Genomic DNA, 71,513 nt, shown 5'->3' with positions numbered 1-71,513 from the left:
GGAACTGCTTTGAGGAAACAGAAAAGCAGAATAAGAGGGCTTTTTTCAAGAGTGCTTCACCCCTTGGGGCTATGAGCCCGCAGTAACTGGTTGGAACTACTTTGAGGAAACAGAAAAGCAAAATAGAGGGCTTTTTTCAAGAGTGCTTCACCCCTTGGGGCAATGAGCCCACAGTAACTGCATGAAACTACTTTGAGGTAACAGAAAAGCAAAATGGAGGGTCTTTTTTTCAGAGGAGCAAGACCCATGGGTCAATGACCCCGCAGTAACTGGTTGAAAGTACTTTGAGGTAACAGAAAAGTAAAATGGAGGATTTTTTTTTCAAAAGAGCTTGACCCAATTGGGCCAATGAGCCTGCAGTAACTGGTTAGAACTTCTTTGAGGAAACAGAATAGCAAAATAAGAGGGCTTTTTTTTAAGAGCGCTTCATCCCTTGGGGCAATGAGCCCACAGTAACTGGTTGGAACTGCTTTGAGGAAACAGAAAAGCAGAAGAAGAGGGCTTTTTCCAAGAGTCTTTCACTCCTTGGGGCATTGAGCCCTCAGTAATTGGTTGGAACTACTTTGAGGAAACAGAAAAGTAAGATAAGAGGGCTTTTTTGAAGAGCGCTTCACCCCTTGGGACAATGAGCCTACAGAAACTGGTTCGAACTACTTTGAAGTAACAGAAAAGCAAAATAAAAGGGCTATTTTCAAGAGCGCTTCACCCCTTGGGGCAATGAGCCCGCAGTAACTGGTTGGAACTGCTTTGAGGTAACAGAAAAGCAAAATAAAAGGGCTTTTTTCAAGAGCACTTCGCCCCTTGGGGCAGTAACTTCACCCCTTGGGGCAATGAGCTTCACCCCTTGGGGCAGTAACTGATTAGAACTACTTTGAGGTAACAGAAATGCACTTCACCCTTTGGGGCAGTAACTGGTTGGAACTACTTTGAGGTAACAGAAAAGCAAATAAAAGGGCTTTGTTCAAGAGCGCTTCACCCCTTGGGGCAATGAGCCCGCAGTAACTGTTTAGAACTACTTTGAGGAAACAGAAAAGCAAAATGGAGGGGTTTTTTTCAGAGGAGTAAGACCCCTTGGGCCAATGAGCCCGCAGTAACTTTTTGGAACTTTTTTGAGGAAACAGAAAAGCAAAATAAGCGGGCCTTTTAAAAGAGCACTTCACTCCTTGGGGCAATGAGCCCGCAGTAACTGTTTGGAACTACTTTGAGGTAACAGAAAAGCAAAATAAGAGGGCTTTTTTCTAGAGCACTTTACCCCTTGGGGCTATGAGCCCGCAGTAAAAGGTTGGAACTACTTTGAGGAAACAGAAAAGCAAAATAAGAGGGCTTTTTTCAAGAGCGCTTGACCCCTTGGGGCAATGAGCCCGCAGTAACTGGTTGAAACTACTTTGAGGTAACAGAAAACCAAAGTAAGAGGGCTTTTTTCAAGAGAGCTTCACCCCTTGGGGCAATGAGCCACAGTAACTGGTTGGAACTACTTTGAGGTAACAGAAAAGAAAAATAAGAAGGATTTTTTCAAGAGCACTTCACCCCTTGGAACTATGAGCCCGCAGTAAAAGGTTGGAACTACTTTGAGGAAACAGAAAAGCAAAGTGGAGGGTTTGTTTTCAGAGGAGTAAGACCCCTTGGGCCAATGAGCCCACAGTAACTGGTTGGAACTGCTTTGAGGAAACAGAAAAGCAGAATAAGAGGGCTTTTTTCAAGAGTGCTTCACCCCTTGGGGCTATGAGCCCGCAGTAACTGGTTGGAACTACTTTGAGGTAACAGAAAAGCAAAATAAGAGGGCTTTTTTCAAGATCGCTTCACCCCTTGGGGCTATGAGCCCGCAGTAACTGGTTGGAACTTCTTTGAGGAAACAGATAAGCAAAATAGAGGGCTTTTTCCAAGAGCGCTTCACCCCTTGGGGCTATGAGCCCGCAGTAAAAGTTTCGAACTACTTTGAAGAAACAGAAAAGCAAAGTGGAGGGTTTGTTTTCAGAGGAGTAAGACCCCTTGGGCCAATGAGCCCGCAGTAACTGGTTGGAACTGCTTTGAGGAAACAGAAAAGCAGAATAAGAGGGCTTTTTTCAAGAGTGCTTCACCCCTTGGGGCTATGAGCCCGCAGTAACTGGTTGGAACTACTTTGAGGAAACAGAAAAGCAAAATAGAGGGCTTTTTTCAAGAGTGCTTCACCCCTTGGGGCAATGAGCCCACAGTAACTGCATGAAACTACTTTGAGGTAACAGAAAAGCAAAATGGAGGGTCTTTTTTTCAGAGGAGCAAGACCCATGGGTCAATGACCCCGCAGTAACTGGTTGAAAGTACTTTAGGTAACAGAAAAGTAAAATGGAGGATTTTTTTTTCAAAAGAGCTTGACCCAATTGGGCCAATGAGCCTGCAGTAACTGGTTAGAACTTCTTTGAGGAAACAGAAAAGCAAAATAAGAGGGCTTTTTTTTAAGAGCGCTTCATCCCTTGGGGCAATGAGCCCACAGTAACTGGTTGGAACTGCTTTGAGGAAACAGAAAAGCAGAAGAAGAGGGCTTTTTCCAAGAGTCTTTCACTCCTTGGGGCATTGAGCCCTCAGTAATTGGTTGGAACTACTTTGAGGAAACAGAAAAGTAAGATAAGAGGGCTTTTTTGAAGAGCGCTTCACCCCTTGGGACAATGAGCCTACAGAAACTGGTTCGAACTACTTTGAAGTAACAGAAAAGCAAAATAAAAGGGCTATTTTCAAGAGCGCTTCACCCCTTGGGGCAATGAGCCCGCAGTAACTGGTTGGAACTGCTTTGAGGTAACAGAAAAGCAAAATAAAAGGGCTTTTTTCAAGAGCACTTCGCCCCTTGGGGCAGTAACTTCACCCCTTGGGGTAATGAGCTTCACCCCTTGGGGCAGTAACTGATTAGAACTACTTTGAGGTAACAGAAATGCACTTCACCCTTTGGGGCAGTAACTGGTTGGAACTACTTTGAGGTAACAGAAAAGCAAATAAGAGGGCTTTGTTCAAGAGCGCTTCACCCCTTGGGGCAATGAGCCCGCAGTAACTGTTTGGAACTACTTTGAGGAAACAGAAAAGCAAAATGGAGGGGTTTATTTCAGAGGAGTAAGACCCCTTGGGCCAATGAGCCCGCAGTAACTTTTTGGAACTTTTTTGAGGAAACAGAAAAGCAAAATAAGCGGGCCTTTTAAAAGAGCACTTCACTCCTTGGGGCAATGAGCCCGCAGTAACTGTTTGGAACTACTTTGAGGTAACAGAAAAGCAAAATAAGAGGGCTTTTTTCTAGAGCACTTCACCCCTTGGGGCTATGAGCCTGCAGTAACTGGTTGTAACTACTTTCAGGAAACAGAAAAGTAAAATAAGAGGTCTTTTTCCAAGAGCGCTACACCCCTTGGGGCTATGAGCCCGCAGTAAAAGGTTGGAACTACTTTGAGGAAACAGAAAAGCAAAATAGAGGGGTTTTTTCAAGAGTGCTTCACCCCTTGGGGCAATGAGCCCGCAGTAACTGGTTGAAACTACTTTGAGGAAATAGAAAAGCCAAATACGTAGAGGCTTTTTTCAAGTGCTTCACTCCTTGGGACAATGAGCCCGCAGTAACTGGTAAAAACTACTTTGTGGTAACAGAAAAGCAAAGTGGAGGGTTTGTTTTCAGAGGAGTAAGACCCCTTGGGCCAATGAGCCCGTAGTAACTGGTTGGAACTACTTTGAGGAAACAGAAAAGCAAAATAAGAGGGCTTTTTTCAAGAGCGCTTCATCCCTTGGGGCAATGAGCCCGCAGTAACTGGTTGGACCTGCTTTGAGGAACAGAAAAGCAGAAGAAGAGGGCTTTTTTCAAGAGTGCTTCATTCCTTGGGGCAATCAGCCCACAGTAACTGGTTGGGACTACTTTGAGGAAACAGAAAAGCAAAATAGAGGGCTTTTTTCAAGAGTGCTTAACCCCTTGGGGCAATGTGCCCACAGTAACTAGTTGAAACTACTTTGAGGTAACAGAAAAGCAAAATGGAGGGTTTTTTTTCAGAGGAGCAAGACCCATGGGCCAATGACCCCCCGGGAACAGGTTGAAAATACTTTGAGGTAACAGAAAAGCAAAATGGAGGGGTTTTTTTCCAAAAGAGCTTGATCCAATTGGGCCAATGAGCCCACAGTAAGTGGTTGAAAGTACTTTTTGAAAGTACTTTGAGGAAATAGAAAAAAAGGGGTTTTTTTCAGAGGAGCAAGACCCCTTGTGTCAATGACCCCGCAGTAACTGGTTGAAAGTACTTTGAGGAAAAAGAAAAGCAAAATACTTAGAGGGTTTTTCTCAAGTGCTTCACTCGTTGGGGCAATGAGCCCGCAGTAACTGGTTGTAATTACTTTGCTAAACAGAAAAGCAAAATAGAGGGCTTTGTTCAAGAGTGCTTGACCCCTTGGGGCAATGAGCCCGCAGTAACTGGTTGGAACTACTTTGAGGAAACAGAAAAGCAAAATGGAGGGTTTGTTTTCAGAGGAGTAGGACCCATGGGCCAATGACCCCGCAGTAACTGGTTAAAAGTACTTTGAGGTAACAGAAAAGCAAAATGGGTTTTTTTTCCAAAAGAGCTTGACCCAATTGGGCCAATGAGCCCGCAGTAACTGTTTGGAACTACTTTGAGGTAACAGAAAACCAAAGTAAGAGGGCTTTTTTCAAGAGCGCTTCACCCCTTGGGGTAATGAGCCCACAGTAACTGGTTGGAACTACTTTGAAGTACCAGAAAAGCAAAATAAGAGCCTTCTTTCAAGAGCGATTCACCCCTTGGGGCAACGAGCCCGCAGTAACTGGTTGGAACTGCTTTGAGGAAACAGAAAAGCAAAATAAGAGGGCTTTTTTCAAGAGAGCTTCACCCCTTGGGGCAATGAGCCCACAGTAACTGGTTGGAACTAATTTGAGGAAACAGAAAAGCAAAATAAGAGGGCTTTTTTCAACAGCGCTTCACCCCTTGGGGCAATGAACCCACAGTAACTGGTTGGAACTACTTTGAAGTAACAGAAAAGCAAAAGAAGAGGGCTTTTTTCAAGAGCGCTTCACCACTTGGGGTAATGAACCCGCAGTAACTGGTTGGAACTACTTTGAGGTAACAGAAAAGCAAAATAAGAGGGCTTTTTTTTTTAAGAGCGCTTCACCCCTTGGGGCAATGAGCCCGCAGTAACTGGTTGGAACTACTTTGAGGAAACAGAAAAGCAAAATAGAGGGCTTTTTTCAAGAGTGCTTCACACCTTGGTGTAATGAGCCCGCAGTAACTGGTTCGAACTACTTTGTGGTAACAGAAAAGAAAAATGGAGGGTTTGTTTTCAGAGGAGTAAGACCCCTTGGTCCAATGAGCCCGCAGTAACTGGTTGGAACTTCTTTGAGGAAACAGAAAAGCAAAATAAGAGGGCTTTTTTCAAAAGCGCTTTACCCCTTGGGGCTATGAGCCCGCAGTAAAAGGTTGGAACTACTTTGAGGAAACAGAAAAGCAAAATAAGAGGGCTTTTTTCAAGAGTGCTTGACCCCTTGGGGCAATGAGCCCGCAGTAACTGGTTGAAACTACTTTGAGGTAACAGAAAACCAAAGTAAGAGGGCTTTTTTCAAGAGAGCTTCACCCCTTGGGGCAATGAGCCACAGTAACTGGTTGGAACTACTTTGAGGTAACAGAAAAGAAAAATAAGAAGGATTTTTTCAAGAGCACTTCACCCCTTGGAACTATGAGCCCGCAGTAAAAGGTTGGAACTACTTTGAGGAAACAGAAAAGCAAAGTGGAGGGTTTGTTTTCAGAGGAGTAAGACCCCTTGGGCCAATGAGCCCACAGTAACTGGTTGGAACTGCTTTGAGGAAACAGAAAAGCAGAATAAGAGGGCTTTTTTCAAGAGTGCTTCACCCCTTGGGGCTATGAGCCCGCAGTAACTGGTTGGAACTACTTTGAGGTAACAGAAAAGCAAAATAAGAGGGCCCTTTTCAAGATCGCTTCACCCCTTGGGGCTATGAGCCCGCAGTAACTGGTTGGAACTTCTTTGAGGAAACAGATAAGCAAAATAGAGGGCTTTTTCCAAGAGCGCTTCACCCCTTGGGGCTATGAGCCCGCAGTAAAAGTTTCGAACTACTTTGAGGAAACAGAAAAGCAAAGTGGAGGGTTTGTTTTCAGAGGAGTAAGACCCCTTGGGCCAATGAGCCCGCAGTAACTGGTTGGAACTGCTTTGAGGAAACAGAAAAGCAGAATAAGAGGGCTTTTTTCAAGAGTGCTTCACCCCTTGGGGCTATGAGCCCGCAGTAACTGGTTGGAACTACTTTGAGGAAACAGAAAAGCAAAATAGAGGGCTTTTTTCAAGAGTGCTTCACCCCTTGGGGCAATGAGCCCACAGTAACTGCATGAAACTACTTTGAGGTAACAGAAAAGCAAAATGGAGGGTCTTTTTTTCAGAGGAGCAAGACCCATGGGTCAATGACCCCGCAGTAACTGGTTGAAAGTACTTTGAGGTAACAGAAAAGTAAAATGGAGGATTTTTTTTTCAAAAGAGCTTGACCCAATTGGGCCAATGAGCCTGCAGTAACTGGTTAGAACTTCTTTGAGGAAACAGAAAAGCAAAATAAGAGGGCTTTTTTTTAAGAGCGCTTCATCCCTTGGGGCAATGAGCCCACAGTAACTGGTTGGAACTGCTTTGAGGAAACAGAAAAGCAGAAGAAGAGGGCTTTTTCCAAGAGTCTTTCACTCCTTGGGGCATTGAGCCCTCAGTAATTGGTTGGAACTACTTTGAGGAAACAGAAAAGTAAGATAAGAGGGCTTTTTTGAAGAGCGCTTCACCCCTTGGGACAATGAGCCTACAGAAACTGGTTCGAACTACTTTGAAGTAACAGAAAAGCAAAATAAAAGGGCTATTTTCAAGAGCGCTTCACCCCTTGGGGCAATGAGCCCGCAGTAACTGGTTGGAACTGCTTTGAGGTAACAGAAAAGCAAAATAAAAGGGCTTTTTTCAAGAGCACTTCGCCCCTTGGGGCAGTAACTTCACCCCTTGGGGCAATGAGCTTCACCCCTTGGGGCAGTAACTGATTAGAACTACTTTGAGGTAACAGAAATGCACTTCACCCTTTGGGGCAGTAACTGGTTGGAACTACTTTGAGGTAACAGAAAAGCAAATAAAAGGGCTTTGTTCAAGAGCGCTTCACCCCTTGGGGCAATGAGCCCGCAGTAACTGTTTAGAACTACTTTGAGGAAACAGAAAAGCAAAATGGAGGGGTTTTTTTCAGAGGAGTAAGACCCCTTGGGCCAATGAGCCCGCAGTAACTTTTTGGAACTTTTTTGAGGAAACAGAAAAGCAAAATAAGCGGGCCTTTTAAAAGAGCACTTCACTCCTTGGGGCAATGAGCCCGCAGTAACTGTTTGGAACTACTTTGAGGTAACAGAAAAGCAAAATAAGAGGGCTTTTTTCTAGAGCACTTTACCCCTTGGGGCTATGAGCCCGCAGTAAAAGGTTGGAACTACTTTGAGGAAACAGAAAAGCAAAATAAGAGGGCTTTTTTCAAGAGTGCTTGACCCCTTGGGGCAATGAGCCCGCAGTAACTGGTTGAAACTACTTTGAGGTAACAGAAAACCAAAGTAAGAGGGCTTTTTTCAAGAGAGCTTCACCCCTTGGGGCAATGAGCCACAGTAACTGGTTGGAACTACTTTGAGGTAACAGAAAAGAAAAATAAGAAGGATTTTTTCAAGAGCACTTCACCCCTTGGAACTATGAGCCCGCAGTAAAAGGTTGGAACTACTTTGAGGAAACAGAAAAGCAAAGTGGAGGGTTTGTTTTCAGAGGAGTAAGACCCCTTGGGCCAATGAGCCCACAGTAACTGGTTGGAACTGCTTTGAGGAAACAGAAAAGCAGAATAAGAGGGCTTTTTTCAAGAGTGCTTCACCCCTTGGGGCTATGAGCCCGCGGTAACTGGTTGGAACTACTTTGAGGTAACAGAAAAGCAAAATAAGAGGGCCCTTTTCAAGATCGCTTCACCCCTTGGGGCTATGAGCCCGCAGTAACTGGTTGGAACTTCTTTGAGGAAACAGATAAGCAAAATAGAGGGCTTTTTCCAAGAGCGCTTCACCCCTTGGGGCTATGAGCCCGCAGTAAAAGGTTCGAACTACTTTGAAGAAACAGAAAAGCAAAGTGGAGGGTTTGTTTTCAGAGGAGTAAGACCCCTTGGGCCAATGAGCCCGCAGTAACTGGTTGGAACTGCTTTGAGGAAACAGAAAAGCAGAATAAGAGGGCTTTTTTCAAGAGTGCTTCACCCCTTGGGGCTATGAGCCCGCAGTAACTGGTTGGAACTACTTTGAGGAAACAGAAAAGCAAAATAGAGGGCTTTTTTCAAGAGTGCTTCACCCCTTGGGGCAATGAGCCCACAGTAACTGCATGAAACTACTTTGAGGTAACAGAAAAGCAAAATGGAGGGTCTTTTTTTCAGAGGAGCAAGACCCATGGGTCAATGACCCCGCAGTAACTGGTTGAAAGTACTTTAGGTAACAGAAAAGTAAAATGGAGGATTTTTTTTTCAAAAGAGCTTGACCCAATTGGGCCAATGAGCCTGCAGTAACTGGTTAGAACTTCTTTGAGGAAACAGAAAAGCAAAATAAGAGGGCTTTTTTTTAAGAGCGCTTCATCCCTTGGGGCAATGAGCCCACAGTAACTGGTTGGAACTGCTTTGAGGAAACAGAAAAGCAGAAGAAGAGGGCTTTTTCCAAGAGTCTTTCACTCCTTGGGGCATTGAGCCCTCAGTAATTGGTTGGAACTACTTTGAGGAAACAGAAAAGTAAGATAAGAGGGCTTTTTTGAAGAGCGCTTCACCCCTTGGGACAATGAGCCTACAGAAACTGGTTCGAACTACTTTGAAGTAACAGAAAAGCAAAATAAAAGGGCTATTTTCAAGAGCGCTTCACCCCTTGGGGCAATGAGCCCGCAGTAACTGGTTGGAACTGCTTTGAGGTAACAGAAAAGCAAAATAAAAGGGCTTTTTTCAAGAGCACTTCGCCCCTTGGGGCAGTAACTTCACCCCTTGGGGTAATGAGCTTCACCCCTTGGGGCAGTAACTGATTAGAACTACTTTGAGGTAACAGAAATGCACTTCACCCTTTGGGGCAGTAACTGGTTGGAACTACTTTGAGGTAACAGAAAAGCAAATAAGAGGGCTTTGTTCAAGAGCGCTTCACCCCTTGGGGCAATGAGCCCGCAGTAACTGTTTGGAACTACTTTGAGGAAACAGAAAAGCAAAATGGAGGGGTTTATTTCAGAGGAGTAAGACCCCTTGGGCCAATGAGACCGCAGTAACTTTTTGGAACTTTTTTGAGGAAACAGAAAAGCAAAATAAGCGGGCCTTTTAAAAGAGCACTTCACTCCTTGGGGCAATGAGCCCGCAGTAACTGTTTGGAACTACTTTGAGGTAACAGAAAAGCAAAATAAGAGGGCTTTTTTCTAGAGCACTTCACCCCTTGGGGCTATGAGCCTGCAGTAACTGGTTGTAACTACTTTCAGGAAACAGAAAAGTAAAATAAGAGGTCTTTTTCCAAGAGCGCTACACCCCTTGGGGCTATGAGCCCGCAGTAAAAGGTTGGAACTACTTTGAGGAAACAGAAAAGCAAAATAGAGGGGTTTTTTCAAGAGTGCTTCACCCCTTGGGGCAATGAGCCCGCAGTAACTGGTTGAAACTACTTTGAGGAAATAGAAAAGCCAAATACGTAGAGGCTTTTTTCAAGTGCTTCACTCCTTGGGACAATGAGCCCGCAGTAACTGGTAAAAACTACTTTGTGGTAACAGAAAAGCAAAGTGGAGGGTTTGTTTTCAGAGGAGTAAGACCCCTTGGGCCAATGAGCCCGTAGTAACTGGTTGGAACTACTTTGAGGAAACAGAAAAGCAAAATAAGAGGGCTTTTTTCAAGAGCGCTTCATCCCTTGGGGCAATGAGCCCGCAGTAACTGGTTGGACCTGCTTTGAGGAACAGAAAAGCAGAAGAAGAGGGCTTTTTTCAAGAGTGCTTCATTCCTTGGGGCAATCAGCCCACAGTAACTGGTTGGGACTACTTTGAGGAAACAGAAAAGCAAAATAGAGGGCTTTTTTCAAGAGTGCTTAACCCCTTGGGGCAATGTGCCCACAGTAACTAGTTGAAACTACTTTGAGGTAACAGAAAAGCAAAATGGAGGGTTTTTTTTCAGAGGAGCAAGACCCATGGGCCAATGACCCCCCGGGAACAGGTTGAAAATACTTTGAGGTAACAGAAAAGCAAAATGGAGGGGTTTTTTTCCAAAAGAGCTTGATCCAATTGGGCCAATGAGCCCACAGTAAGTGGTTGAAAGTACTTTTTGAAAGTACTTTGAGGAAATAGAAAAAAAGGGGTTTTTTTCAGAGGAGCAAGACCCCTTGTGTCAATGACCCCGCAGTAACTGGTTGAAAGTACTTTGAGGAAAAAGAAAAGCAAAATACTTAGAGGGTTTTTCTCAAGTGCTTCACTCGTTGGGGCAATGAGCCCGCAGTAACTGGTTGTAATTACTTTGCTAAACAGAAAAGCAAAATAGAGGGCTTTGTTCAAGAGTGCTTGACCCCTTGGGGCAATGAGCCCGCAGTAACTGGTTGGAACTACTTTGAGGAAACAGAAAAGCAAAATGGAGGGTTTGTTTTCAGAGGAGTAGGACCCATGGGCCAATGACCCCGCAGTAACTGGTTAAAAGTACTTTGAGGTAACAGAAAAGCAAAATGGGTTTTTTTTCCAAAAGAGCTTGACCCAATTGGGCCAATGAGCCCGCAGTAACTGTTTGGAACTACTTTGAGGTAACAGAAAACCAAAGTAAGAGGGCTTTTTTCAAGAGCGCTTCACCCCTTGGGGTAATGAGCCCACAGTAACTGGTTGGAACTACTTTGAAGTACCAGAAAAGCAAAATAAGAGCCTTCTTTCAAGAGCGATTCACCCCTTGGGGCAACGAGCCCGCAGTAACTGGTTGGAACTGCTTTGAGGAAACAGAAAAGCAAAATAAGAGGGCTTTTTTCAAGAGAGCTTCACCCCTTGGGGCAATGAGCCCGCAGTAACTGGTTGGACCTGCTTTGAGGAACAGAAAAGCAGAAGAAGAGGGCTTTTTTCAAGAGTGCTTCATTCCTTGGGGCAATCAGCCCACAGTAACTGGTTGGGACTACTTTGAGGAAACAGAAAAGCAAAATAGAGGGCTTTTTTCAAGAGTGCTTAACCCCTTGGGGCAATGTGCCCACAGTAACTAGTTGAAACTACTTTGAGGTAACAGAAAAGCAAAATGGAGGGTTTTTTTTCAGAGGAGCAAGACCCATGGGCCAATGACCCCCCGGGAACAGGTTGAAAATACTTTGAGGTAACAGAAAAGCAAAATGGAGGGGTTTTTTTCCAAAAGAGCTTGATCCAATTGGGCCAATGAGCCCACAGTAAGTGGTTGAAAGTACTTTTTGAAAGTACTTTGAGGAAATAGAAAAAAAGGGGTTTTTTTCAGAGGAGCAAGACCCCTTGTGTCAATGACCCCGCAGTAACTGGTTGAAAGTACTTTGAGGAAAAAGAAAAGCAAAATACTTAGAGGGTTTTTCTCAAGTGCTTCACTCGTTGGGGCAATGAGCCCGCAGTAACTGGTTGTAATTACTTTGCTAAACAGAAAAGCAAAATAGAGGGCTTTGTTCAAGAGTGCTTGACCCCTTGGGGCAATGAGCCCGCAGTAACTGGTTGGAACTACTTTGAGGAAACAGAAAAGCAAAATGGAGGGTTTGTTTTCAGAGGAGTAGGACCCATGGGCCAATGACCCCGCAGTAACTGGTTAAAAGTACTTTGAGGTAACAGAAAAGCAAAATGGGTTTTTTTTCCGAAAGAGCTTGACCCAATTGGGCCAATGAGCCCGCAGTAACTGTTTGGAACTACTTTGAGGTAACAGAAAACCAAAGTAAGAGGGCTTTTTTCAAGAGCGCTTCACCCCTTGGGGTAATGAGCCCACAGTAACTGGTTGGAACTACTTTGAAGTACCAGAAAAGCAAAATAAGAGCCTTCTTTCAAGAGCGATTCACCCCTTGGGGCAACGAGCCCGCAGTAACTGGTTGGAACTGCTTTGAGGAAACAGAAAAGCAAAATAAGAGGGCTTTTTTCAAGAGAGCTTCACCCCTTGGGGCAATGAGCCCACAGTAACTGGTTGGAACTAATTTGAGGAAACAGAAAAGCAAAATAAGAGGGCTTTTTTCAACAGCGCTTCACCCCTTGGGGCAATGAACCCACAGTAACTGGTTGGAACTAGTTTGAAGTAACAGAAAAGCAAAAGAAGAGGGCTTTTTTCAAGAGCGCTTCACCACTTGGGGTAATGAACCCGCAGTAACTGGTTGGAACTACTTTGAGGTAACAGAAAAGCAAAATAAGAGGGCTTTTTTTTTTAAGAGCGCTTCACCCCTTGGGGCAATGAGCCCGCAGTAACTGGTTGGAACTACTTTGAGGTAACAGAAAAGCAAAATAAGAGGGCTTTGTTCAAGAGCGCTTCACCCCTCGGGGCAATGAGCCCGCACTAACTGTTTGGACCTACTTTGAGGAAACAGAAAAGCAAAATGGAGGGGTTTTTTTTCAGAGGAGTTAGACCCCTTGGGGCTATGAGCCCGCAGTAACTGGTTGGAACTTTTTTGAGGAAACAGAAAAGCAAAATAAGAGGGCTTTTTTTAAAGAGCGCTTCACTCCTTGGGGCAAAGAGCCCGCTGTAACTGGTTGGAACTACTTTTAGGTAACAGAAAAGCAAAATGGAGGGTTTTTTTTTCAGAGGGGTTAGACCCCTTGGGCCAATGAGCCCGCAGTAACTGGTTGGAACTTTTTTGAGGAAACAGAAAAGCAAAATAAGAGGGCTTTTTTAAAGAGCGCTTCACTCCTTGGGGCAATGAGCCCGCAGTAACTGTTTGGAACTACTTTGAGGTAACAGAAAAGCAAAATAAGAGGGCTTTTTCCAAGAGCACTACACCCCTTGGGGCTATGAGCCTGCAGTAACTGTTTGGAACTACTTTGAGGAAACAGAAAAACAAAATAGAGGGCTTTTTTCAAGTGCTTCACCTCTTGGGGCAATGAGCCCACCATAACTGGTTGAAACAGAAAAGCAAAATGGAGGGTTTGTTTTCAGAGGAGCAAGACCCAGGGGCCAATGACCCCGCTGTAAGTGGTTGAAAGTACTTTGAGGTAACAGAAAAGCAAAATGGAAGGTTTTTTCTTCAAAAGAGCTTGACCCAATTGGGCCAATGAGCCCACAGTAAGTGGTTGAAAGTACTTTGAGGAAATAGAAAAGCAAACTGGAGGGGGTTTTCTTTCAGAGGAGCCAGACCCCTTGGGCCAATGACCCTGCAGTAACTGGTTGAAACTACTTTGAGGAAACAGAAAAGCCAAATACTTAAGAGGTGCTTCACTCGTTGGGGCAATGAGCCCACAGTAACTGGTTGTAATTACTTTGAGGAAACAGAAAAGCAATATAGAGGGCTTTGTTCAAAAGTGTTTGACCCCTTGGGGCAATGAGCCCACAGTAACTGGTTGTAACTACTTTGAGGACACAGGAAAGCAAAATACTTAGAGGGTTTTTCTCAAGAGTGCTTCACCCCTTGGGGCAATGAGCCCGCAATAACTGGTTAAAACTACTTTGAGGTAACAGAAAAGCAAAATGGAGGGTTTGTTTTCAGAGGAGTAAGACCCCTTGGGGCAATGAGCCCGCAGTAACTGGTTGTAACTACTTTGAGGAAACAAAAAAGCCAAATACTTAGAGGGCTTTTTCAAGAGTGCTTCACCCCTTGGGGCAATGAGCCCGCAGTAACTGGTTGGAACTACTTTGAGGTAACAGAAAAAGCATAATGGAGGGGTTTCTTTAGAGGAGCAAGACCCCATGGGCCAATGACCCCACAGTAACTGGTTCGAACTACTTTGAGGAAACAGAAAAGCAAAGTGAGAGGGCTTTTTTCAAGAGTGCTTAACCCCTTGGGGCAATGAGCCCGCAGTAACTGGTTGTAACTACCTTGAAATAACAGAAAAGCAAAATAAGAGGGCTTTTTTCAGGAGCGCTTCACCCCTTGGGGCAATGAGCCCGCAGTAACTGGTTGGAACTGCTTTGAGGTCACAGAAAAGCAAAATAAGAGGGCATTTTTCAAGAGCGCTTCACCCCTTGGGGCAATGAGCCCGCAGTAACTGTTTGCAACTACTTTGAGGAAACAGAAAAGCAAAATAAGAGGGCTTTTTTCAAGAGCGCTTCACGCCTTGGGGCAATGAGCCCGCAGTAACTGGTTGGAACTACTTTGAGGTAACAGAAAAGCAAAATAAGACGACTTTGTTCAAGAGCGCTTAACCCCTTGGGGCAATGAGCCCGCAGTAACTGTTTGGAACTACTTTGAGCAAACAGAAAAGCAAAATGGAGGGGGGTTTTTTCAGAGGAGTAAGACCCCTTGGGACAATGAGCCCGCATTAACTGGTTGGAACTTTTTTGAGGACACAGAAAAGCAAAATAGAGGGCTTTTTTCAAGAGCGCTTCACCCCTTGGGGCAATGAGCCCGCATTAACTGTTTGGAACTACTTTGAGGTAACAGAAAAGCAAAATAAGAGGGCTTTTTCCAAGAGCACTACACCCCTTGGGGCTATGAGCCTGCAGTAACTGTTTGGAACTACTTTGAGGAAACAGAAAAGCAAAATAGAGGGCTTTTTTCCAGAGCGCTTCACCGCTTGGGGCAATGAGCCCGCAGTAACTGGTTGAAACTTCTTTGAGGAAACAGAAAAGCAGAATAAGAGGGCTTTTTTCAAGAGTGCTTCATCCCTTGCGGCAATGAGCCCGCAGTAACTCGTTGGAAATACTTTGAGGAAACAGAAAAACAAAATAGAGGGCTTTTTTCAAAAGTGCTTCACCCGTTGGGGCATTGAGTCCACCGTATCTGGTTGAAACTACTTTGAGGTAACAGAAAAGCAAAATGGATGGGGTTTTTTTTCAGAGGAGCAAGACCCAGGGGCCAATGACCCCGTAGTAAGTGCGTGAAAGTACTTTGAGGTAACAGAAAAGCAAAATGGAAGTTTTTTTTTCAAAAGAGCTTGACCCAATTGGGCCAATGAGCCCACAGTAAGTGGTTGAAAGTACTTTGAGGAACTAGAAAAGCAAAATGGAGGGGGTTTTTTTCAGAGGAGCAAGACCCCTTGGGCCAATGACCCCGCAGTAACTGGTTGAAACTACTTTTAGGAAACAGAAAAGCAAAATACTTAGAGGGTTTTTCTCAAGAGTGCTTCACCCCTTAGGGCAATGAGCCTGCAGTAACTGGTTAAAACTACTTTGAGGTAACAGAAATGCAAAATGGAGGGTTTGTTTTCAGAGGAGTAAGACCCTTTGGGGCAATGAGCCCGCAGTAACTGGTTGGAACTACTTTGAGGAAACAGAAAAGCAAAATAGTGGGCTTTTTTCAAGAGTACCTCACCCACTTGAGGTAATGGGCCCGCAGGAACTGGTTGGAACTGCTTTGAGGAAACAGAAAAGCAAAATAAGAGGGCTTTTTTCAAGAGCGCTACACCCCTTGGGGCAATGAGCGCGCAGTAACTGGTTGGAACTACTTTGAGGAAACAGAAAAGCAAAATAAGAGTGCTTTTTCCAAGAGCGCTTCACCCCTTGGGGCAATGAGCCCGCAGTAACTGGTTGGAACTACTTTGAAGTAACAAATAAGCAAATTAAGAGGGCTTTGTTCAAGAGCGCTTCACCCCTTGGGGCAATGAGCCCGTAGTAACTGTTTGGAACTACTTTGAGGAAACAAAAGCAAAATGGAGTGTTTTTTTTTCAGAGGTGTAAGACCCCTTGGGCCAATGAGCCCGCAGTAACTGGATGGAACTTTTTTGAGGACAGAGAAAAGCAAGATAAGAGGGCTTTTTCCAAGAGCACTACACCCCTTGGGGCTATGAGCCTGCAGTAACTGTTTGGAACTACTTTGAGGAAAACCGAAAAGCAAAATAGAGGGCTTTTTCAAGAGTGCTTCACCCCTTGGGGCAATGAGCCCGCAGTAACTGGTTGAAATTACTTTGAAGAAACAGAAAAGCAGAATAAGAGGGCTTTTTTCAAGAGTGCTTCACCCCTTGGGGCAATGAGCCCGCAGTAACTCGTTGGAACTACTTTGAGGAAACAGAAAAACAAAATAGAGGGCTTTTTTCAAAAGTGCTTCATCCCTTGGGGCAATGAGCCCACTGTAAATGGTTGAAACTACTTTGAGGTAACAGAAAAGCAAAATGGATGGGTTTTTTTTTCCAGAGGAGCAAGACCCAGGGGCCAATGACCACGCAGTAAGTCGTTGAAAGTACTTTGAGGTAACAGAAAAGCAAAATGGAAGTTTTTTTTCCAAAAGAGCTTGACCCAATGGGGCCAATGAGCCCACAGTAACTACTTTGAGGAAACAGAAAAGCAAAATAGTTAGAGGGTTTTTCTCAAGTGCTTCACTCATTGGGGCAATGAGCCCACAGTAACTGGTTGCAATTACTTTGAGGAAACAGAAAAGCAAAATAGAGGGCTTTTTTCAAGAGTGCTTCTCCCCTTGGGGCAATGAGCCCACAGTAACTGGTTGGAACTACTTTGAGGAAACAGAAAAGCAAAATAGTGGGCTTTTTTCAAGAGTACCTCACCTACTTGGGGCAATGAGCCCATAGGAACTGTTTGGAACTTTGAGGAAACAGAAAAGCAGAATAGAGGGTTTTTTTTTCAAAAGTTTGACCCCCAAAGCAAAGTGCACCGAATAATAATAGCAATAATAATTAAAAGGAAAATAATTCTTAAAAAATAATGAATTTTAATAATATAATAAAATATTAATTCATTAAATAAAAATAAATAAAAATTCTTCCCCTCCCCACCCCACACACAGGCAGGTCTGGCACAAGACACAGCCAGCCACAGCCTCAGCCAGAGCCTCAGCCAGCCCATTGTATGCTAATCAAGGTGGTCAGTTGAAATATTCACACCTAGCCCAACTTACAAAAGCCCTTTGTCTCACCCTGGTCATTCCACAGATATATAAACCCCCTTTTTCCCAGCTCCAGTAGACCTCACCTCTGAGGATGATTGCCATAGATGCTGGTGAAATGTCAGGAGAAATGCCTCTAGAACATGGCCATATAGCCCGAAAAAACCCACAAGAACTGAGTGATTCCAGCCATGAAAGCCTTCGACAATACATAGTTTCTTATCTCTTCTGGCTAACCTCTGGAATTGCACATTTAACTGGGCATATCTCCCCTTATCACTGTTTTCTTTTGCTTTCCTCCTTTCTTGGGCTACTTCCAGTGTCTCATCAGACAACCATTTTGCCTTCTTGGTTTTCTTTTTTTTTTTGGGACATACTTTGTTGCCGCCTCCTGAACAATGTCACGGACTTCTGTCCAAAGTTCTTCTGGGACTCTGTTTACTAAATCTAGTCCTTCAAATCTGTTCTTCACTTCCACTGTGTATTCGCTAGGAATGTTAGTGAGATCATATCTAACTGGTCTGTGTATTTTCCCTGATCTCTTTAGTTTTATTCTGAATTGAGCAATAAGAAGTTTGTGATCTGATCTACAGTCAGCCCCAGGTCTTGTTTTCACCGACTGGATGGATGTCCGCCCGCCACCTTTGGCTGCAAATGATGTAGTCAATCTGATTTCGGTGTTGACCATCTGGTGAGGTCCATGTATAAAGCCATCTTTTAGGTTGTTGGAAGAGAGTATTCATTATACACAGCGAGTTTTCTTGGCAAAATTTTATCAGCCTGCGTCCCGCTTCATTTTGTTCTCCAAGACCATGCTTGCCTGTGATCCCAGTTGTCATTTGACTTCCCACCTTGGCATTCCAGATTCTATCTATACACATAATAAAAGTGAAAATATGTATGTGTGTATTATGTGTATAGATATATATGTGTGTATGTTTATGTCAATATGAAAGTCCTAGGACATAGACAGTGCACATATGTATATGGATCTCTGCTACTATTCGCTTTCTTGTTTGCATGCTGCAAGTCGTCTCTGGTTGCTTCTGGATCGAGAGAATCGGCCATCTACGAAGACGTTGCCCAGGGGACGCCCGGATGTCTTGCAATCCTGCGAGGAGGCTTCTCTCATGTCATCGCCATCTTGAAGCCAGGCAAAGACCGTAATGACCCAAAAAGCTACAGACCAATCTCCCTGTTGTGCCACCTTTACAAAGTTCTGGAGAGACTTATTTTGCATAGGATTATGGAAAATATAGACCCCTGTCTGATCCCACAGCAAGCTGGCTTCAGAAAAGGCAAAAGCTGCACATCGCAAGTGCTGAACCTGACTCAGCACATAGAAGGCTTTGAAAGGCAGCAGATCACAGGAGCTGTCTTCATAGACTTGTCAGCAGCTTATGATACTGTGAACCACCGCCTCCTCCTGGGAAAAATGTATAATATCACAAAGGATGACCACCTCACCCGCCTCATAGGAAACCTGCTACAAAACAGGAGCTTCTTTGTTGAGTTCCAGGGCCAGAGAAGCAGATGGCGGAAACAGAAGAACGGCCTGCCTCAGGGGAGCGTGCTTGCTCCATCCATGTTCAACATCTACACAAATGACCAGCCACTGCCAGAAGGGACAGAGAGTTTCATCTATGCTGATGATCGTGCCATTACTACTCAAGCAGGGAGCTTTGAGATGGTTGAACAGAAGCTCTCCGAAGCTCTAGGTGCTCTTACTGCCTATTACAGGGAAAACCAACTGATCCCTAATCCATCTAAAACACAGACATGCGCCTTTCACCTTAAGAATGGACAAGCATCCCGAGCTCTGAGGATTACCTGGGAAGGGATCCCACTGGAGCATTGCAACACACCCAAATACCTGGGAGTCACTTTGGACCGTGCTCTGACCTACAAGAAGCACTGCCTGAACATCAAGCAAAAAGTGGGTGCTAGAAACAACATCATATGAAAGCTGACTGGCACAACCTGGGGATCACAACCAGACACAGTGAAGACATCTGCCCTTGCGCTATGCTACTCTGTTGCTGAGTATGCATGCCCAGTGTGGAACACATCTCACCACACTAAAACAGTAGATGTGGCTCTTAATGAGACATGCCGCATTATCACAGGGTGTCTGCGCCCCACACCACTGGAGAAATTACACTGCTTAGCCGGTATTGCACCACCTGACATCCGCAGGGAAGTAGCAACCAACAGTGAAAGAACCAAGGCAGAGACATCTCCAGCTCATCCCCTGTTTGGGTATCAGCCAGCACGTCAACGACTTAAATTAAGACATAGTTTTCTTAGATCTACAGAGACACTCGCTGGAACACCTCAGCAAGCGAGAGTCCAAAAGTGGCAGGCCCAAACCCAGAACCTCAATTCATGGGTGATACCAGATGAGAGACTCCCCCCTGGGCACACAGAAGACTGGGCGACTTGGAAGGCGCTGAACAGACTGCGCTCTGGCACCACGAGATGCAGAGCCAATCTTAAGAAATGGGGCTACAGGGTGGAATCCTCGGCATGCGAGTGCGGAGAAGAACAAACCACAGACCACCTGCTGCAATGCAACCTGAGCCCTGTCACATGCACAATGGAGGACCTTCTTGCGGCAACACCAGAGGCACTCCAAGTGGCCAAATACTGGTCAAAGGATGAGCCCGAGCGCGGCGGGGAGCCCCGCCTTCACGTTGGTGTGAGCTGCAGCGGAGCGTTCCGCAGTTCCTGGGTCAAGTTTGGGGACCAACAGATGAAATGTGCCCCAGCAGCCAGCTCAAAACCAGGAATGCCTGCAACTTTCTTTTTGCTTTCCCCTCTCCTTACTTTGTAACATTCCCCTAATAAAGGTACTTGAAACTTGCAACATTTAATCTCTCCGCTTGATACTTTTGTATCTTTCCTTGACTCAGACCATAAGCAACACAAAATAAACCTTTTTCCAGGCTCCGGAGAGCCGTGAGCCTGTGGGAGGCGCCTTCGGGGGCCCCCCGGACCCCGAATCTGCGTCCACCCAAACCGCGGATATGGAAACCGCCATTTCGGACCCCCTTATCCGCAAAAACTCATAAAATGGCAGATTGCCGCCGTTCCAATTTTATATTTTTCTGCTACTAATCCGAAGACTAACTGCTATCTCCCTTTTCTCATTTTGGACTCCTACACCCGGGAATAAATTGATTTTGTTTCGAGTATTTTATTTGACAGAAATCAGCTGTTTGTCAATTTGGATGGGTTCTTCCAAGACAGCCGGTTTCTCCTCAGCACTGCTCGCTCCTGCCTGGATCCAGCAACCGGGGACCCACTGTGGTCACCCATAGGAGACCCCGGGAAGGCAGCCAGGCATGGGTCCCGGTTTCTGGCGAGAGAGAGACATAGTTCCCAAAGGATGGACAATGGACACTGTCACCATTTCAACCCGGAAATCATCCTTGGACTTTTGCCTTCTCCTATTGACTTTCTGCCTCACACTTCGGACTGTTCATTGCCACATATTTGGACACTGACTTCCCGGCAAGGCTTGCCTTGAAGTGCTCCGTTTCCGTGCACCTTCATTGAGGGACCATGAAATCTTAATAAAGTTCAAATATTTTAATAAACTTTACTTGGGGTGGGGATGGGATTGCCTTATGAAATGTATGTCATGAAATATCATATAGAGTGTACTGTGTTCCCCCTTCCCGCCTTTCCCGCTGACCCTTGCCCCATAAAGAGGTGATATGAGGATTACTGTCTTGGGGAGAAACTCCTTTGTTCTCCCGAAACCCTTCCTGATTGCTACACTTGCATGGACAATACTGTTGTTTCCCCAACCCTGGCCCTCGGAGCAGACCAGCGAGGGGAGGGGGTCAACAGAAACTCGGAAAGAAAAGACTGATTAAATCACCCAGGTATCGTTGATCCCCCCTGAGGTCCGATATCGAAAAAGCCTTTTCATATTTCCTCCAAATCCCATCACAGACCAGGAAACGCATTGTTCCCTTATCTTTCACCCCGCCAGTGAGGACAAAAGCCTCACATTCCAGCTGGCGGATGCCCCTAAGCTCATCATTTCCTCAGCCATTGTCAAGCTTCGTGCAGCCTCCTAGCTGCCGATTGGTCCATCTTCAAAAGCGCTAGGAAGGCGCTGATTGGCCTCCCTGAGGCGGCGGAGCCTGCTGATTGGTCCAGAGGCGAGGCGTGCAGCCTCCTCCCTGCTGTTCCGCGGCCAGCCAATCAGCACGAAGACGGCCGGCAGAGGGCAGGCGGGAATTTTGAAACTGTTTTCCTTTGTCTGCACACTATAAAAATGTTTGGAAATTCTGTAAAATTATGCTTGTATGTGAATGATCACTACAATCGCATCCTTTTCAGCTGAATCGCAAAATAAACGCCTCGGTCACTGAACTTCTTCCACCTCTGGTGAGATTAATTATAAATATTTTTATATTCTCTGGATTGGCTTCCGCTGGCCTCACCGAGGTTCGAGGACCCTTTTGAGCGGTCCTAAGGGATCTCTCCCGCTGGGAGACCCCCCAAAAGAGCTCGATATCAAGGACATTTAACCAACTACCAAGTTTGCAAAATCTGTGTTTTTTTTCCTTTTTGTTTTTAATCTGTGTGTTTGTTTTGTTCTGTTAGAATTGTAACACAATGGTATGGTTGCTGATGACACGATAAATAAATATGCTACTATTTTTCACTTCTGGGTCACAGCTTTTTGAGCCCTCTGAGGCCCCGTAGCCCTTCCCGAGCTATAACGCGAAGGATACAGTTCACGACCGGCTTCTTCGCCGGAGCTTTTCCCCCTCACACTGTACTTTAAAGGGAGTGGAGCCAACGGGAACGAGGCTTCTTTTGATGGTGGCTCTTGGGCTGCCACCGCCCCTCCGAAAGGCCGCCCCTCCGAAAGGAGAAACGGGGAAGGCCTTTGCCAGGAGTGAAGATGGCGCCCGTGGCCCAGAAGAGGCAGGGTCTTGCCCTGATCCAAGATGGCGCGCCTCCTGGGCATAGGCGGAGCGGGAAAACACCCGCCCTTTGCCAGAAGACAAGATGGCGCCCGTTGTTCAGCAGTAGCCGGGCGCCACCCTGACCCAAGATGGCGCGGACGGGTTCCCGGGCTCCTCCCTGGCTCCTCCTCCTCCTCTTCCAGGGCCGCCGCCGCCGCCGCTGCCGCTTCAGCCGGAGCAGCCTCAGCGGTGGCGGCGGCTCTTCGGTCTAACGATGACCGGAGGAGAGCCAGGCTTGCGGCCGGACTAGGCCTCACGATGCGGCTGAGGCGCCGGGTGGTGGTAACTCTACTCGAGGCCTGTTCTGGCTCTGCGAGTAGGCCTCAAGTCCAAGATGTCGGGGCGGCTGAGCGGAGCCATGGCGCCGGCGGCGCCTTCGAAGGAGAAGCGCTCCTTCAGGAAAAGGTTGCTGTTCCGAGGCCGGGCGGGCTCTGGAAGCGGCCCTTCCTCCTCCGTTCCGTCTCCTCCGGCGGGGCCTCGTTCCTTAGGCGGCTTCATGAGCCGCGTCCTCAAGACCCTCTCGACGCTCTCGCACCTCGGGCCTAGCGCGGGTGGAGCAAGCAGCGGCCTTGCCTCGTCGCAGCACGGCTTGGGGCGCTGCTTCCATCCCAGCCCGGAGCCTGAGCCAACGCCTCCCCCGCCGCCGCCGCCTCCTTCTCCGCCTCCCGAGGCCCCCCTACCGCCGCCCCCTCCTCCTGCTCCTCCCCCGCCATCGGCGTCGTCCTCCTCGGCGTCGGCTTCTACGGCAGTCCCCGGCGTCTCGGGCCTCCGCAACCACGGCAACACTTGCTTCATGAACGCCGTCCTGCAGTGCCTCAGCAACACGGAGCTCTTCGCCGAGTACTTGGCCCTCGAGCACTACAGGGCCACGCAGGGAGGAGGGACGGGAACGGGAACAGGAGGCTCCGAAGCAGAGGAAGCGCCTCTCCCCGAGGAAGAGCGAGCCCCCAGCAGCGGGGGCGAGGTCACGGAGCAGCTGGCCCACCTGGTCCGGGCCCTCTGGACCCTGGAGTACACCCCGCAGCACAGCCGAGAGTTCAAGGTGAGCTTTGGCCTCGGAAAGAATCATCATCTCTATAAGTAACAATGTAATGGTCGCTTGCGGGATTAACATAACTCAAAAAACACTGGGCGAATTGACACCAAATTTGGCCACAAGACACCTACTAACCCAAGAAGTGACCATCACTAAAAAAAATGATTTTGTCATTTGGGAGTTGTAGTTGCTGGGATTTATAGTTAACCTGCAATCAAAGAGCATTCTTAACTCACCAATGATGGAATTGAACCAAAAATAGCACACAGGACTCCCATGACCAATAGAAAATAGTAGAACGGTTTGGGGGCATTGACCTGGAGTTTGGGAGTTGTAGTTCACCTACATCCAGAGAGCACTGTGGCCTCAAACAATGATGGATCAGGACCAAACTTGGCACAAATATTCCACATGCCCAAATATGAACACAGAGGGAGTTTGGGGGAAATAGACTGAAAATTGGGAGTAGCAGTTACTGGGATTTATAGTTCACCTACAATCAAAGAGCATTCTGAATCCCACCAATTACAGCATTGGGGGAAACTTCCCCCATGATTCACAGAAAATACTTAAGGCCATCCAGTCCAACTCCCTTCACCAGGGCAATAAAACGTAATCAAAGTCCTCCTGACAAAGAGCCATCCAGCTGTTGAGATTCACACACACACACACAGATATAATATCATAGATTTGAAAGGGACCCCCTAAAAAGGACAGTTATATGTTGCATGTTCCATAATAGGCAAACCAGACAATCTCTACATCAACACTGACAAACAGCAAAAAAAATACTGCTTACCCACAAGCATAAAAATTACATAAATTAGAAACCATCACTTTCTCATTACTTTATTTTCCAGATTACCAGACTGGGCCACAGCAACACGTGGCAGGAGACAGCTAGCAGTAATAGTAGTAGTAGTAGTAGTAGTAGTAATACAACAACCTCGGAGCGGCTAACATGAGGCCAAGCCCAACAATTACAACAAATCAAAATCAAGTACAAACAGCAGATAATAACATCAAATAAAAATAAACAACAATCTAATACAAAGTCAACACAGGAAATGAAAATAAAATAGTTAAATGAGCATAGCAGGCTGGGCCAGTTACAAGGAATAAAATTATAAAATATAAAAACCCTGGGGGAGATGGGTGAGTAGGGTAGCGTGCCTGGTGGGAGAGTTCAGATGGGGTGAGTTTTACTAAAGCAGTGGTTCTCAACCTGTGGATCCCCAGATGTTTTGGCCTTCAACTCTCCAAAATCCTGACAGCTGGTAAACTGGCTGGAATTTCTGGGAGTTGTAGGACAAAACACCTGGGGACCCACAGGTTGAGAACTACTGCACTAAATGATGAGATAAAGTGCACCGAAGGGCATATTATACTGAGCGGGTTGTGTTATGGGGATTTGCATTCATTCCTCAAAAGCACACTGGAACAGCCAGGTTTTTTGGTTTTTTCTGAAAGCTGCCAGGGTGGGTGCTTACCTAATCTCACCAGGTAATGAGTTCCAATGCAGAGGGGCCACCACAGAGAAGTCCCTCTCCCTGGTCCCCACAACTTACACTTGCGGTGGAGGAGGAAGCAAGAGGAGGGTCTCCCCAGAAGATCAAAGGGGTTGTGTGGGTACATAGAAGGAGATACAGCAGGTCCCAAACAGTTCAGGACTTTGTAGGTAATAACCTGCACCTTGAATTGGGCCCAGGAAATGAACAGCAGCGAGTGGAGCTCTTTAAACAAGGGAGTAGACCGCGGATTGAAGGGACTCCCAACATCCAGAAGCCGTTGCTGGCTTCTTCAATGGGCAGGGATGCTGGGAGTTGGAGGCCTCACAGCACTTGGAATAACAACAACTCTGGCACAAGCTAGTAAAGGTGGTCCCAGTGATAATTAGCATATTGGGTGCAGTGCCTAAATACATTGGCCTGCACTTAAAAACAATCTGCGCTGACAAAATTACCATCTGTCAGCTGCAAAAGGCCACCCTACTCGGATCTGCACTCATTATTCGCTGATACATCACATGGTCCTATACGCTTGGGAAGTGTTAAGCATGTGACCAAATACAAAAGCCGGCATGGTGATCTTGTTTGCTGTGTCCAAATCTTGTAATGTTTCTAATAATCTAGGAGCCCCTAGCAGTGCAGTGGGTTAAGCCCTTGTGCCGGCAGGACTGAAGACTGACAGGTTGTAGGTTTGAATCTAGGGAGAATGTGGATAAGCTCCCTCTGTCAGCTTCAGCTCCCCAAGCGGGGACATGAGAGAAGCCTCCCACAAGGATGGTAAAACATCAAGACATCTAGGTGTTCCCTGGGCAACGTCCTTGCAGACGGCAAATTCTCTTACATCAGAAGCAAGTTGCAGTTTCTCAGGTTGCTGCTGACACGAAAAAAATCAAATAATAATAATAATCAACATCATTATGGCATCCTTCTTTGGCCCTCTCTGGGATGGGATTGGGAGGCACTGTTTTACAGTGGCTCCCGTCCTTCCTGGAGGGGTGGACCCAGATGGTAGAGTTGGGGGACTCCTGTTCGACTTTCTGGCTGGTTGCTTGTGGGATTCCTTGGGTTTTCATCCTGTCCCCCATGCTGTTTAATATTTACACAAAACTGCTGGGAGAGATCATCCAGAGTTTTGGAGTTCGGTGTCAAATTTATGCCGATGACACCCAACTCTATTACTCCTTTCCACCAAAAGACAAGGATGCCATCCTGCCCCTAAACATGTGCTTGTCATCAGTGATAGACTGGATGTGGGCTCATAAATTGAAAGTTAATCCAGACAAGACAAGGTACTCTTGGTCATTCGAAAGTGGATCAGGATATGGGATTACAGCCTGTGTTGGATGGGGTCACACTCCCCCTGAAGACACAGGTCCACTCTCTGGGGGTGATACTGGACTCATTGCAGACCTGGAACTTCAGGTGTTGGCAGTGGCCAGGACTGCCTTTGTACAGTTAAAACTTGTGTGCCAGCTGCGCCATACCTTGAGATGCCAGATTTGGCCACATCTTAGTCACATTCCGTTTGGACTACTGCAACACTCTCTATGCAGGGCTGCCATTGAAGATAGTTTGGAAGCTTCAACTGGTACAGAGATCAGCAGCCAGGTTACTAACAAGAGCCGTACAGGGAGTGGACAACTCCCATGTTACGGCAGCTCCACTGGCTACTAGTCTGCTTCGGGGCTAAATACAAAGTGCTGGTTATTGCCTATAAAGCCCTGAGCGGTTCAGGTCCATCCTTGCAAACGCGGCTGGTGGAGACGAGAGACAGGGCTTTCTCAGTGGTGGCCCCTCGCCTTTGGAACTCTCTAGCCAGTGACATTAGATTGGCTCCTCCCTCTTATCCTTTAGATGAAACTCAAAACCTGACTATGAGACCAAGCATTCAAACAGTAGAGGCAACACTCAGTTCTTGTGGGTTTTTTCAGGCTATATGGCCATGTTCTAGAGGAAAAGAAAGTCAGGGAGCACAGTAGATGTGCTTTCCTGGTCCTTAGTTTCTCCAATTTCCGTGTGTCTTGGAACAGTTTCTCCCCGTAGAGATGTTCAATGTATTGTCGAAGGCTTTCATGGCCGGAATCACTCAGTTCTTGTGGGTTTTTTCGGGCTATATGGCCATGTTCTAGAGTCTGGGTCTCTAGAACATGGCCATATAGCCCGAAAAAACCCACAAGAACTGAGTGATTCCGGCCATGAAAGCCTTCGACAATACAGTAGAGGCAACAATTTAGAATGAGACCCAATTTGTGTGATGATAATGGACTGACCTGGGTATGATTTCAAACCTGCATGATTTAAGCAATGTTTTAGTAATAGTACAGTTTTAACAAATTGTTTTAATTGCTTTTTATCATTTAATACTGTTTTTGGCATTGAATGAATGCCTGTTGTGTAGCCACCCTGAGTCCATCTCCGAAGGTGAGAAGGACAGGATACAAATTTACAGAATAAATAAATAAATAAATATTTTACTAGCCTCATCTCCCTCACTAAAGAAGTAAAAATGTCCCCCTTTCTCCTCTCTTTCAAAAAACTCTTAAAAACCCATCTTTGCACTTTAGTATATAGAGAGGAGGAGGAGCAGAACATTTCAAAATGTAAATGTGTTGGACACTGGAAATTAACTTTGGTGCTGTTGACTGTGGTATGTCATATTTAACATCTTCATCATTTTACACTTTTAAAGCATTTTAATTTATTGAGATTTTATGATGTAACTGTGGCTGACGAGGCCTACCCATTTGTTTTTAAGTATTTATTTGTTTGGTTAGTTATTATAAGTTCACACTGATGTTTATTTTATGTATTATTTGAATATATATTAGAATTATTTATTATTATTATGCTCTAGTGTGGAAGACTCCTCTCTTTAGTGCAGGTCTGGGCCAACTTCGACCTTCCCTTCAGGTGTTTTGGACTTCAACTCCCACAATTTGTAGCAGCCGGCTGTTAGGAATGATGGGAGTTGGAATCCAAAACACCTGTAGGGAAGACCAAAGTTGACCCAGACCTACTCTAGTATCATACAACTAGATGTCAAAGGGAGCCCCATCCTCCCTTTAAAAGCTCTCCAGTCCAAACCTTCTTCTGCCAGAATAATAAACTTTATTTGTATCCCACCCCATCTCCCTGAGGGGACTTGGAAAGGCTCACAACAATATAATTATACAAATCATCTTGACAACAACATGCATAAATATATCCAATTTAAATTAAATCAACAGCTAATAACGAGACAAAACAATATAAAATAAAACATTTTAAAATTACATAAAACGCAATTCATTAAAAATCTCAGCCATTGTTCAAGTAAAAAGAAACAGTGATCCAATTTTAGATTTATTTAATTTCTCTGACCGTTCGATGACATTAAGTTTACCCATTTTCAGACGCCTATTTGAATAACCAGGTTTTCAGTTCCTTCTGGAAAATGGATAGTGTGGAGGCCTGTCTAATCTCCCTAGGCAGGGCGTTCCAGTGCTGGGGGGGGGGGGGGGGGACTACTGAACAGGCCCTGTCCCTCGTCCCCACCATATAAATAATATCTATTTATACCCCGCTTTATCTCCCACGAAGGGGACTCTAAGTGGCTTAATGCAAAAGCCTCAGCATAATTATTTGAAACATACAAATATGTGAACATTAAAACAGGATCACATTTATTTACTTGTTTATTTATTTTGGGTATTTCTATCTCCGCTTTCTCCCAATGGACCCAAGGCAGCTCACAGCAACATTGAACCTACACTATAACATAAACCCATTGATTAAAGCAGCCCAAAAGAGTTCCATAGACAATTAAAATTAAACTAAATAAAGACTGAATTAATAGTAAGTCTAAAATTCCTATCCAGCTCAACTCCCTTCTGCTGACAAATGGCCATCCAGCCATAGTTATGATAGATATAATTGAGATAAATAGACATGATAGGAATGTATACATATTATAGGTATGTAATAAAACCATATAGCTAGAAGAGAACACAAGGGCCTTCCAGTCCAGCTCTCTTCTCCCGGACACTATCAAAACCCTCCTGACAAATGGCTATTCAGCTATAGATATGATAGATAGGTTTGAGATAGTTGGAATGATGCAATTGAAATAGATGGGTAGGTAGATACATATATGAATGCTATGTATATCATAGCATCCTGGAGTTGGAAAGACCTCAAATGCCATCTAGTCCACTCCTCTTCTGCCAGGTAGGAAGTCACCATAAATGGACCGCTGATGTATGGCCATCCAGCCTGTGCTTAACCGCCTCCAGAGAAGGAAGCTCTGTGCTGTCAAGTGGCTCTGGCTATCAGGAGGTTCTTCCACATGTTTGGATGGAATCTCTTTTCCTGCCATTTGAATCCATAGCTCCATTGTGTCCTAGTTTTGTGTCCCTCTAGATGCCACAGCACAGTCTTGAGTTCAAGATGAGCCCAGGAAGACTTATTTGGACTCTATGGCGGAGCAGAGTGCAGTGAAGCCAGTGCTATATATGACCTTATGGAAACAGGAAGGAACATATGTAGGATGATGCTTTGGTACCCAATAGATAAAGTTATCTGACTTTGATAGAAGAGTCCTTAATGCTAACTCTCATGTCTGTGTATGTAAGTAAGGCCTCTTCAGGCAGAGAGGGGCCTGGTGATGCTCCCTTGTCAAACAAACAGAGGGGTAATAAAGGTACACTGAGAACTTCTGGGAAGAAGAAGGGGAAAGTGATCCCTCCATGCAGGCAGGAAGCAAAGACGCCTTGGGCTACATAGATCTAGGAAACAGAGATGAAAGGATACTAATAAAAATGATGATGATGATGCAAGAGAGGAGGCCTGCAGCACAGGGTTCCCTCTATCCCTGTTTGCTCTGTTTACACAAGGACTGATACTTCTTCACTTTAGACAGAGGGGCTTTTGTCTCTTCACATTTCTAGAGGGAAAGTGCGCATTCAGCATTTCCAGTGCCCATTCAGCATTTCCACCCCCCAGGGGTGAGAAAAACAGTATATAACTGCAAATAAATAAATAAATAAATAAACAAACAAACAAACTGGGAATGTCCTCCATAACTCTAGGAAGGATCCTGCCTGGAGACCAGGAAGAGAGCCAGGTATGCTGGGTGGCAATCTAGCCTTTTTACTCCTGGGAAAGTCCTCATCCAGTCCTCATCGAGGCATGAAAAATCACCACTGTTTCCCGGGAGAGCATCTTTCCTCGAACCCAGGAAGAGAACTAGGACTGCCAGCCCTTTCCCCAAATATGTGCATACAGTTGCATACGGTTCTCTGCTCAGAAGGATGTCCCTTTGGGCTGAAGGATCCTGGTGTATGGTGTCAAAGCTTGGAATAGAAGGATACCTGGGCTGCTTGGGATTGGGATCAAGGGGACATTGTCTTCTGCTCAGGAGAACGAGGACACTTTCCCCAGGATTGTCCCTTTGCTTAGCCCCATGCTCTTAGAATGCGGTTGGGGAGGGAAGTGTCAGTCAGATAATTCCAAGAAGTCACCCGTTGTTTACAAGCGCTGGCCCTTGTTTGTATGCTTAGGCCTGTTCCTGGCAAGCAGCAGCCTCAGCAACAACAGTCCCTTAGCATCCTCAAAACCAGCTTTATTTCCAGCAATTCCAGTGCAGCAAGCCTTGCTCATGTTGCAAGTGAGGCTGCAACCTTTATGAACACAAGCTAGCAGTTTCAGTAAATATTTGTCCTCATTCCTTCCCACAGTGTATTGATGCAAATTGGCAACTGTTGTCACTAATAGTAAATAACTATTTTTAAAAAATGATTGTATCTAAGCTGCTCTTCAGACTTTTTGTCTGAGGAGCCGCGGAACTTATAAACAAATAAAGAGCAGCAAATAGCGGCCTTTGATGATTTTGGTCTGGGACAGCTCCCCTATGAAGAAGGGAGAAAGTGACTTTTTAGAAAAACAGTGACTGAATGGGACATTTTGGAAGTCTGCACAATTATGCTTCTGATTTCTGAGTTCATTCCCCATTCAGAAGGGATTTAATGAACATTTTTGGTCTAATAGGTTTCTCAGGTTTATGAAGATACTGAATGTAGTTTGTCAGCTCAGGCAGGTTTGAGGTGGGGACAGTTAAGCCAATGAACAGAGGAGCCAGAAGGAGGAACAGGCTTGTAGATGACGGGCTACAACACTCTTTGTCTATGTGTCCTGCAGTGGATTAACATGGCTTCTGCTGTGGAGGTGGCTGTGAAGGGCCTGGGAGTCTTTCCCCTGCCCAGAAGCTGGCTTAAGAGCCCACCTGCTGTAGATGGGAGGCACTGTCACTTGGAAACAGGGATAAGTGGCACCTTCTAGTGTAAACATAGGGGATGAATGGATGGAGACTACAGAGAGAAAGAGAGAAAACTGATCTTTTCAGAATAACAACTATTAGTGACATGTGTTCAGGTACTGGAGTCAAGGAGGGATTAAAAATCACCTCTTCTCTGGCTTGTTTTTGTCTGTATTTGTGTTATTGTGACCCGGACGACTAATGCGCTTAAGAGCTGGCCTTCAAGTGCATTAACAGCATCTCCCGGAGAATCCCCGAAGGAGGAGTTTTGCACAACTCCATTATCTCCAAGGCCATTATGGGCCTTGGGGAATGTTGGCTGCCTTTTATACATTTCTTGAAGGGGGGGGGGGGGGGTGTCAGTTATCCAGTCAGTAGGCTTATAGTAAATTCTCTCGGTTTATGACTCTAGTCCAGAGGTGATTTCATGGCAAGATTCCTGTCTACGTTGGAACAATGTAGAGTTGGGGGATTCTAATGCTCAGCTTTCCCCTGCTGATCCTCTGAGTAGGCTCTGTATGTGTTTGCATTTGAAGATATGTGTGAGAGTTAGATTTATCTCTGTCTTCTTCTTAACCCTGATGGAAATGCTCACTCACTGGGGGCAGAGGGACTCCTATAAAGCTTAGGAAATTAATTGCTTGTCAAGGGGAGACCTTGCTGGGGAAAGTGCATTCTGCATGGTCTTTGGGATGGTCCATATCTCTATCAGCAGATGTGCACGCCCCCCCCCCCTTTTTTTGTGGGCAGTTGTGCCTACATTTTCCACAAGTCACAAATGCATGTTTACTATTCAACTTCTTCCTGTGCCATTTTTTTTAAAAAAAATCTTAAATCAGTTTTTATTTTCAAATTAGAGCTATATATATTTTCTCCAAATAAATAAATAAATAGTGATTGGGAATGAATTTTGAACCCAACACACCCACAAATTCAGAAAACTGAATGTAGCTTTCTTATGATGTGCTACTTATCTTGGTAAGAAGAAATGACTGTGGAAAAAATCCTTGTGGTCATCATACATTATAGAACTTGGAATGGCAGAAGCAGAGGAGGATCTCCCAACATTTTCAGAAACACTCTTACCTGTTTTTTTTCTTTTATCCAGAAACTGTTTTCGTCTCCAGTTCTGATTCCCCATCCTTGCCTCTGGTGTTTCTATAGTCAAATGTGTGTTTCTATCTTTTCTATAGCCAGGCGAGTGTCAAATGCTTTTATTTGCCGCTCTGTTGAATGAAGGAGCCCTCTATCCCTGATTTATACCCCATGTCAGAATGCATTCTTTACACACTGGTTGATTGAAAAGATCCTGTGCTGCTTTTTTGCAAGACAAGATGGCTTTCACCTTCCTGTGTCAGCGCTTTTAAGCCCGCCAGATTATGCCTTGCTCAACACTTTCCTGGTTTTTTCAGTTGGATGCAGAGGAGGCCTTAGTGCCTGCCCTGTATTTGTACTTTTGCTCTTTTGTCTACTGGAGAAGAGGAGAAGCCTGCTTTGGAAACAATTGTATGGATGGGATGAGCTTGACATCTTGGTGCAAAATCCACTATCCTTTCTCCCATTGCTCCTTCTTGGGTCTGGAGACTTTTACAGGCATCTTGTACTCCATCTCTTTTGTAATGTGCTTTCCTTTTGATCCTTGTCAACAACAGTATGTGGCTCCTCTTGATCCTTGGGAATAGCCATCCTTGGTTCATTTTCTGTAGATAAGGAAGGATCCAAATACCCAGAGGGCACCAGATCCATCTGATCTTGGAAGCTAAGCAATGTCAGTACATGGATGAGAGTCCCTCAATGAATACCAGGTGATGTAGACTTTATTTCAGGGGAAGGGGCTGGTGAAATCACCTCTGAATATTCATTGTCTAAGAAAACCCCATGGAATCCACATAAGTCAACAGGCGACACACAAAGACCACGCACTCTCTGTGCCGTCCAAAAATGGCACTTAGGCTGTGGATGTAAACTTTTTGGAAATTTAAAAATCATGGGGAAACAATGGAAGCAACGTATAGTAAAATTCTGATTGTAGCAATCCTGGCTTCGTGCCACCGATATTTCAGCATTCATTTCAGGAACCTTGATGACAAAAAATACTTTTCCCTTGTGGAGAGGAAATAACTGTGTTCCAATGTCCAGCCCCTCATTGAGTGACTGGAATTTGCAGAATGAATGTCTTTGGCCATTCCCCTTGGCTCAACACTGATACGAACAAAGAGAAGCAATTGGCAGCCCCTCTTGCTTGTTGGGACAGAGGTAGCCTTCCTGCAGGAAGATTTAGGCCAAGCCCTTATTATGGGCGGATCCCCCCTCGCTTTCACTTTGTGCCTCCTCATTGTGCTCACAGCTGGCTGCTTCTGGCTTCTCAGCATTTTTCTGCCTGAAAGGGATCTATCTGGGTTGTCTAGTGGCTTGGAAAATCCCTCTGCCACCTATCTAAATCTCTACTGCTGACCTACATCGGGGCTTGTTGGCTTGTTGTTCTACCTGCTGGAGCACCCATTTAGCCAGGCTACTCCCGTTGATTTTCAGTTGGAAAAAGCCACCTGTCCTTTGGATGGGATGCCCGGGGAGGGGGGGGGGTACGGATTCCTTTTCAGCAGGGCTGTTTTCACCAAATGATGGTGCTTTGTTTTCTTCCAGCATTCACAGCCCCCCCCCTCCCCAAATGGCCTGGTCTTTGCAGGAGTCCTGCTTCAAGCCTCATGGGATGTTGAGCCAGAGACAGATCCAGAGGTTTCTCTGCTTCTCTTCTACTTTCTTCTTCATCTTCCTCTTCCTCCTCCTCTTCGTCTTCTTCATCCTCCTCACTCTTGCCTCTGATTGCCTGGCTGTGAAGGAGTTTGAGCTGTGTCTCTTTACTGAATCAGGCAAACACTGTTGTCCTGGCCTAGCATTAGGTCGGTTGGGCATATTGAGTTAGGCAAGGCAGCTTTTCCTGCAGAAGCTCAGCATGGAGATAATTGTGCTGGCTTAAGAGGCAGCCCAAACCTGAGGTGAGAGGTAGCATTGCCCTGTTGCGCTCCAGAAGCAAATGGAAGGAGGCCAGGAAGGCCAGTGAGCACCAACCAAAGCAAAGTCTTCCCGGCCAGTGATTTCAGCTGGACTGAATGGCCTGAGGGTTCTTTGCTAATGAGTTGCATGGTCCCAGAGGGGATCTGGGCAGCAGCTGATAAACCGGCAGCCTTTGCTCTTCTTGCCACACACCATGCATCCCTGGCTCAAATCAGGGGACTAGTTCATAATGCGAAACAAGGAAACATACATTTCCTGTCGTAGTCACTGCGAATCGTACATTTGTTATCTCTGCGCCTGCGTCGCAGCATTCAGAACCCTTTAAAAGCAAAAAAGTGACAGTCCTTGGCCACGCCCCCTCTCCCCCAGTATAAATAGCCCGTGGGCGGGGCCAGCTGGCAATTCTCTTCATCCGTGCTGACAAGCAGCTGGAGAACCCTCTATCTCTTGCGAGCTAATAGTGTGGAGAACAAAACCTCTCTTTTTGACTGCCTCTTGCCTGCCAAGATGGCAACTAACTCTTTTAAGAAATGCATAAAGTGCACTAATATTTTACCCGACAGTGATGGCAGCATTTGATTTGGTCTCAGTGAGGCAACAACCAAGGTCTAAACTCACCATTTAAACCTTTGCCTTTTGTTTTTTATACCCATCAAGGAAACCTTTTCACTTGGGCAGCGAGTTTAAGCGAGTGATTCTAAGGCTTTGTCTCGAGGATAGCAGTAGGGAATTCAGTCTCATCATGGAAGGTGATTGAACAAAGAGTCATTCAAGGAGAAATTATAGAAGCTCAACTTCTGAGGAAATGTGCACCTGTCTTTCTGTCTGGGGAGGCAATTTGGGGACCTGGTATATTTGGGATCAATGGTACCAGCCCCTTAGAAACTGGCAGGGAGCATCTGCTGAGGACTAGGGGAAACGTCTTCAAAGGAGATAAGAGATTAAGGTGTGATAATAAGGATAAACCTCACACAGGGCACTGGTAACTTACAGAAAGAGCTGCCGGCCTGATACAGCGATAGACACCAGCTTTATAAAGAGAGGGGGAGGCAGGGTTGTGGGTGGTTGATAGCCGTGATGGCTGTTTTGCCCCTTGCATAGAGAGAGAGCCATGAGTAAAGTGTTGAGAGTGAGCATTATGAATTCATGGTGTTTTTTTTATATCTTTGTTGCTGTTGATGTTTATCTCCTGGGCTTTACAACTCTTTCTGCTGCAAGTGAGCAGCCATTTAATTCAATCAACACAGACAAACAGGTCCCAGCAGTAAGCCATGGGAAGAAGGAAAGTGTTTCAAAGCCACTGGATTTGCAGGATGGCAAAATGATGTGAAAACAGGTTTGCTGCCAGGAGAGCAATAGGTCATTGCTGGGTATTTCTCTCCTATAAAAATAGCAGGCACTTTTTCTGGTCAGCAGCTACAGACAGAATTACTGCACTTCATTCTAGCTTCATTCTATCCATTCTTTGCCCTCAGATTCCAGGGACTTGTTATTGCCTGATTTTAGTGACTTCCTGAGTTTATTTGTATGGTTTTGACCTCAGTTCTCCTTAGGGCAAACAAAGAGAACAACATATGTGGGAAAATTTACAGAGATGCTACCCACTGGTGTTTCTGCCTACAGGGAAGTGTTTTGATATGAGGAAGTCTTTCCCCCAAATCTGAGTCATTGATGGACAGGTCTTGTGGCCTACAGAACAGGAGGAACCTGCTCAGTAGGGGCCCAATAAAGATGGGAGAGAGATCAGGTTATTGATAAACATGCCTCAAAAAGTGAACAATGTCTGTCCCCTCCCCAGAAAGAGGACAAGGATTAAGATCTAGTAAACAATAGGGAAAATCACCCGAGTTGTTTTTGAACCCATGCTCATGCCAGCAGTGCCTCCTAGGGACCAGGGCCATTTCTCCGCATGTCATGGTGGATGTTGACATCCACCATGAGGTATGGAGGTCATGATCCACTCTGTGATTTTCTTTCTCTTTCAGCTCTATTTTTCTGTATCACTGCTAGGACTTGGGACCCTTCCCTTCCTTTCCCTCATAGCCTCTCTTGCAGTTCACTACCCTTCCTGTACAGACCCTTGGCAGTAAACTGGGAGCTCTTTGCTTCTGGTGTGAAGGTGAAGGAAGATAACTTGGGCTCCAATGGAAGCCTCTCACATATGTTGCACATGGTTGACCAAAGGGTTTGCGATGGCTGGAACTTTGAATGGGGAGAAGGCCAGTGTGCCACTCTCTGTAAATGAACTTGTGAGCATTTGTCAGTTATTGCTCTCCAAAGACACTGGTTAGCTGGATGTGATATGTGTAATACCAGCTGGTCCTAGTTTGCTTAGAGCCAGCCCGGGTTGGAGTGAGCTTCCGGCCATTAGTCTAACTTGCTGTCAACCTATGCATCCTGAAAGACAGTTGCATCTGTCAGGTAGGAAATTTGGGTACTGCTTTATGCGGGAAAGCGAATTTAACTCATGTCCTTCCGAAAAAGCCTCAAGACATGGCTGTTCGAGAAGGCATTTAATTAAGTGCTATAACAATGTGGTAAAGATGACTGGAATGGAACAAGGAATATGAGATTGGTTATGATTCCACTATGAGACGAAGCGGATTTTTAGTGTAGTTTTGTAATTGTTATGTAGTTTATATGTTGTTGTAATTGCCTCTTTGTAAATTGTCTTTTATATGTGTGTACACCGCCATGAGTCGCCCTAAAGGGCTGAGAATGGTGGTTAATAAATGCATCAAATAAATAAATAAATAAAATAAATTAACTAATTTATGATGCCATAAAACCTTCCAGAAGAATGAGGAAATACTCCATCAAGGACTTGATGTCACAATGGATGGTGAAGTGGCAACTCCCCCTGTGGCCGGAATCAAGCCAGAATCAAGCATACCCCCATGAAGCCAGAAAAGCTTGGGCACAGGTGGAATGTTAAATTGCCTCTGTGTCTGTCTATATATGTTGTATGTCTAACTGGCATTGAATTTTTGCCATGTATATGTGCATTGTAATCTGGCCTGAGTCCCCTGCAGGGCGGGAAGGGCAGAATATAAATAATGTAAATAAAGAAATAAAGAAATAATACAGACCCATTGGCTAAACTTTAAGCATATAGCAAGGACCACGCAATGGAGATAAGCCTTGTGCCCAGCTTAAGCATTGTTGAAGTAGAAACAGCAGAAAATCTTGTGGTATCGTCAAGTTGTATCTGGGGCATTAACACCAAATACAACTGGCTTGCCTCAATCTCGAGAGGCAGGAGAGAATGCTTCTGGAACATGGCCATACAGCCCAGAAAACTCACAGCAACCCAGTGATTCCAGCCATGAAAGCCTTCGACAACGCAATCTAGAGAGTGTTTGGAGTGTGGGGGACATATACCTGGGGTCCAGTGCTCCAACTCATCTCCTGTGCTCTCTCTTCCTGCAGAGCATTGTTTCCAAGAATGCCATGCAGTACCGAGGAAGCTCTCAGCACGATGCGCAGGAGTTCCTGCTCTGGCTCCTGGACCGAGTCCATGAAGACCTCAACAATATTGTGAAGAACAATGGCAGGCCTTCTCTCAAGGTAAGGCGCTCTTCTTTCTCATTTTCACTGAAGGAAGGCAAGGCTCAGGAAGCTCTGGTGCTGCGGTGAACAACTGAGGGGACGAGAGTGTTGGGGATCCATCCAGACACTGAGGCATTCTAGGCCCTGAGACAAAGCTGCATTCCCAGGGTGGCATTCAGAACAAGAACTACCCTTAGTGGAGGCACTCTTTCTCTGCATGTGTGTATATACTGGAAGCATGTATGTTTTTTTTGGCTAAGTACATATTAGGTGTAGCCATGAGGCTAGAGGGCTGGTTTCTCCACTAGTCTTCAATGTGCTTAGCTCTGCCCCTTCTGCCACAGGGCACCACAGGTTTGACAATGACCCAGAGTGCACCTGGAGCCCCCCTCTGATAAAATGGCTTTCTATTCCAGCCACCGGTGGAGGAAGACATCTTGATTGAGGGGACGGTGTTTCCCATCAATTGCACTTTTGTCCAGGAACTCTTTCAGGCCCAGTACAGGTATGGCATGTGTCCCTTGGAGGGAAGCAACTGGGATCTGAATCTCACAGACTGTGACCGTTAGGGAATCTCTTGCTGTTAGGATGAAGGCTGTGCTCATTCCCATCACATGGGAAGAGGGCCGCCCTGCTTTGCCTTAAACAAGGGTTTCTGTTTTTTGCCTTTTCTAGGTCATCTCTGACATGCCCCCATTGCCAGAAACAGAGCAACACCTTTGACCCCTTCCTGTGCATCTCCCTGCCGATCCCACTGCCTCACACGCGGTATGTATGTATCTATGGAAATGCATAGGACAGCTGTGGCAGAGGAACAATGGAAAAGGGTGGGAGTCTAGTCCAGACAGATGGCTCTGTGGGCCTTATGAGAGGTGGAAGCGGGAGCTTCCCTTTTTTCCATGTCTCCTTTGGTTTTTTAGAAGGACAAGTCTCCTGTGAGAACAGTGCAGGGTCTCCTGAGCATTGCTCTAGCCTTTCATTGTCCCTTTGCTCCCTTCATGCAGGCCGCTGTATGTGACGGTGGTCTACCGAGGGAAGTGCTCCCACTGCATGCGCATCGGAGTGGCTGTGCCTTTGTCTGGGACGGTGGCAAGGCTGAGGGAAGCTGTGTCCCGAGAAACCAAAATCCCCACCAAACAGGTAATCAGTGGGATCGTGTCAGGACGCAAAAGGGAAGTCTTCATGCCAGAGATTGTTAGAATGCAAATAAAAAGCCAAGTAGACAAGGTCACAATGCTCTTATACATATCTTTGATGGCAACTGTGCAGAGGTTGCCATATCTCAAGGACAGGCATGGTGGGAAAACAGCAACTCTCCTATAAGAAAAAGGGCTTGCTTTGCTTATAAAAAGGACCATGGAATTTGATGGAGCCATTCTGGGGGACCAACTGGGACCTGGCCTAGATCAAGTGCTGGATCTGCCCTAGTGATGCTGCTCTTCCCAAATTCTGGGACAGGCCTCTTGTGTTCCTGGAGACCTGAGAATCATTAGAAGAAAGACCTTGGTTGGATGCCCCACAGGGCATCTGTGTGTGTTGCATCTAATGTCATTAGTGTCTATGTGATATATAGTGTTGTGCTTGGACATCACAGCTATTTGGACGACGCTCATTGGCTCCACTTGTCAGAAACATTCAAAATTAATTAGGTCTTTTTATTAACAAAAATGTGAGTCAAGCACTGAAAGGGTTAAATGGATTCCATGACTTAGCAAAAGTTGCAGTTCAATATAAACAGATATGCCTGTAGCTTAGTTGCCCTTAGTCTGTGAGAGGTCTCTGTGGAGGAAGGGCCTCAGTGTGTTAGTAGGCCTCAGTATGAGCATGCCTCAGTGTTAGTAGGCCTCAGTATGAGGTAAACCTCAGAAGTAATAGGCCTCAGTGTGTAAGAGTCCTGGTGTGAGAAGGCTTTGGTGAGAGAACCCCCAGGTTGAAGGTCTCGGGTATGAAGCTCCTGTGTAAATTTAGTGTGAGAAGAGGCTCTGTGAGAGCAAAGCTTTTTATCTGCATGAGAAAGAAGCCCTGTCTGGAAAAAGGAAGTATAAACAACTTGATTTGTGTTATGGAAAACTTGATCTTATAAATAGTGCAACCATATTATTTTGCTAGAAAGAAATGCCTCCTAAGAAAGTGATAACATTGCTCTGTGTGTTTTTGTTCTTTTTACCACTTTTGGCTACTGGTGCTGGGTCATGCTGCCACTAATAAGTTACTCTGCTATATGTTTATGAGGAGGGTCTTTTGTTAACAAGCCCACTCACCCAACACCCCTGACCTCCTCCCTGGCCTCCCCAGATTGTGCTCACGGAGATGTACTATGATGGCTTCCACCGGTCCTTCTCCGACTTGGATGATCTTGATACGGTGCAAGAAAGTGACTGCATCTTCGCCTTCGAGACCCCCGAGATCTTCCAGCCGGAGGGCATCCTGAGCCAGAGAGGTTGGCACTCTGTGTGTGTGTTAGTGTGTATAGAGGGGAGGGCTTCTGTAGCCATGCCTTCTGCCCCACAAAACCCTGAGATGGTCGCTGTTGGTTGATGCTGACCGCAAAGTGTCTTCACCCTTCTCTAGGAATCCATGTGAACAGTAACCTGAACCACTTGAAATTTGGCCTCGACCCTCAGAGGGCCTCTCTCTATAGCCAGGGAAGCCCAGAGAACTCCAACACAAGGGCAATGGCCACAGCGACAAGCGACAAGCTTGTGGTCTTGGTGTGTAACAGAGCGTGCACCGGACAGCAGGGGAAGAGGTAAGCACTCCCTCCGCAGCACGGCCTTCATCCTATTATCCTTTGGGAAACTTCCAGAAAGGTGGTTTGATTTTATAGAGTCATAGAGATGTGAGGAATCTCATGACTTTCGGCCATGCAGGAATACACAGCTAAAGCCCCCCTAAAAGGTGTCCCTCTGGTCTTTGTTTAAAGGTGGAGAGACCACCTTTGAAATTTGGATTCTTTTCTTCTCTCAGACTGTTCCTACAGGAAAGAAGTCCCTTCTCATGTTTTGTAACATACTGTATGGTAATCTGAATCCATTGGATTGTGTTGTTGCCACTAAACCAGATTATATGAATCTACACTGGCATATCATCCAATTCAAAGCAGATAATCTAGACTTTATATGGCAGCGTAGAAGGAGCCTATGGTCCTTCTGGCTATGTGTCAATGAGATTATCACCTCTTTTGTGCAAAGTATGGATTTTGGTGGTTCAAAATGCTTGCCTTGATGATGAAGATTTCCTGGTTCAAATGTAAATCCAGTACAAAGAAGGCGCTTCCCTCCCTCCTTCTTTTTAATGCTCTTGGTGAGAGAAGTGCTGCCTCCTTCTTCTTTTCCATTAGCGCCCTGGTGCTGGTGCCACTTTGGCCAGGAGCCCAGGGCCCTGGGCCTTGTCTTCTTGCTGGCAATGGAAAGCCAAAGGTGCCTCCTCCCTCCACACCATGTGCCGTAAACACAGCCTCACTTTGTTAGGGAGATGGGGGAAATCAGTCAACTTCCGTGAGAAGGAGCAAAGTTGAGATAGTGGCCACTCAGTGTTAGTCGTCATTTCTAGAAAAGACTTGGGTGAGAAGGCCAGTTCGCAGATGGGATAGAGCTGTTGTCTTGAAAGTCAGAAATCATAATAGAAAGCAGTCTTGGATGCTGAGCTGAAATTAGCAAGCAGAGATCAATGATATTTCCTGCACTTAGATTGAGAATTAAGGATGGGGGATAATGTCAACAACAACAACAAATACATATTAATGGGTCATGCTTCTTAAATAATAATAATAATAATAATAACATGGCATGCTTCTTAAACTGTAATAATAATAATAGTCACATTATTTACATGGCATGTTAAATTGTAATAACAATAATATTCATATTAACATGGCATGCTTCTTAAACTAATATAATAATAATAATAGTAATAATAATAATATAACAACATGGCATGCTTCTTAAATAGTAATAATATTAGTAATATTCATATTATTAATATGGAATGTGTCTTAAACTGTAGTAATAATAACAACAATAACAACAACAACATGGCATGCTTCTTAAATAGTAATAATATTAGTAATATTCATATTATTAACATGGCATACTTCCTAAATTGTAGTAGTAATAATAATAATAATAATAATAATAGGCATATTATTAACATGACATGCTTCTTAAACTATAATAATAATAATAACAAAATGGCATGCTTCTTAAACTATAATAATAATAATAGGCATATTATTAATATGGCATGCTTCTTAAATCTTAATATTCATATTATTAACATGGCATGCTTCTTAAATTGTAATAACCATAATAATCATCATATTATTAGCATGGTATGTTTCTTAAATTGTAATAATAATGATAATAATCATTATATTATTAACATGGTGTGTTTTTAAAATTGTATTGGTATCAACATAAGATGTGGTAATGCTAAAACACAGTGGGATTTACTGCTTAGAAGGCCTGAATTGGCACTACAGATTCAGGATATTGGAAAACTGTCCCAAAAACTCCCCACATTGTTCTCAGTTCAGGCTTTGGTCTTGTTGGGTTACTTAGGAGGGAGGCCCTGTCTCTCCTTGGCTTGGGGTAAAGGTGGGCCGGTGCTTCTTGGTCCTTCAGATCACAGGAGCTGTCTTCATAGACTTGTCAGCAGCCTATGATACTGTGAACCACTGCCTCCTCCTGAGAAAAATGTATAATATCACAAAAGACTACCGCCTCACCCGCCACATAGAAAACCTGCTACAAAACAGGAGCTTTTTTGTTGAGTTCCAGGGCCAGAGAAGCAGATGGCAGAAACAGAAGAATGGTCTGCCTCAGGGGAACGTGCTTGCTCCATCCATGTTCAACATCTATACAAATGACCAGCCACTGCCAGCAGGAACAGAGAGTTTCATCTATGCTGATGATCATGCCATTACCACTCAAGCAGGGAGCTTTGAGATGGTAGAACAGAAGCTCTCCGAAGCTCTAGGTGCTCTTAGTGCCTATTACAGGGAAAACCAACTGATCCCTAATCTATCTAAAACACAGACATGAGCCTTTCACCTTAAGAACGGACAAGCATCCCGAGCTCTGAGGATTACCTGGGAAGGGCTCCCACTGGAGCATTGCAACACACCCAAATACCTGGGAGTCACTTTGGACCGTGCTCTGACCTACAGAAAGCACTGCCTGAACATCAAGCAAAAAGTGGGCACTAGAAACAACATCATACGAAAGCTGACTGGCACAACCTGGGGATCACAACCAGACACAGTGAAGACATCTGCCCTTGTGCTATGCTACTCTGCTGCTGAGTACGCATGTCCAGTGTGGAACACATCTCACCACACTAAAACAGTAGATGTGGCTCTTAATGAGACATGCCGCATTATCACAGGGTGTCTGCGCCCCACACCACTGGAGAAATTACACTGCTTAGCCGGTATTGCACCCCCTGACATTCGCCGGGAAGTAGCAGCCAATAGTGAAAGGACCAAGGCAGAGACATCTCCAGCTCATCCCCTGTTTGGGTATCAGCCAGCATGTCTATGACTTAAATCAAGACATAGTTTTCTTAGATCTACAGAGACACTCGCTGGAACACCTCAGCAAGCGAGAGTCCAAAAGTGGCAGGCCCAAACCCAGCATCTCAATTCATGGGTGATACCAGATGAGAGACTCCCCCCTGGGCACACAGAAGACTGGGCGACTTGGAAGGCGCTGAACAGACTGCGCTCTGGCACCACGAGATGCAGAGCCAATCTTAAGAAATGGGGCTACAGGGTGGAATCCTCGGCATGCGAGTGCGGAGAAGAACAAACCCCTGACCACCTGCTGCAATGCAACCTGAGCCCTGTCACATGCACGATGGAGGACCTTCTTGCGGCAACACCAGAGGCACTCCAAGTGGCCAGATACTGGTCAAAGGACATTTAACCAACGACCAAATTTGCAAAATCTATGTTTCTTTTTCTTTTTCTTTTTAATCTGTGTGTTTGTTTTGCTCTGTTAGAATTGTAATACAATGGTTGCTGATGACACGATAAATATAAGTGGCCTTCTTCTCTGAAGGTTTGGACAGCCCTTTGTGCTGCATGTTGAGAAGACAATCCCGTGGGACCTCCTCCAGAAGGAGATCTTGGAGAAGATGCAGTACTTTCTGCGCCCCTCCGCCTGCCTTCAGGTAAGGAAGAGGCAGTCTAGAAGGGGCTCCTCAACACACCTGTCTTTTGTATGCAGGGAATGTGGGAGTAATGCTTTGCAGATTGCATTCTGTTCATCTTAGTGTGTGAGAGAGCCATACATATCATGTCTTATATTCACCAAAGAACACGTATGAGGCTTAGAGTCCATTGCGTAGACCCTCCAAAGAAGGCTGTATGCCAAGAAGGTTTCTCCATGGGCAGCAACCTGTCTCCTGCTTTCTGTGCCTCCAGGATCCCTTGCTGAGTGTCTCTTCTTCCCATGTATTCCCTGCAGGTGTGTCCCTTCAGTCTGCGGGTGGTCAGTGCGGTGGGCATCACCTACCTACTGCCTCAAGAAGAGTGGCCTCTCTGCCACTTGATGGTGGAACGGTGAGCACAGGTTTCCTTTAGGGCGAGGCCTGGGACTGCCTTCAGAGGGGTAGGAGCTCATCTATCCGTCTCTTCTTTCATGACTCTGCTTCGTGTTCTTTGAAGCTGAGTAAATAAAAGGAGTCTGGCCATTTCTCTTTCAAACTGCCTCTGAAGTCTGACCCTGGCTCCTCTTTATGAAATGCTACCCACAGTGGCCTGAGTTTTTTGTCCCCAGTGGGGTTCCTACCCAAGTGTGTATATTCAGGGGCAACAGTGGCCAATGCAGAAAAATACGACAATATACAAAATCTGTAAAACAGCAGTACATTTATTGGGCTGACTAAAAGGCACAGAATGCATTATGTGAAGCTTCACTGTTTTCTGCATCAGGCAAAATTGTTGAGGCCTACATTTTGCCTCAAGTGTTACTTCTGTTGTCAGTTGAGGTGGTTCAGGGGCATCTCAGTGCAGGCAAAGATTATTTTTCTTTTGTGGGAACAAAGGTCGAAATCGACATAGTATTTGGCCAAGAAGGGGATTGGCGTCTGTCTGCCTTGGGATCCAGTAGAGGTGCTTCTGTTCCGTGAGTGTTGTGTTTGTACAACAGAGAGGCAAGAAGTGGAACAAGAGAGAGAATTGTCAAATGTCCTGTGGTGTCTTTTGGGTACCATTTGGTGACCTGATCGTTTCTCCCCAAAGAGCTCTGAAATCCTGTGGCCAAGGTGGGACCCCTCACGTGAAGCTGGTGGTCGAGTGGGACAAAGAGACAAAAGACTAGTAAGTCCCCTGATTTTCGGAGCATGATGATGGTGGCAGCTGGGGGTGGGGGGCTTCCAGCAAGTTCTAGGGGGCAGCAGCAGGTTTGGGCTCAAAGCCTACTTTGCCAGTTTGCCTTGGCCTTACTTTCTTGAAGGATTGCCAATAGAGTTTGGAGGTGAAGGTTGCTACCTCCCAGCTTTGGAGCTGGATGCCAAACACAAGCCGTTTAGCAGAATCATAACAACTATTACAACAACAACAATAATAATAATAGGATTTCAATCAATCAATTATTTATTACGGTCTTTGACCAGCACAGTATAGAATGGAGCACCGGTGCCCAAGGAAGGGAATAGCAGTTCCCAAGTAGGTCAGGTATAATAATAGGAATTAAAGATCGAACTGCAAAGATTCTGGCACAAGTCAGTAAAGGTGGTCCCAGTGGTGATTGGCACACTGGGTGCAGTGCCTAAAGACCTTGGCCTGCACTTGAAAACAATCGGCGCTGACAAAATTACCACCTGCCATCTGCAAAAGGCCACCCTACTAGGATCTGCACACATTATTTGCCGATGCATCATGCAGTCCTAGACACTTGGGAAGTGTCAGACGTGTGATTGAATACAAAAGCCAGCATAGTTATCTTGTTTGCTGTGTACTCATCTTGTTGTTTATCAAATGATAATAATAGGATTGCTCTCTCAGGGAGGTGCAAAGTCGGGCTTGGCTTGTTTCCAGTTCCCAGTCAATGTATGGTGGCTGCATGGATATCTTGGGTTTTTTTTGGCAATGGACATTTAGTGGTGGGTTGCCTTCCTCTGGGATGCCTTGGGCCTACAATGCCTCCTTTCCTTTCCTTCTTATAGCCTGTTTGTGAGCACGGAGGAGGAGTACATCCCAGATGCAGAGAGTGTGCGCCAGCAGAGGGAGCTCCATCACCAGCCACAGACCTGCACTTTGTCCCAGTGTTTCCAGCTCTACACCAAAGAGGAACAGGTGAGAAATGCCAGGCCTATTGACTCTCCCCTCTGCATCTTCTGTAGTGTTGCTTAAATGGCCGTAGGGCTTTCCCACAAAAGAAAATATGGTGCCATTGATTATTTAGTGGGACAAAAGGGTCAACTAGTTGTGCAGACTTTGTTTCTCCTCCCTTTGAAACTGGACTGATAAGTGGTGTATGGAGTTGAAGGTAAAGCTGAAGGTGCCACCTCAGCAAAAGGGAAGTTCAAATTGTTGCTATTTAGGTTCTACTCCTTTAAGGTATGTATCATTTTTTAAGTGTTTTTTCAGATTTTGCAGTTTTTCCTTAAATACAAGGGAAGTATGTGCCGTTCTGGTTATGTTATTAATTCAATGAAAAAAATTCTGCATGAAGCTTCTGCATGTGTATGTATATATGTATGTATGTGTGCACCTTGTGCCTGAGAGCACCATGCTCTTTGCCTCCAGCTGGCTCCAGATGACGCCTGGCGCTGCCCGCACTGCAAGCAGCTTCAGCAGGGAAGCATTACACTGAGCCTGTGGACCTTGCCGGATGTCCTCATCATCCACCTGAAGCGCTTCCGGCAGGTGAGGGAGGCCTAGCAAGGCAGGAAACTGAACTCGGTGGGGCCCCTGGCGCTGCCATTGGTTACGACATGTGCTTCCTCCCCTGCTCCACACAGGAAGGCGAGAGGAGGATGAAGCTGCAGAACATGGTGCGCTTCCCACTGTCGGGTCTGGACATGACACCGCACGTGGTCAAGCGGAGCCAGAGCTCCTGGAGCCTGCCCTCCCACTGGTCCCCCTGGCGGCGGCCTTATGGCCTGGGCAGGGACCCTGAGGATTTTGTCTACGACCTCTATGCCGTCTGCAACCACCACGGCACCATGCAGGGCGGGCACTACACGGGTGACCACAGAGATGAACCCTTCCAGTGGAGGCTGGCCATGTGGGTGTGGGCGTTTGTGGGCAGGGACCCTGTTTCTGAGCCCTTGTCCTCCCCTTCCAGCATACTGCAAGAACTCCATTGATGGTCTCTGGTACTGCTTTGATGATAGCGAGGTTCAGCAGCTGGCGGAGAACGAGGTCTGCAAGCAGATGGCCTACATCCTCTTCTACCAGAGGCGCACTGCCATCCCCTCCTGGTCGGCCAACAGCTCTGTGGCAGGTGAGGGCTCCCCTGGTTGGACAGCCTGCGGGCTTTGGGGGGCAATGGGAGATATTCCTCTAAACGGACAGAAGTTAATTTGCCCGGTTCTCCTCGGACCCTGTTGAATTTCCCCAGAGTCTTTTCTCACTTTCCTCAGGGCCTTTTCACTCCCAATCACTTACGTAGAGCTTCAGAAGAGCCTTTGCAGATTCAGATCTTGCTGCTGTTGGCCAACTCAGTGCTTCTTAAGCTGCCCAATACAGAGGGGCAACATCTTTGACCACTTTTGTCAGGGACCAGTATTTGTGGCCCTTTGCTAAAATTGTGTCTTTCTCTCCTGGAAGCAAGAATTTTCTTGTCACACAGTGGAATATGGTCTGAACTCTAAGGAGAGCAGGAGCATTTCTTTTCTTGGCCTTGGACAGAGCCAGGACACTGTTGCCCATCACAAAGGTGTTGCTGTGTGCTGAGGAGGGCCACAAAACTATGTGAAATTTACATATGTGAAAACATATGTCTGCAATATAGGAATACATAGAACTGAGTTCCTATCCAAGTCACTGCAAAAGTATCTCTCAGGTAAAATCCACATGTTGCCCAGATGACCGGCTGGTGCAGATCTCGCCCTGGGACCACTGCCCAGACAGATCTCCTTTCCCCCCTCTCTCCCTCTTTCAAAATCAGGGCCCGGCAGCAGAAGTCTGTTCTCTGCCTTGATATGTGTGTGTGTGTGTGTGTGTGTGTCATGGGTGACTTGAGAAACTGCAAGTTGTTTCTGGTGTGAGAGAATTGGCTGTCTGCAGGGACATTGCCTAGGGAACACCTGGATGCTTACCATCCTTGTGGGAGGCTTCTCTCATGTCCTTGCATGGGAAGCTGGTGCTGACAGATAGGAGCTCACCTCGCTCCACGGATTTGAATACCAAGACAAGCAAACTGTTTGAAGGTCCAGTACTTAACTGTTAACATGATTACCTTCTACTGTTATTATTGCCTTCTACTACCAACCTTTTGGTCAGCAGTCCTGCCGGCACAAGGGTTTAACCCATTGCGTCACTTGGGGTTCCTATCTGCCTTGGGTTTTGTGTGTGTGTCAGAAGCAACTTGAGAAACTGCAACTTGCTTCTTGTGTGACAGAATTGGCTGTTTGCAAGGATATTGCCTGGGGAATGCCTGGATGTTTTATTATCCTGTGGGAGGCTTCTCTCATGTCCCTGAATGAGAAGCTGGAGTTGACAGATGGGAGCTCACCTTCCTCCACGGATTTGAACCACCAACCTCTTGGTCATCAGTCCTGCGCATACAAGGGTTTAACCCATTGCACCACTGGGGCTCTTCTCTGCCTTGGTGTTTTGTGTTTCCTCTGAGACTGTCACTGGTGAATTCTCTCCTTCGCCCTGGTTTCCCTCCTCTTTCTGCCTCATACCTTAGTGGGCTTCTCTCTCTCCAAACCCTCCCCAATAGATTCCCTTGTAATGCAGTCCAACTGGCTTGTGGTCATTGCCTCTGTGTGTGTGTCACTGTTAAATGTCCCAAGGCTCAGAAGGGCCCTGATGTCCACAGCTAGTGGTGCCCTTGGTCCCTGTAGCCTCTTCCTCCGGCACAACCCCCTGCCCTCCCGCCTAACCCTAACCCCTTCGGCACCTGCCGTAGCCTGACTCCGGCGCCCTTCTTCTCCTTCCTTTGCAGGATCCACAAGCTCCTCCTTGTGTGAGCACTGGGTCAGCCGGCTCCCCGGGAGCAAGCAGCCCAGCATCGCCTCAGCCGCCTCCTCCCGACGCACCTCCCTGGCCTCCCTCTCGGAGTCTGTGGAGCTGATGGGGGAGAGGAGCGAAGACGACGGTGAGGAGATGAATGGGGGGTGTGGGGTGTGTGACTGGGCCTGGTCTGTGTGAAGATGGGGGGCTCTTGGCATGAGGAAGCAGGAGTCAGGACACAAAGATGGCTGCCTCCTCAGCCCCTTGGGAAGAGGGCTCTCTTAGACAAGAGAAGCAGTGAGAAGGAGTCATCACTGGCTCCTTCTCTTCCTTTGTTGCTCTTCATTTCTCATAGACCATTTCTGTTCTCAGTGATGGTCAGAGCAAGTGCCCCCTTAATCATGGGTCTCACTTTTCTCTTGTTGTACCTTCATCATCATACCTGGCTCACCCCATACAAGTGGGAGGAGGACGTTCCAGTTGGTGTGAAAGAATTGGCCGTCTGCAAGGACGTTGCTCAGGGAACACCCGGATGTTTACCATCCTGTGGGAGGCTTCTCTCATGTCCCCGCATGGGAAGCTGGAACTGACAGCTCACCTCTGTGCCTCTTGAACATTGCTTTGGCCTCTGCTGCTTTTGCTTTGGCCACAGGCAGCAGTTTCTCTTGTATGCTTATTTTATTTACATCACACCTTGCTCTTGGAACAGGACCCGGTTCGGTTCTCAACATAAATGTATTAGTGTTAGGGAAATCAGCAGAGCAGCCAAAAACAAACAGAATGCAAAAGTTGAGCATTGGCTCATTAGTGAGCAGAGCATGAAGTGCCGTGTGATGTGGCTGTAAAGAATGCAGAGCTTAGGAGGCAGCATGCAGAGTCCAATCTTAAAAATCAAAGTCAAAAGGTTTATTTACAATAATAAGAAATAACTGCATTTCTTAATAATGAAGAGCTGGATCTGAACTACTCTAACCCCCATCTCTTCTAAGATTTCAAGAGAGGGAAAATCATCCAAGCACGACATCTTTCCTGACACACAAGCAGAGAGATATCTCAAAGGACACAGCACATACTCTCCATACTAAAAGTGTAAGGAGGCAGACGTCAGATTCAAAAAGGCTTGCCATAGAAAAGTATCCATTCAAAACAACCAATCAGAATGAGAGTAGAAAAAGAGACAAGAGAAGAAAAAGATTCATTCCCAACTATCATTCAGAAGACGGGGAAAGGGAAAACTTTTATACTAAGCTAACTAAACTTTTCCTCATTGAGGACTTGAGACTTGGGCAGCATGGGGGAAGTATGGGGTTGAATTTCAACACTTAGAAGAGTTAAATCCATGGCCATACTAATAATGGTAAAAGAGTTAAGACAATAACAATAAGAATTAAAAGCAGCATCTTCCCATTAAAATAACAATCATGGGCTTGGCAACATAAGAAGGCCTTCCTTTGCCTGTTGAGCTTTCTTGATTTTTTAAGCTTAGTAGATCTCTTTTTCCATACAGAGCTTAAAGTGTTCAGTGTAGTTCCTCAAGCTGCATGTTGGTCTGAGGGAAAAGAGGGAGGAACGCATGTTTTGCCTCTGTGTGTAGTGTGTGTTCCTCCCCCATCTTACTCTTCCTTTGCCTTCTGCAGGTGGCTTCTCCACTCGGCCCTTTGTGAGGAGCGTCCAGCGCCAGAGCTGCTCCTCCCGCTCCTCAGTGACCAGCCCGTTGGCCATGAGCGAGAATGGCATCCGCCCCTCCTGGTCACTCTCGGCCAAGTTGCAGATGCGCTCCCACTCGCCCTCGCGCTTCCCAGGGGACTCTCCAGTCCATGGCTCGGCCACCACTTTGGAGCGCATCGGGGAGTCTGTGGGCCATAAGGTCTCCACCTCCTGCTTTGGCAGCCTGAGGAGCCTCTCTGGGAGCCACCTGGAGCCCAGCAGCGACAGCGGAGGTGGCCACCGGGAGCACCGAACTCTTGGCCGCGCTCCCCTGGCAGTCATGGAGGGCGTCTTCCGGGACGAGCCTCCGGTGCGCAAAGCGAATGCAGACTCCCATGGCAAGGCCGAGAGGAACGGCCCTGCCCTGAACTCCTTCGACAACAACAATCAGATCGCCTTTGTTGACCAGAGCGATTCTGTTGAAAGCTCTCCAGTCAAGGAGGGGAGGAGCTTCCCTTCTGCAAAGCCAGATGATGCCCCACCAAAAACCACTCCCTCCAAACATGCCTCGGAGCCAGAAAAGAGCATCAGGAAAGAGAGGGCGACCTCATCCAGCCAGGACTCCCAGAAGCTGCGCCAGTCAGCCGGCTCATCCCCTCCTCCCTCTAAATGTTTGCGCTCCCGGAACAGGCCAGAATCCTCCAGGACAAGTGGGCGGCATGGCTCCTCCACCTCAGGGCAGGGCCGGAAGGAGTCCAAGGCCAACGACATAACTACTGGACCCTCTTCGCAGCAGCAAAGGCAGAAGTCTTTCTCTTCCTCCTCCGCCGCAGGAAGAAATTCGGATTCCTCAACACGGGGACATGCTTCCTCCGCCAAGGGCAGGACTTCTGATCGCAGCCTCAGCCGGGAGGGCTCCAAGCTCAGCCTGGTCTCCGACAAGGCCAGCGCCACCACCGGCTCCCGGACCAGCTCCCCACGGATTGGCCAGTCACGTGGCGGCAGCAGCAGCAGCGAGGGCTGGACGATGGACGGGAGGCAGGTGCGCAGCTCCTCTATGGCCAGCCTCCGCTCACCCACTACCGGGCCACTCTCCAGCCTCAAGAGGGACAGCAAGTCAGAGGAGAAGGGCCTCTCCTTCTTCAAATCAGCCCTGCGCCAGAGGGAGACCCGCCGCTCAGCTGACCTGGGCAAAACCACCCTGCTATCCAAGAAGGCGGTGGCAGTGGGAAAGAACCTCCCCGAGGAGAAGGTGGAGAGGAGGGGGGCCCACCCACTGTTGGCGTCAGATCGCCCCAATGCCAACACCGCCGAGTCTAAGGAGGCTTCGCTCGCCAAACATGCGCTGCACCTCAACCACCACTGGAAATCCAAGTCTTCCCCGTTGGAGGCCACTTCCATGTCGGCCAATCCCCGCAAGCCCCTCGCCAGCACCCTTGCCTCTGCACGGCCCCCCACCAAAGCTCAGTGAGCCTCCAACCTCTCAACGCTGATGCCAATGCCGCTGCCTGCCTGGTTCCACACCTCCCCTCCCCTCGGGCTTTGCATCCTCTGTGTTGTCCTTGGCTCATGTGCCTCACCTATCGGGAGACGTCTTTACTACTACTGTCCAAGCGCCTTCTGACTCCGCCATCATACCAAATACCTACAGGGCAACCTCCCCTGCAGCTGGCTCTTGTGGGAGGGAAGGAGAGAGGAAGTAGGGAGGGGGGCTTGCCACCAAAGGACGCAACACCCCCCTCCCCTTTGCCCCTGCTGCTTCTGCGCTAGCCCTGTGCCACCCTGTACAGAAGCAGCCCTTTGAGGGAACCAAGCCCCTTTTGCTTTGAGCGTCACCCTGGGCCTCTGCTGCTGCTACTGCTGCGTGGCCTTTGTCTCTGGTGCCCCCCCCCTTTACCCCATGCCCCCAACCCCCCAATCTCCCCGCTTCTTAAGGGGAATATCTCAACGCTAATGTTGTTTCTCAGGTAAACGCCCAGCCAGAACTGGAGGGAATGGAAGATGCTGGGAAAAAGGTGCATTCTCTCTCATAGAGGGGTGTTGTCTGTCTTTTGGGGTTTTCTTCTTTTTCATTCCAGCAGGATTTGTGTGGGTTTTTTTGTCTTTTTTCTTTTTCTATTAGTTTTTTTGGCCTCCTTTTCTGTTCTGTACTTTAGTGTTGCACTGAGGAAAGGAGGGAGGGAAGGCAGGCGGGGGGCAGCCAATAAATGTGGGATCAGGAGGTGGGGAGGAGGACATTTAGGCCAAAAATGAGTCTGTCTTGTGTGTCTCTTCCATCCTGAATCTTTAACACAAACAAACACAGAGAACTGCCCATCTTTCCTGTCCTCCTTTGTCAGCCTTTCTGGCCAAGATGGGCTCTGTTCCTCTTTGGGGTGGGAGGTGGGGGGGGGGGCACTTTTCTATTTTTGTTGTGGGTCCTAGCAGGAACTAGGCTTCTTAGAGTCTCTTTTCCTCATTCTCTCTTGCTCATCCTCATCCACTTCTGACTTTATTTTGCGTGACTTCAGCGGCAATGGTTCATCCTGCGGCATGCTTTTTAAGGTTAGCACCATCCCTGGAATCACTGGGAGGTGCATGACCTGTCTGGACACTTTGGGCTAAGGTTTGCTGTCTGGACAAGGTCTGTCTGGACACTTCCGGCCAAGGTTTGCTCTTCCTTCCTTCCTTCCTTCCTTCCTTCCTTCCTTCCTTCCTTCCTTTGCTCCTGCTGCCTGCCTGCCTCCATTGGGCCTGGGAGGGAATCCTCCTGTCTTCTCCTCTGCTTTGTCCTTTCTATGGCCGTTGTGCTCCATCCCAAGGCAGTAGTAAAGGTAAAGGTTTTCCCCTGACATTAAGTCCAGTTGTGTCCGACTCTAGGGGTTGGTGCTCATCTCCATTTCTAAGGCGAAGAGCTGGCATTGTCCTAGACACCTCCTGCCCCACAAAGCATGGAGAAACTCGGTGGAAGGATCCAGTCATCGGGATCCTTAACAGAGGCAACTCTATGGGCAATTCTCCCGAGATTCTTGACATATATTGTATGCTTTCTGCAGCCTCTAAAGGTCCCAGGTCCCATCTGGGAAGCTAAGAGAAGCCTGCCAACAAACGCCGCAGACCATATTTGGGAGATAGGAACAAACTAAGCCACCTTTGAGCATTCCTTGCCTAAGAAAACCCTATGAAAAAGACCTGTGTGGTTGCTATGAAGGTGTTGCAAAGGTGCTGCTCAGCGTAAGTGTGAATGTGAGTGTTACCTGTGGGAAGGAAACACCTTTCTTTAGCCTGAGTCCCCCTGATGCCACTGCATTGGATTGATGGCTCAGTTAGTGAGTCTCTGGCTGCCTTCCCTTGCTTGTTGGCCGCTGCTGGGCTTCTACGCATGGTCAGTCATAGCCCCTCCCCTAAACAAGACACACTGGAGGGCAGCATGCGTGGCTCTGCCCCAGACCCCCCTTCTCTCCATCCCAGTGCATGCCCATGTTAACTATGCAAGCATCTCTCGCAAGGCCAGAGGAGGCGGAGGGCTGATGTGGGCCGAGACCACATCAGGGGAACCCCACTCAGTCCCAGTTGCTTCTCGCTTCAGTTGGCTCCTGGTCCTTTGGAAGGATTTGCGCAGGAACCCCCAAATCTTGGTGTAGCTCCTTGTTTACTTCTGAAGGGGGCAATCCATTCACCTCTTCTGATGCATTTCTCTTGTGTGGATTTTCTCTTCCGCTCAACTCCTGTTCTGGAAATGGGCTTCTTTCTCCCTTCGGACAGCGATGAAGGGGAACCTTTTTTACTTCTGTCCTTAAAAGAGGTCTTGGTCCAGAGGCTGGGGCCCTCTTCTTCTGGAGAGGAGGCCTATGGTGAGCCCCTGGTTGCCAAATGCTTTAGGGCTGCCAGGAGATGGGGGGAGGGATTTCCTTTCCAAGCGTAGGGCCTGGCTCCCTTGGTTATCCATGGGGTGTCCCTGGTGCCTTTGCTTTTCTGCACCGAAAGGTGCTCCTCTTCATGCCCCGGCAGCCATCTTCGACCTGTAGATCCACAGCCTTCATTGGCAAAGGCTACGGAGATGGAAGTTCCACCTCACCTTCCTTAATGGAACAAGTGGGAGTTGCATTTAATGGAATCAAGGGTGACAATGTCAGAACCGGAGGCATTTAGGCCCCTGATTTGGAGTGCTGTTTGGAAGCCCTTCCAAGTGTGTTTTATCGTGGCTTCAGGGGTTCATTTTGGGTTGGCTGCTTACCAGCGTTGCTGCTTACCAGCGTTGCTGCTTACCAGCGGTGCATTTCCGGCCCCCCTTTTGAAACTGAGCCTGAAGCACTGGATCATCCACCGCACTGCTCTGCTGCTGGGGAGGAGCCGCATGTTTTTCTCAAAACGCCTCCTGTTTCTTCCGCCTTGCCTTCCTCCCTTTGCGCTCCCTTTGATATTGCTATTTCAGTGTTTTTTAACTCTACAATATTCTTGGAGGGAGCCCCCCCCCCCTCAATCTTTCTCTCTCTCTTTGGGGTGGATCCATTGTACCATAAAAGAGGTCTGTTTTAACTTATTCCACGAGGGAAAGTGCATGAGACTGTGTCAATGCCTTTTATTTATTTGTATGCACTTTTAATATGCAGAATTTATATTTTTATGTTTTTTTTAAAAAAGAAATCATTTCCTTTCAGAAAGAGGGGTTTGAATACAAGGTATGGGATGATTACCAGTGGAAAATGTAATAAAGTACAATAAATTTATTACAAGCCGACCGGTGCCTGTGAGTGAATTTCCTCCCGCTGCCATTTGACCCATCACTTTGCTCTGACCCATGGCCCACCCTCTATCTACAGTCCTTAACCCCAATATATGTATTATCCAATTTGGAGATTTGAAGTGAAGTCCATAGTCATTCTCCCTGAGGGTCCTTCCACATCACTTCATTATTTATTATTATTTTGAGCAGTTATATCCCGCCCTTCTCATCGTCGAAGAGGGACTCAAGATAGCTTACAACAGGCAGCCATTAAATGCCAACACAATACATTAAAATCATAATTACAATTAACAGTAAAAACAGTGATAAAGATTCAATTAGAGACTTCCGGTGGTGGTAGCATGCATCCGCCATGGTTTGCTGAGGCTCCGACGCTCTCAGCACTCCTCCTTCCACGTAAGCCCTTGGTAGAGTGGGGGATTCCCCCCAGCTCCTCCTAACTTGGCAGCGAGAAGCGGGTGGGCGCTAAGAACTCAACCGGCAAACAAGGTACAAACAGAAAAAAAGGGGGGAGATTCCCCATCCTTGTTTGACCTCCTGGGTGAGTTGTGCAGGGTGTGGTAAGGTTATCTAGCCAAAAGCCGGGAAACAGGACGCCGACCGCTATTTTAAAAACAAGAAAGAAACATAAGAAACAAGAAAAGACAAAGAAGAAAGGAAGCCCAGAGGATAAGAGAGCTATTGAGCTACAATATTTTTGGATTTCTTGGATTGATTGAACTGACACCAGCATTACAGTGTTACTTCTGTTTATCATCTGATTTGTTGGACTAATCAAGGACTTGAGTCGATTTACCACAGATAATAATTTGCTGAACTACCATCAAAGATCGGGCATAGACCTACAGGCTATAGGAGCTTGTATAAAGTATAAAAGTTTACAAAACAAGATTGGATTAATTAGAAACAATATAAAGAAATAAAAGTGATTCAACCACGGCTGGCAGCTGTGACCAGAGTATAGATCAAAGTATCAGCCAACTAAAGTATCAGCCAAGAAGATGGCGGACGCAGAAAGTTACTGACGCTTGTCAGAACTTGCTCCCAGTTATCGGCCTCAGGGTGAGTTTTTCTCCCCCCCCCCCCCGCCTTGTGGATATTAACAGGGCAGCAAGACCCTTGGACTGAGAATCTCCCCAGGAGATCCCCCCGAAGTAGACCAAGGAGTGGGGCCAAAACGCGGGCACCTGGATTGACCCGGGCCAGAGCGCTGGCCACTATTTTAATCTCAACAACCCCAGGAAATAAGCGAAATAAGGTGAACAGAGCAGTAAGAAAGCAATAACGGGGGTAAGAATAAGTTGAGGTCGCAGAAATCCCGAAAAGAAGGAAGAACTGAATACTAAATACTAATGCTAGAAATATTAGAACTTCAGAAGAAATCGAGAAAGTGAAGGAAAGGAGAGAGACATAGAGTTGGGAAAGCAAATATAGAGTCTGGAGAACAAAATTAAACTACTGAAGACCCCAGCCCCGTGGGTACTTGTGTATACTCCCTGGGCACCCGCCCCAAAGATACAAGATACAAGATATATACAGCAATTGGGCTACTCAATATACAAACGGCCTACTCGAGAGCAGGGAGGAGGAGAGCTGGGACCGGCGGGGTAAGGAGTGAGAAGCAAGAGGCTGAGGCGAGGAAAATCAAGGAGAGCTGAGGAGACCTGAGGGCGAAGCCACCACTACACCGCCGACGCACTGGAACGCAGAGGAACACTGAACTTTACCAACGGCCTCCAGTGACACCTCCCCCCCCCCCCCCCCGCAGCGATCCGGTGACCCGATAAGCCTACCTGGGACTTCATGGCCCCTTGGTCCATCCTGTCCCCCCTTGGTGGAGAGAGACAGAGCAGAGGACTACAGAGGACTCTGGAGACTCCGGGGAAGTGAAGGAGCCTTGCGGGAAAGCTCGTGTGGAGTGGAAATCTTGCGAGTAGAGTGGAAGCCTCGCAAGAAGGAGAAGCCGAAAGGGAAACGAAAGATACAACTATAGCAAACAAACATGTCAGTCCAAAAAAAAGACTGAGAAGACAGAAAAGGAAAAAGAAAAAGACAAGAAAGGGGGAGGGAAAAAGATACCCCAACAGAGGAACCAAACCTTAGAGACATTTTGAAAAAAATAACAAAACTACATACAGTAGTACAAGATATGCAAGATAAACATGACAAACAGAACACCGCCCTGAAAGAGGAATTGAAGATGAAGAAACATATAAAGGAGTTACATCTTGCCCTTAATAGAGAGATGAATGTAGTAAGAGAAGACATAACTAGATTGATACAAGAAAATAAGGTACTTAAAAGTGAAAATGAGAACATCAAAGAACAATAGCTGGACCTGAAAAAGAAATTGAAAACAATGGAAGGAACAATTACTGCATTAAAACACCAACAGGAGACTCAACAGGAGAGAAAAAGAATTCCAACTAAGGTTCCATAATATACGCGAAGAGGAGAATGAGAACATCAGGGAACTGATCTCGGAACTTGTGGCATCTATAGGGAAAAAAAGCCTAGAGTCAATGGAAAAGACCATCGACCGAATTATCAGAGTCAATTCCAATTATGCAAAGAAGCATAATGTATCTTGTGATGTTTTTGTCCATTTTACAAGAAAAAGCTTAAGAGATGAGATACTCAGAGAAAACGCAAAATCTCCAATAATGTACAAGGGGAATAAGATCGCGATCCTAAAAGAAATCCCAATAACAATATTAGAAAAACGGAGAAAGTACCATTTCTTGACTGATGAACTGAAAAAAAGAAATATCCGATTCAGATGGGAGAAAACTGAGGGTGTGATGATTACCTGGAAAGATACAAAACATTGGGTAACTTCCGAAGCCAAGTCTAAAATATTTTGGGATAAAATCCAACAAGGTGAAGATAGAGAACCCCAGACACCAATAACCAGAAGTGAGATGAGAACACCCATTACAGAAGAAAAAGTCGATGAAGAAGAGGGCAGTGAGGAAGAATCCCCGACAGAAATAGATCTGACTAAGAAGAAGAGGAAAAGAGCTAGGAAGAAATTACCCCGATCACTTCAACCCATCGGGCTAGGAGAGACTACAAGTGGCTGAAAATAAGGTAATAAGAGCAAGCTTAAATGGATCAAAGAATTAAGCTAATAACCCAAAAATGTTAATGGACTAAACTCCCCGAATAAAAGAAAAAAAATTGGCACTCTCTAAAAGAAGTGCGAGATAATATGTATACAAGAGACTCATAAGGAGGCATGCTGCATATTTAGAACAGAATAGGCTGGGGAAACTATTCCATGCATGTTGTAGGGGGGGAAAAAGAGGAGTTGCAACTTACGTAAATGAAAAATTGACTCCTAAATTAGCCTTCAAAGACAGGGAAGGAAGAATTCTGGGAGTTATGGTAGAAATAAATGGAGACAAAACACTTGTATGTAATATATATGCGCCTAATGGAGGGAAGGTGAAATTCATACAGAAATTAAGAAACTATATATTAGAACAAGAGTATGATGAGTTGATCATGGGAGATTTCAACGGGGTTCTCGACAACCAAAAGGATAAGTCAGTTAAAGAAGGACGAAGACCCACTAGTGCAACAGGGGTACTCCCTGGATCCTGCACTCAATTACTATCAGAACTTGATTTGGTAGACATATGGAGATTACAACACAAGTTTGAGATCAATTCACTTTTTTCTTTTTTCTCCAATCGCCACCAAACGTGGTCATGTATTGACATGGTATGGTGTACAAAATCAATAGCTAATAGGGTGGAGAAATCTAAAATACTTCCAATACTAACCTCAGATCACGCCCCAATAATATTAACAATCCGAGAACATAAGAGAGCGGGAACAATGTAGAATTGGAAACTAAATGAACATCTAATTAAAGGAGAACATAACCAAAATAGATATAACGAACTAATAAAAGAATTCTTCACTCTCAACATAGAAAAAGACACTCCCATAGAAGTAATTTGGGATGCCTCTAAAGCTTATATGAGAGGCCAATTCATAGAACATGCCGCAAGAGAAAGGAAAAAGAAAAACAATAGCCTATGAGAAATTAAGGAGAGACCTAGAACATCAGGAAAAACAAGCGAAATTGAACCCTTTAAACAAAAAAATACAATACCAAACAGACATATTAAGAAAACAACTAAATACCCTACATTGAGAGGAGATAGAAAATAAAATAAAGTATGAAAATGCCAATAAAGTACCGTATATTCTGGCATATAAAATGACTGGGCATATAAGACGACCCCCAACTTTTCCAGTTAAAATATAGAGTGGGATATACTCGCCATATAAGACCACCCCTCTTCCAATGCACACCAAATAAAAAAAATAAAAATAAGATTTGAATTCAATATGGTAATTTTAATTCGAATGTTTACGACACGCAGGTTCCTATGAGAGGGACACTGTACCTTACATTGGACATTACAGTTGCTCTTCCTCCCTTGAATTCATTTACACTCTGAGTCCTTTACATCATGCTGGCAAGTATGAAAGCAGGCTTTAAATGGTTCAGATTACATTTATGTTGGCATAGAAGTTGCATGCAAATAGAAGTCAGGCTTTGTACTATGAGTACTGAGGTGAAGGCAAAGCATTTGTAGAATTTTTATCTATATGCAGTCTTTATAAATCAGGACCTCCTATCAGAAGTGAGGGGCAGATTGGACCCTAATCCTTCAGAAATGTAGCATTTGGCATGGCACATGTTTACTTGGTCACATCTTGACATGTCTTCATCCTTAAATCAGCGTGACAGCTTGAATTCTTTTAGAGTTTCTCAAGAACACAACCAGGTGATGTTTAATTGTTAGAAGGGAAAAAGAGATCAGAAAAGAGGAAGGGGGGGGGGGGGGGCTGGGTAAACAAGAGCTTTCAAGTTTCACTTCTGTCAAAAATGAAATGCAAAGATACAGGTTGGGGGACGTGTGGCTCGAGAGCAGTACATGTAAAAAAGATCTTGGGGTCCTTGTGGACAACAAGTTAAACATGAGCCAATAATGTGATACAGCAGCAGCAGCAAAAAAAAAAAAAGCCAATGGGATGTTGGCCTGCATCAAGAGGAGTCTAGTGTCTAGATCAAGGGAAGTCCTACTCCCCATGCTCTATTCTGCCTTGGTTAGACCACTTGGTCCATTTCTGGGCACCATAGTTGAAGAGAGAGGTGGAATGTGTCCAGAGGAGGGTGACTAAAATGATCAAGGATCTGGAGAACAAGCCCTATGAGGAGCGGCTTAAAGAGCTCGGCATGTTTGGCTTGAAGAGAAGCTTGAGAGGAGACATGATGACATCCACGTATAAATATGTGAGAGGAAGTCACAGGGAGGAGGGAGCAAGCTTGTTTTTTGCTGCCCTGGAGACTAGGATGCAATGGAACAATGGCTTCAAACTACAAGAAAGGAGATTCCATCTGAACATTAGGAAGAACTTCCTGTGGAACTCAGCAGTGGAACTCTCTGGTAGAGGCTCCTCCTTCTTTGGAAGCTTTTAAACAGAGGCTGGATACCCATCTGTCGGGGGTGCTTTGAATGCAATTTTCCTGCTTCTTGGCAGAATGGGGTTGGACTAGATGGCCCATGAGGTCTCTTCAAACTATGATTCTGTGATTCAAAGCAGGGACATCTCTGGCTCATCCTCTGTTTGGATATCAGATAGCAAGGAATAGCTATCTGATATCCTTAAATCAAGAAATAGCTTACTAAGATCTACAGAGATACTCACAGGGATACCTCAGCAAGCAAGAGTCAAAAAGTGGCAGACTAAAACGCAGAGCCTCGATCCATGGCTGATACCAGATGAAAACCTGCCCCCCCCCCCCCCCCAGGGCACAAGGAAGACTGGGCAACTTGGAAGGTGTTGAACAGACTGCGCTCTGGCACCATGAGATGCAGAGCCAACCTCAAGAAATGGGGCCACAAAGTGGAATCCGTAACATGCGAGTGTGGAGAAGAGCAAACCACTGACCACTTGCTGCAATGCAACCTGGGCCCTGCCACATGCACAATGGAGGACCTTCTTGCAGCAACTCCAGAGGCACTTCAAGTGGCAGATAGTGGTCAAAGGACATTTAATCAACTACCAAACTTGCAAACTTTGTGTTTTGTGTTTGTTTGTTTGTTTTGTTAAAAATGTAATACAATTGTTTGGTCTGCTCCTAACACAATAAATAAAAAATAAATACTGTGGCCAGCATGGAGTTGGTTTTGCCTCCGCCCTCCATCCCAGCTGTCGCAGGAGCCAAAGCCAGAGCAGTGGGGGCAGGGACAGAAGAGCTAGCCTCTGGCTGCTGAGACCCCGCCCCCACCCCCCACTCTGGTTTCGGTTGGGGGTTTGTGTGCTGTGCTGTCACTGCTCTGCTGCTAGTTCCGCCTCTGGTCTCAAGGCCACTGAGGGAGCCAAAACCGGAGCAGGGAGGCAGTGGGAGAAGAGAACCCCGCCCCTCGCGGCTCCGCCCCATGCTCCGGTTTTGGCCCCCTTGGCAGCCTTGAGACCAGAGGCGGAGCTAGCAGCAGGGACAGCACAGCACGCAAACATCCCCAGCCGGCCTGGTAACACGGCAGGAGTTGAAGCCGGAGTGGGGGTGGGGGTGGGAGGGGCGGGACCCTCCACGGGGGTGGGACCTCAGCAGCCAGAGGCGAGCTTCCTGGCCCCGCCCCCACTGCTCTGGCTTTGGCTCCTTTGGCAGCTGGGATGGAGGGCGGAGGCGGAGTCAACTCCATGCCGGCATGGGTGAAGACAGCCTAGTAGGCTACCACGCTGCCGGCTTGGTAGCAAAGCCTGCCGCTCCTCCTCCTCGCCCCACCCTCCCTCCCTCCGCCCTCCTCTTCCTCAGGCTCCACCACACGGGGAAGCCAAGGGTGAGGGGGAAATGATCTGGACTTTATACCGGGGTACAAGACGACTCCCCACTTTTGAGATGATTTTCCTGGCTTAGAAAGTCATCTTGTACCCCCGAATATACGGTAAGTACGTGGCTGGCAATGAAACTAGCCATAAAAAGACACTCTCGCAGAATAACACAGATAGAAGAGGGAGGGGAGACTTTCTATAAAACACCGGAAATATTAGAACAATTTGTAAAATATTACAAAAAATTATATGCTGAAGATATGATACCGAAAGAAGAGGTGATGCAGTTTCTAGGCAGGCAGAATATAACAAAGATAACAGAAATCCAAAGAGAAAAGTTAAATAAAATATTTCCAAGGAAGAGATCCAAAAAACAATTAAGAGCCTACCCCCCCCCCCCACAAAGCACCCGGGCCGGATGGGTTTACGTCTATATACTACAAAACCTTTATAGATCACTTAACTAACCCACTCCTGAAAGTTATGAATAAGGTACTAAAAGAAGGGGTAATCCCCGATACATGGAAATTTGCCAAAATAACCCTGATACACAAAGAAAACACAGACAATACTAAGACTAAAAACTACAGACCAATTTCACTCCTCAACAATGACTATAAAATATTTACCAGCATTCTCGGGAATAGATTGAAAGAGATACTGATTGACAGGACAGAGGAGGAACAAAAGGGCTTTTTGGCAAGGTGCCAGATAAGGGACAACATACGCATAATATTAGATGCAATTGAATATTATGACAAAAAATAAACAAAGAAGTGGCATTCCTCTTCCTGGACGCTGAAAAGGCGTTCGATGACGTCAATTGGTTTTTCATTAAAGAGACCTTGAAAGAGATGGATACGGGCTAAAACTTTAATAAAGCAATAGAGGCTCTTTACTCACAACAATTTGCCAACATAATGATCAATGGCCAGTCATCGCCTATGTTTGCCATCGAAAAAGGAACCATGCAGGGTTGCCCACTGTCTCCCCTTATATTTATTCTAACATAAGAACTACTACTAAACAATATAAGGAAAAACGAAGATCTAAAAGGCCTAAGTGTAGGGAACTATAGGTTTAAGATTCGAGCCTTTGCTGATGACATTGCATGTGTCATGGAAGATCCACTTAACACCATGGATAAGTGGTGGCAAGAATTGGAGTCCTATGGTTCCGTGGCAGGCTTCAGAATAACACAGATGCTGACAAAGAACATTTCCAAAAAGAAAGAAGAAAAACTACAAAAAAGAACTGCAGTCAGAATAGCCAAAAGAGTGAAATATCTGGGGATTATCTTAACAACTAAAAAATATTCAACTATACAAGAATAACTATGAAAAGAAATGGCCTCAGATTCGAGAGAAACTAAAAAGATGGGAACCATTAAAACTCTCCCTCCTGGGGAGAATAGCTGCAATACAAATGAGCATTCTTCCGGAGATGCTCTACCTCTTTCAGACTCTTCCCATCATTAAAACAAAACAAAAAAAACGTTCGAAAGCTGGCACAAGGATATCAAAAAAATTATATGGAAGGGAGGGAGACACAGAATAAGCTTTGTCAACCTCTGCGATAATAAGAGAAGAGGTGACCTTGCACTCCCAAATTTACGACTCTACCATGATGCAGCAGCTTTATGCTGGTTAAAGGAATGGATAACTCTTAAAGAGAAAAAATTGCTAGCCCTGGAGGGGCATTTATTTATTTATTTTATTATTTATTTAGTACACTTGTATACCGCTAATATCTCAGCCTGTGCGGCGACTCATTGCGGTTTACAACATATTTAAAAATACAATATTCACTTTAAAAATATAAAATAAAATATAAAAATACATACATATACATACATAGTATTGGGCCACCAATACAGACCGGAACATCTCATAGTTAAAGTCGTAATCCAATTCGTTATCCTTGATTGCTAGTCCATGATCAAAACATCATCACATCGGAATTAGTTGAAAACTTGCTCGAACATCCAAGTTTTCAGTTTTTTCCGAAATGCCATTAGCGAGGTGGCTGATCTTATTTCAGTAGGGAGGGCATTCCAAAGCCGGGGGGCCACCACAGAAAAGGCCCTATCTCTTGTTCCCGCAAGCCGCACTTGTGAAGCAGGCGGGATGGAGAGAAGGGCTTCTCCTGAAGATCTTAGGGTCCTGGTGGGCTGATAGGCCGAGATACGTTCGGATAGGTATGTAGGGCCAGAACCGTTTAGGGCTTTAAAGGTCAAAGCCAGCACTTTGAATTGGGCTCGGTAGCTAATCGGTAGCCAGTGGAGCTGGTACAGCAGAGGAGTTGTATGCTCCCTGCATGACGTAATGCAGGGTTGGGATAATTATCTATCGAGAGGAAAGGCAAAGAATGAGACAAACTTTAAAAACCATTTTATAAGAGCCCCACTTATCCAAATTTGGGAAAACTACAAAAATAAATCCATACAAAAGTCCCCCTCTGGTTCTCCCCAAATGAGGCCAGCCAAATTAGAGGGGCCAGCAGAGAAAGGTGGCTGACTTACAAAGAAATAATAAAAAGAACCCCACATGAGCTGTCTCTAAAAACTCAGGAGGAATTAAAAAAGTATGATCCCACTCTCTCATGGTTCCAGTTTCATCAGATTTAAGAAAGTTACAACCTAGACCAAAAAATAGGTTTTGAGACAGAAGAGTCCATTTGGGACAAAATTATACAATCTGAGGGCAAACACATACGGAAAATATACCAACTCCTACTTAAGTGGGAAACAGAAAGAGAAGAAGTGAAAGACAATATGGTGAAATGGGCGAAGGACTTAGGCCGCTCAATCAACCTAGCGGAATGGGAAGAAATCTGGTCAAAAAAATTGAAATACACATATTCCAACATTATAAGGAGAACTGGTACAAACTATTTTATAGGTGGTACCTGACCCCGGAACAACTAGCCAAATTTAGTAAAGGGAAATTGGGGGCAAAATGTTGGAAATGTAAAAGAGCTACTGGAACCTTTATACATATGTAGTGAGGGTGCAAGAAAGTGAACGCCTTCTGGTGCAAAATACATAAAGAATCAGAAAAAAATCATACAAAAGAAATTTGCTTTAAGACCTGAGTATTTCCTGTTGGGTATTATTGACTTTGACTTAGATAATAATGAAAGCAAGATCTTTTTTCACCTCAACAGCAGCCAGAATCCAACTGGCCCAACTCTGAAAATCCAGAGAGGTCCCTACAATAGAACAATGGACGCTGAAGGTGTACGACATTATGAACATGGACTTACTGACACAGAGACTAACAGTTAGTAGCGACAAGAGGAAAAACACGGACTGGGGTAACTTCAAAGAATATCTTGAAAAGGAAAAATAAGAAATTATGAAGACTGATCTGTACCTCAAATACCATGGAAAAGAGCCTGATATAACATCAGGCTCCTTTTTGTAAAAGAGAAATAATTACCTGTTCTGTTTTACCTGGAAGAACTTTGTAATTTAACATTCCTCCCCCCTCCAACCTACCCTCGATGTTATCCCCCCACCCACCCCTCGCCTATTCCCATCGTCTATACCCCTCCTTGCCCATTTCTCAGCTCCCCCCCATTTTTCCCTCACCCAAACCACCCCCCCCCTTTCCTCTAGTTTTTATGTATATTGAAATTTGTAATAAACATATATTTTTTAAAAAGTATCAGCCAAAACATCAGCCAAAGAGGATTAAACACAATTAACTACATCTGTGAACAACGGCTAGGAGTAAGAGATAAGAGGCAAGAAGCTAAATGAAGAGAATCGAGAGAGAAGAAGGGGGGAAACAGGGAAGAGAGGAGAGAAGAAAGAGAAGGAGAGAGGGAAGGAGAAGGAGGGGGAAGAAGAAGAAGAAAGAGGAGAAGAGAAAGCGAAGAAAGAGGGGCAGGAGAAATCACATTAAAACGCGGTGAAGGAGAAGACACAAGAAGGGGGAGGGGAGGAGGAATAAGAGAGAGCGAGAGAAAGAGAAGGAAGAGGAGTGAAGAGGAGAGCAACAAGAACCCCCCCCCCCCCGCATGCCTGCATGCGCTCCAATAGCAGGAGCTCGCGAAAATCACTGAATAACATCTTCTCCAAGCCTCTCAACATTGGCACCCTTAAGCTCCCCAGCTCCCATACTCCTCATCACACCTCCAAACCAACTAATACCCCCCCAACTCGGACTCCCCAACCGCCCGCGCGATTTATGATCTCCAACAGCACCAGAACTGCAAGAAGGAGCATCTAATCAATTCCATAATTGGAAACATAAATATGGAGAATAACAAACAATAATAAATGCAGATGCCGACTCAATCAAAAGAAGCTCTTTGAGAACTAACTCGAACTAACCCGATAAACCCGTACCCGCCTCCACACACTCCAATACCCCTCCCGACTACAAACAAACAAAAATAAACTACAAAACAAACCAAATCCCCTACCTGAAAAAGACGGAATACAGTGGGGTCAGCAAGGGCAGGAGACACGCTCATCTGCAGCCGGCGACCACCCCCACTCGGATTGGGGGAGGGCACGCAGCGGACACGTGCAGAGCTGAGACATCGCCAGGAAGATCGCGAGACTGGCAGTGGGCAGACACAATGTGAACCAGAAAGGATATAAGATACTGAGACTCTGAGACTCAAGGCTCTTTGGGGGAGGGAGAAGGAGGAAGAGGGAGGAGGGATGGGTTAGCAGCAGAAGAAAAGGAAAACCCAACATTGGACCAAAGAAGAAGAGGAGGGGAGCAAAGAGGATTTAACCCAAAAAAATAAAAAATAAAAGTACAAAAGTAAGGGAAACTAATCAAGGTGGAAGTAGCAATAAACAAAAAGGAAGCTTGACCAGAAAACAAAAAAGAACTATAAAAGATCAGAAAAGAGGGGGGGGGGGGGGTACACAATAAAATATAGATAGAACGTCAGGAAGACTCCAGAGAAGTGAGAGAGAAATTGGGAAGGTAAATCAAAAATAAAGGTCATAAATAAAGAAAACCACACCAAAAGAATAATATTAACTACATACCGAAATATTTGACTACAATAGCAAATTAAAAAGCATAACTTAATAAAAATAATAAAATCAGACAAAAATACTTAATTGCTAAAGAACAAGAAATTCAACAACAATAAACAACAACAATAAAATGGAGAAAAAAGGAGAAAAAAACGAACAGAAAAAACTCACTCACAGAGGAGGTAGGGGTTAAAGATATATTGAAGAAAATTTGGAAGTTGCAGTCCGAAATTAAGAAGGTCCAAGAGACTCAAGCAAGTCAAAATGAGATATTAAGAGGAGAAATGAACGGGGGAAAAAAGAGATGAAAGAGGAACTAAAAGTACTTCTTAAGGAAGAAATGAAGACTATGGGCGACAACATGGAGAAACTAAAAATTGACAATAAAGGTCTACTGGAAGAAAACAAGGCAATGAGAATAGAACAGGGAATCATGAAAAAGAAAATACAACACCTAGAGGGGAACATGACCTCAATGCAATCCCAACAGGAATTCCTAGAGGCAAGGGTAAAAGAATTTCAACTAAGATTTAGAAACATAAGGGAGGAGGAAAAAGAGAACATCAAAGAAACTAGTGGAAATAAGAGCAAATATCACCAAAAAAAATCGAAATCCATAATTGAAATGAACCTAGATAGGGTGTTCAGAATTCAAACATAATACTCTAAAAAAATTAAAACACCTAGAGATGTCATAGTATGTTGTTCCAAAAAAACAATGAGGGACGAGATTTTGATGGCTATTGAAAAAGAACAGACATTTTATAAGGGAAATAAAATAGTAATACTAAAGGAAATACCTCCTGCAGCCCTAGAAAGGAGATGGAAATACTACTTTTTGACTGACGAATTATAAAAAAGACATGTAAAATTTAAATGGGAGAAAAAGGAGGGCCTGATGGTGACATGGAGAGAGACAAAACACTGGCTCACCTTGAAGCCAAAAGCTAGAGCATTTTGGGGAAAATTCATCAAAACAGAAGGACAAAAGGAAAAGGATAGGAACAAAGAGGTGGAAAGAAACCCAGCTTCAACACCAAAAAAATCGGACGACGAAGAGGAAAAGCCAGGACCTTCAGGAAACCATGAAGTCGAGGAATATGAGAACAAAAGAAAAAGAGCTAGAGAAAAATCACCATATGAATACTCCCTCCAAGTATTTGAAACTAGGAAAGACGTGGATGTAGATGGAAAAAATAAGAACAATGATGGGTTGGAGAGTTAAAATATATAGTAACAATGTAAATGGTCTTAATAAAAGGAAGAAAATTTTGCACCAATTAAAAAAGAGTAATTATGGCGTTATTTCGTTGCAAGAAACACACATAATAGAAAAACACAGTAATCTTTTAGAACAAAAAGCACTAGGAAAAATGTTCTACACAGCAAGTCCCCCCCCCCCAAATGGAATAGTTATGTGTATATAAATGAAAAAATACCATCTAAGCTTGTTCTGGAACAGCTGTTCCAGGAGCTCCAGATTTATTCGCTGTGTTTAAATGTTTGTGTGTAATCCCATGCTTGGGATTTTTACAGCAGGGGGTTTCCTGTTATAATTTGCACCTATAGGGTAAGCCACCTGCCTATTATAGTTAGGATCCCTGGTCCCGCCCCCTTTTTTGCCTTTTGGAGGGAAGGGGCCATTTTTCAGTTAGTCACAGCAAGGGAAGCCAAGGCAGAGGATGCATACAGATGCTCCTCCTGTGCAAAGGCTTTGTCTTTTAAGACTTCCTGGGGGAGAACAGATTAAAAGCCTATACAGATTCCCAAAGGGTTCTAGGAAACAGCTTCATGGCCCTGAGGACCTCCGGAGGGAATAACAGCTCTTCATCTTAAGCTAAGTGATTTCAAGCCTGGTGGTACGTCTGTTCGGTTCTGAGACGCAGTTCAGCCAGTAGCAGACCCAAACCAGTTGGGTTTAAGTTCACAGCAGCTTGGGAGGAGCTTTAAAGGGGATTTTTTTTCTGTTAAACAAAGTTTCTTGAAGATAGTGCCTGTTTCCTGTAAACAAGACTGCAAGAGCCAATAGACTATTTAGAAAGCTTACAATCCCTGCTTGTTCATTAATAAAGACTGTTGTATTTAAACTTAAGTCTCCTAAAGCCTGTTTAATAGGGAAAATTCCTCTAAAGGTTCTTTCTCGGGCCCGGGCTTCCCGCTGGATGCGAGCCTTGCATCCTCTCTTAGAAGCATTTAATTTCAGCTCCAGCGGCGACAGAACAAAGCTACTATTTAGAGACCAAGAGGGGAGAATATTAAGAATAAGAATAGAGGTAGAGGGTAAAAATATCTTGATATGTTCCATATATGCTCCAAATACAACGAAAGATAAATTTATTAATAAACTGAAAAGATTGATAGAAGAACAGGAGTATGAAGAACTACTAATTATGGGGGGGTTTAATGGAGTGTTAGACCCAATAAAAGACAAATCTATAAACAAGAAAAAGCTAAACCCAAGAAGAACGAGAACACTACCTAAAAAATTCAAAAATCTAAACGAAGAGCTAGGTCTAAATGACGTGTGGAGACACCAACATAAAGACGAGAAAGACTTCACCTTTTTCTCCAGCATCGATATGATTTGGGGAACAAAAACGCTGTTACCAAACATCATGAAAACTAAGATATTACCAATGCTCAACTCTGACCACGCCCCAATAGAAATAACATTAAATATTCACCAAGGAAAGAACAGAGCCTTTGTATGGAAATTGAGAGATAACCTCATAAAAGACCCTAACCAATTAGAGAACATTAACTCCCTGCTAAAGGAATACTTCAAGATAAATCTGAATAAAGAAACATTTATAAACACGGTTTGGGATGCTAAGAAGGCCTTTATGAGTGGACACTTTATTGAACAGGGAGCAAGAATGAATAAACTTAAAAAGGAAAAGTGTGACAAACTCCTCAGGGAAATAACAAAATTTGAATCCTTAGCGAAAGAAAACTCACATAACAAAAAAACAATACACCAACTGGAGCTACTAAAGAAACAACTGAACATATTACAACTAGAGGAGATAGAGAAAAAACTCAAATTTGCCAGGCAATACCATTTTGAAAATGCTAACAAAGTGGGAAAATGGCTGGCGAGAAGAATAGCCATAAAGAAACAAAACAGACTTATAACAAAAAATTGAAGAGAACTGTACAAGCCATTTCCAAACAAAAGACATTATAGCTCAATTTGCAAATTACTATAAAGATCTATATAAAAACAAAAATGTGCTGGACGAGAAAATATCACAATATCTAGGAAAGCAACACATACCACGACTAACAGATGAACAAAGGGAAAATTTGAATAAAAAAATTACGCAAGAAGAGATAAAGAAAATAATACAGAACATGTCGGCGGATAAAGCACCAGGGCCGGACGGCTCCACCACCAAATATTATAAGGCTTTCCAAGAAACTTTGATACCCCACCTTCAAAGAGTGATGAACAACATACTAGAAGAAGGAAAAATTCCCGAATCCTGGAAAACAGCTTCAATATCCCTAATACACAAAGAGAACACGTGCAGTACCTCAGTAAGAAACTATAGACCCATCTCTCTACTTAACGTAGATTATAAGATCTTTACTGGATTACTAGCAGGCAGACTAAAAGACTTACTAAACAACAGAATAGGTGAAGATCAGGTAGGGTTCCTCCCAAAACGCCAACTTAGAGAAAATATAAGAACAGTAATAAATGTTATGGACTATTATGAAAACACATCAGAAGGAAGTAGCATTCATGTTCCTAGACGCTGAAAAAGCGTTCGACAGTCAACTGGAACTTCATCACAGCGACAATAAGGGAAATGGATATCGGATACTACTTCATGAAAGTAATTGAAGCCATCTACACAGAACAAGATGCAAAAATAATGGTGAATGGACAACAGTTGACAAACATTCCAATATTAAAAGGGACAAGACAGGGATGTCCCCTTTTCCCCCTGATTTTCATCCTAACTTTAGAGACTCTATTGAACAACATAAGAAAGAACCTGGAATTAATAGGATTAAGAACAAAAGGCCACTCCTACAAAACACGCGTGTTTGCTGACGACATAGTGTGCTTCATAGAAGACCCAATAAACAATACAAACAAGTGGTTAATAGAAATAGAGAAGTATGGAGAAGTGGCAGGCTTGAGAATTAATAGGGATAAAATTATTGTTAAAATATGAATAGAGAAAAGAAAGACTACAAGAAAGGACGGGAATAAAGGTCACCACAAAAGTAAAATACCTGGGAGTAACAATTTCCCCCAACAATAGTCATTTGATAAAAAATAACTATGAAAAAAATGGTCCGAAATAAAAAATAAATTACAGAAATGGTCACAGCTTAATCTCTCATTGTTAGGCAAGATAGCAGTAGTAAAAATGAATATCCTGCCTGACATCCTGTTCAAATTTCAGACACACCCAATTCTTAAGACAAGCACACTGATACAGAAATGGCAAAAAGACATAATTAAATTTATATGTAACAACATATCCTATAAGTGCGGCAAATCTAATAGATGATAAAAAGAGAGGGGCCCTGGCCCTTCCTGAGCTCCAACTATACTATGACGCTGCAGCGCTAAGCTGGCTCCGAGACTGGACGTCATTGGAAAAAGAGAAGATCTTAGCAATAGAGGGGTTTGATATTAACCAGGGCTGGCATGCTTATTTATGGAGAGAGAGAGGTAAGAAAGAAAAACTCTTCAAGAATCATCCCATAAGAGCCGCACTAATTTTCATTTGGAACAAATACAAAAACAAGCTGTATCAGAAAACTTCAAAGTGGTTCTCTCCTAATGAAGCATATCACAAAAGGGAAATACCCCGGAACATT

The 71,513-nt window shown here is 45.4% G+C and overlaps 1 protein-coding gene across 1 annotated transcript; it reads left to right on the top strand.

Moving 5' to 3' along the window:
* The first annotated feature begins 21,954 nt into the window (after positions 1 to 21,954).
* On the top strand, positions 21,955 to 54,802 carry LOC137095117 (ubiquitin carboxyl-terminal hydrolase 31-like). The gene is made up of 16 exons (XM_067461396.1): positions 21,955 to 22,946; positions 37,185 to 37,322; positions 37,721 to 37,809; positions 37,980 to 38,072; positions 38,309 to 38,444; positions 39,600 to 39,744; positions 39,876 to 40,053; positions 43,364 to 43,475; positions 43,772 to 43,866; positions 44,548 to 44,625; positions 45,474 to 45,603; positions 46,057 to 46,176; positions 46,272 to 46,497; positions 46,598 to 46,756; positions 48,428 to 48,580; positions 50,073 to 54,802. Exons 1-16 carry the CDS (start codon positions 22,239 to 22,241, stop codon positions 51,551 to 51,553), a joined length of 4,041 nt encoding a protein of 1,346 aa, XP_067317497.1. The 5' UTR covers positions 21,955 to 22,238; the 3' UTR covers positions 51,554 to 54,802.
* Positions 54,803 to 71,513: the final 16,711 nt, after the last annotated feature.

The sequence above is a fragment of the Anolis sagrei genome, chromosome Y (genome assembly GCF_037176765.1).
Source record: "Anolis sagrei isolate rAnoSag1 chromosome Y, rAnoSag1.mat, whole genome shotgun sequence".
In the NCBI taxonomy this organism is placed as follows: domain Eukaryota; kingdom Metazoa; phylum Chordata; class Lepidosauria; order Squamata; family Dactyloidae; genus Anolis; species Anolis sagrei.
This window is presented reverse-complemented; position numbering and strand designations above follow the sequence as displayed.

Coding starts and splice junctions, on each gene's coding strand:
- LOC137095117 (XM_067461396.1), top strand. CDS start 22,239: ATGTCGGGGCGGCTGAGCGGAGCCATGGCGCCGGCGGCGCCTTCGAAG. Junction 37,323..37,720: donor ATGGCAGGCCTTCTCTCAAG/GTAAGGCGCTCT, acceptor TTTCTATTCCAG/CCACCGGTGGAGGAAGACAT. Junction 48,581..50,072: donor GGAGAGGAGCGAAGACGACG/GTGAGGAGATGA, acceptor TGCCTTCTGCAG/GTGGCTTCTCCACTCGGCCC.